General features: G+C 35.1%; 1 pseudogene; it reads left to right on the forward strand.

Annotated features, from left to right (window-relative positions):
• Positions 1-6,441: 6,441 nt before the first annotated feature.
• Positions 6,442-36,278, forward strand: LOC124974194 (zinc finger protein 639-like; annotated as a pseudogene).
• Positions 36,279-53,760: the final 17,482 nt, after the last annotated feature.

The raw sequence follows: 53,760 nt of genomic DNA on the forward strand, positions 1-53,760 counted from the left end.
TTTGGAGGTTATATTTTGTCTCTGGTAAGTGGCATATTCATTCTCTCTCTCTCTCTCTCTCTCTCTCTCTCTTCTCCCCACCCCCATACTCTCCCACTGTACTTTCTTCCTGGTGTCATGTCCTGAGCTTGCTTTCTCTACCATGCTCTTCTACCGTGATGGTCTGCCTCCTCATGGGCCCATGTCTACGGAGTCAGTCATCTATGGGATGAGACTTCTGAAACTGTGAGCCAAAATAAACTTTTTCTCCTTTATATTGCTCTTGTCAGATCTTTTGGTCACAGTGACAAAAAAGATAAGTAAAACACTTCCTCTCTAAAAGTGCCTTCAGCCCCTGACTTCCCTGTGAGAAAAATTTTAAGCTTCAGCCATCTGGCATTTCTTCAGATTTTCTAAGTTGAATGGGTCCTGTGCACATTAAATGAAAATGTCTGCCTTTTCTCCTGTTAATCAGTCTATTGTCAGTTTATTTTAGTAGACTCATTGGCAAACCTTCAGAGAGAAGTCTGAGTTTCTCAACCATGAAAAAAAAAGTGTTAGAAGTAGTCCCTCAATAGTTAATTCCATGTCTTGTATGCTTTGCCAACATGATAGGTACCATGTTAGTCAGTTTTCTATTGCTGTTACCAAAATACCTGACAAGAACAAGACAGAGGAGGAAAAGTTTACTTGGGCTGTTGCAGAGATTCAATCCATGGTTGGTCAACTCCATCACTTTGGACCCAAGTGAGGCAGAACACCATGATGGAAGGGTGGTAGAGGAAAGCTGCTCAGAGAAGAGAAGGGAAAGCCTCCTAGGGTGCACCCCCAGTGACCCACCCTCTCCAGCCATGCCCCACTTGTCTACAAGTTACCCCCCAGTTCATCCACTCAAACTAGGATGGACTGATTAGATTTTAGCTTTTGCAATCTAATCATTTCACTCTGAATATTCAGGAGATTTGGAGGGACATCTCACATACAAACCATACTAGGTACCAAGGTCAGAACCCAAGAAACAGAACATACAAGGCAATATCCTTGACTATGTATGTATTTGTAGAATGCCCTTGAAAATACAAGGGACAGTACGTGTTTAAAATAAGCAACTTGACTTGAATGGGTTTCTTAAAATCCCATAATGGGCTCATAATGGCCATGAAACCAGAGGTTTTTCTAGCACAAGCACTTCCTGATTTGAGAAATTTCTCTAGAATACAGAATTAAGGACTGAATACAAAGTTTGCTTGTTACCTTTCATCATATTTTTTTCAGTCCTAAGTCTAAATACCACCTTTGTGTTTTTTAGTGAAAAGGTACAGCATTTGAAGCTAAAACTGAGTGCCTCAGACAGCAGGAAGCAAAAGAGTCACACCCTAAAATACTGTTTCTTTACTGTATTTTTAACAGAAGCTTTCTTGATGCCACTATCTTTTTTTCTATTTCAGTCTTAATTTTCTTTTCAAATTATGATTTAAGTTATACTGGCATCTGGATTTCAGTAGATCTTGCCAGTAAAGTTTGACTGTAGAAAATAGGAGGCATAAACTGGAGGTTATTGCTGGTGTTTTAATTTTAAATTTTTGACAAACAAACTAAAAAATAAAATAAAACTGGCAACTGAAATGTTTGGCTGATTCACAAATTGGCAGGAATGTTTAGTTTGTTTTTATTCAGGATTTTCTAAAATTACTCCCATCTCAATAGCTTCTGGTTATTAGCATAGAAAAAAAGAATAGGTAGTGCTTGAAAATCTATTAGAATTATAAAAATGCACTCATTGCAAAGCCTCTGGGCATATGTACAAAATAAACATGCTCCTGAGAAACTATTTTATGAATCCTCTTTACTCATTAGAATCTCTCCAGTGGCCTGGATAAGACCTGCTAAGAGGATCATTATTGCCCAAGATCCCACAAAGGTGATTTTTTACACAGATAGGATAAGAAGAAACTTTCAAAGCTTCAGGTCCTCCACTAAAGAGATTCAAATTCTGTTTTGAGAAATAGATCTCTGTGACATAATAAGAAATATAAATTTGATCTTTCCCTCCAGTTCCTGACACAAGTTCCTAAAACCCTTGGACTTTTCTGAGTGATAGGGGTTCTATAAGCATCTTTTATTCTAATATTTGGTCTTCAAAACTGATTTCCAACACAGGAGCTTCTAAAATCTTTGGATGATGAAGTGGTGAATGTTGTTATGGTCCCCCAAAAGCTCAAGTGTGAGACAATGCAAGAACATTCAGAGGAGAAATGATTGGGTTATGACACCCTTAACTCAATCAGTGAATTAATCCCCTGATGGGGATTAACTGATTCTTAACTGAAGGTGGATAGGGTGTGGCTGGATGGGGTGGGTCATTGGGGACTTGCCTTTGGGTTATATATTGGTGAACTGAGTTTAGTCTTTCTGCTTCCTGATCATCAAGTGAGACACTTCTACTTAGGATTTATAGAAATAGTAGCACCTAAGAAAAAGGTCAGTGGTAAAATTTCAGATAATGTTTTTAATATTTTTAAAATTTTAGGATATATTTTTTTAATGTTAAGCTATAATTAAATGGAGGGAAGCAGGGAAAGTGTAGTTCATATCCCCTCTTATTGATTTAATATTTGGATCTCTGCGTAAGTTCTTCAAGTAGGTTGATGTAGTGAAATCTGCATATATGAGCAGACTGAACAGAACCTTCTTATTGGTAACCTGTCCCAAGCCCTCACCTGATGAGACGCACATTGTGGTATACACTCCTTTGGGGCTAAGTTTGTTATCTGACTGGCCCATAGCTGAATGTGTGGGGCAGACAAGGTCTCAAACTGTAATGATCACCTGGAATGCACCATTTACATGTACCAGTGCTAAAGGGCAGTGTAAATGTCCTGCATTGGGTGGCATCATGTTTTCAGGATGAACAAATGAAGACCTCTAGTAAAGGGCTCTGATGAAGCCAAAGAAGAAAAACAAAGCAGGTTTTGGACGTGAACTACGACAGAGTGTATCAATGGCATATGACAACTATGCCAACCATTTAAGTTTTTCTCTGATACTCACTGCTTCTCTCTCCTACCTGGAGGGGTCAGAGACAATATGACATAAGAGTCCAAGGTAATGCAACAGACAAGAAGCAATAATTCCCTGTCATGTTTATTCGAGTCAAACTGGGAAGGAGAAGATGAAAGTGGACAAGGTCTCATGGCTTTTATATCAGACTGGACTGTGAAAACTATCTGCACAACAGAGGCAATGATGAAGAACGTGGACCAAGAACCTAGAGAATGGGAGAAAATCTTTGCTAGCTACTCTTCTGACAAAACATTAATATGAACCGTACACACAGCACTGAAAAAAGGTGACACCCCCAAAACAAATAATGGAATGAATCCATGGCCACCTGAATTAAACAGAAGCTTCTCAAGAGGAGAAGTGCAAATGGCCAACAAATGTGTGAAGATAAGTTCACCTCCTTGGACACGGGGGAAATGCAAATCATTACTATACTCAGAGTTCATCTCACACCAGTCAGAATACAAGTCATCAAGAGAACCAACACTAACAAATGCTACAGGTCATGTGGATCAAAGGAGCACTTTTACACTCTTGGTGGGATTGCACATTAGCATGACCATTATGGAAAGCAGTATGGAGGTTCCTTAAGAGACTAGGCATGGAACCACCAAAGGACCCCACTATATATCACTCACTGGTATTGATCTGAAAGAACAGTCATTGAACCATGGGGTTACACTAGTAGCCAAGTTCATTGAAGCTGATTCACAAAAGGCAAACAGGGAACCAGCCTACATGTCCATAAACTAATGAACAGTTAAAGAAAATGGGGTGTACACACACAATGGAGTTTCATTGAGCCATAAAGAAAAATGAAAGTATGTCATTTACAAGAAATCTGATGGAACTTGGGATGAATATGTGAAGGGAAACCTGCCAAACTCAGATGGTCGAGGGTGTTGTGTTTTCTTTCAAATGTGGAAGCAGAAGGGAAAAAGGAAAAGAGAGGCAGGGGTGGAGGGACTGGGGGGAGGTTCATGCAGGGACATAGAGAACTTCAATGGGACACCAACAGAGTAGAGAAAAGGGACCAGGGAATGGAGGAGGGGAGGGGAAAAGGAAATCCTGGCTAATGATAATGCCGAAGTCATATTGGCATATTGTGTAACGACCAATCCCAGCATTATGGACACCTGCACTATACAAATAACCAATGTGGAAAAAGATTTTAAAATATGCTTATATATACATATCTTTAGAACCATTCTTGACACATAGTAAAGGCAATATATGCTAGTTCTTTTAACTAGGGAATATGAAAATTCAGGTGACTCCAATGTGAAAATGAAGAATAATTTAGTAATTTAATATTTATAAATACCCTACTTTTGATTAATCTAGGTTACCAATTTTGTTTAGTAATAAGATTTATTTTATTCTCCTTCCCTCCCAGTAGTTGGCTTCTGTTTCTACCTATCCTCTAAGGGAAGACAGGAAGAAGAAGAAAACCAAAGTTCTTACTTGACTGGAAGTATTTTAAGATGACAGCAAATTCTGAGAGACAAATATTTAAAATTTTCATAGGAAATGTGTTTTGGGGATTCTCAGAAGATACCAGAAGAGAATTTTGAGGATATTTAGAATATTCCAGTATATATAGCCTGAGGTACATGCACTAAATTTTCCTCTAGTTTTTTTGTGCCCATTCAACTCCTGTTTCTTTGGTGTTTTATCAAACTCTTGGAGACAGCCCATCTCCATAGTCAGTGTCTTAAGCAGGACTTAGTACAGACCTAAGAACACTCTGTTCACATCCACCTTCAGCAATTAGAGTAGCTCTGAGTAACTAGAAACAAGGCTCTTCCTGTGCTCCCATGACACACTTTATTTTTCATATAATTTACTTGCAATACTTTGTTCCATTACTATTCATGAACATATACTAGAATAAACTAAGATGGACAATGTACAAGAAGAACTGGACTTTATTCTTTGTACAATTTCCCATTTACAATTGGATATCACTCCATTTAATTAAATCTTGACATTACTTCCTGAGCTTTAGGTGTCCTGTGGAGACAATGGTTGCCTGGGCCTATAGGCTAGAGCGATGACTCTATCTTGTTTTCTAGCAGTTGCATCCTTTTGGGTCTAATTCCTAGATCACTGATCCACTTTCAGTTGCTTTTTGTGCAGGTGAGAGACAAGTTCCTAGTTTCATTCTTGTGCATGTGGATAACCAGTTTTCCAATCACCATGTGTTCAGAAGGCAATCTTTACTCCAGTGGGTCCTTTGGCACCTTTGTCAAGGATGAGACGACTGTAAAGGTGTGGGTTTGCCTCTGTCTTCAATTCTGTCTCATTTTCACATATAATTTCAAATGTCGGTGTATTTTTGTTATTTGTTCTGATTAGCTGTACCTGACAGTAGAATGCACTTGGACACATCACACCAAAATGGAGTATACCTTCTCATTGTCCTGATCATCTGGAATGTAGAATTACACCTGTCATGCAATCACATGTGCCCTTAGAGTAATGATGTCCAGTTCCTTCTACCATCCTTCCTGCCCCCATTCCCTCTCTTCTCATTTCACTACCCTCAGTGAAATGCAAAGAATCTCTGTTGTTCCCTAGCCTCCCCCTTTATTGTGAATTAGCATCTGCATTGGACCTTTGGTTCTCTGGCATTGGCTTATTTGGTTTAATATGATATTCTCCAGCTCTATCCATTTACTGACCTGCAAATGCCACAATTTAATTCTTTTTAAAGCTGAGTAATATTCCATTGTGTCTATATACCATCTTTTTTTTTTTCCATTCACCTATAGAAGGGGCCCTTGGTCTGTTCTGTACTTTAGGTCTTGTGAGGTGAGCTGCTCTAAACATCCCTGTATCCCTGTGGCTGTATCCCTGGAGGATGTGGACTTGAAGTCCTGTGTGTCTAAAACAGGAATGGGTTAGCTGGGTGAAATGGTGCTTCCATTCCATGTTTTCTGAGGAGTCTCCATAGTGCTTTCCCTAAGGGTTTCACCAATCTGCAGTCCCACCAGTCATGCAGGACTGTACCTTTGACCACACATCCTCACCCCGGCTGCAGAGTTCACTTCTGAATGAATAAATCTTTTCTATATAAATATGTCAATAAAATCGTACTATTATTGTTTTGGATTGTCCAATCAGAGTCGCATACTTGCATTCTTGGGGTGGGTCCAGGCCTCAAGCCCTGCCCTGCACACTCCCAGAGGTCCTTTGCCACTGCCCAGTGGTGGGCCAAGGAAGGCTCTCCCAAGAGGAGGATGCAACGACTGCAATAGCAGCAGGATGGTGGTCTCCACTTGTGGGAGCCCAGAGCCCAAGGGCAGCTTGTTCTCCAGGCCTAATCATGTCCCGTGAGGTGAAGCCGCCACCAAGGACTTGGTGAGATGAAGAGAGTGACTGCAGCTGCCTGCCGGGATGCTCAGCCAGCTGGAGCCTGAGGAGCCTGAAGAGCCTGCGGAGCCTGCGGAGCCTGCGGAGCCCATGCAGGGCAACAGTGTCTCCAATCCTGTAATAGAATCCAAACCTCCACATGCCTGGCCATGACCTATCACTGAGCCACACCCAAGTGCACAGCAACACTGTCTGCACTCCTGGGATGGAACTAAGTCCTCCACATGCCTGGCATGCCTTACCACTGAGCCACACCCAGCCTAAGGAAACAGTGTCCCCACTCCTGCAATGGAAACAGGCCTCCACATGCCTGGCCATGCCCACAGGGAGCCGCACCCCAGCCCAGGGCAACAGCGTTCCCAGTCCTGTGATAGAACTCAGGCCTGCAAAGCCTGGCCATGCCCTACAACTGAGTCACAACCAGCCCAGGGCAACAGTGTCCCCAGCACTGTGTTGGAACCCAGGCCTCCACACACCTGGCCACTGACCTGCCCTAAGTCACACCATGCACAGGGCAAGAGTGTCCCCAGTCCTGGGAGGGAACCCAGGCCTCCACATGCTTGGCCGTGGCCTACCACTAAGCCACATCCAGCCCAGGGCAACAGTTTTGCCAGTCCTGGAATGGAACCCAGGTCTGCAAACACCAGACCATGCCCTACCACTGAGTCATACCCAGCCCACAGCAACAGTGTCCCTAGTACTGGGACAAAAACAGGCCTCCACATGCCTGGTCATGCTCTAACACTGAGCCACACCCAAAACCTGGGCAACAGTGTCCCAGTCCTGGGATAGAACCTAGGCCTCCACATCCCTGGACATGCTGTACCACCAAGCCACACCCCAGCCCAGGACAACGGTGTCCCTATTCCTGGGATGGATCAGAGCTATGCAAATGCCTGGCCATGCCCTACAACTGAGACACACCCCAGTCCGCCCCACCCCAGCCCAGGGCACTACACATGGAATGATTAAGAATGTGGACCAAGAAGCTAGAGAATGAGAGAAAATCTTTGCTAGCTGCTCTTCTGACAAAACATTAATATCAACAATACAAAGAAAGCTGAAAAAACATGACAGCCCCCCAAAAAATAATGGCATGAATCAATGGCCAAATGAATTAAATAGAAGCTTCTCAAGAGGAGAAGTGCAAATGGTCAATAAACATGTGAAGAAAAGTTCACCTCCTTGGACACAGGGGAAATGCAAATCAATACTACCCTCAGATTTCATCTCACACCAGTCAGAATACAAGTCATCAAGAGAACCAACAATAACTAATGCTATATGTCATGTGGCTCAAAGGAGCACTTTTACACTCTTGGTGGGATTGCACATTAGCATGACCTTTATGGAAAGCAGTATGGAGGTTCCTTAAGAGACCAGGCATGGAACCACCATAGGACCCCACTATATATCACTCACTGGTATTGATCTGAAAGAACAGTCATTGTACTATGGGGTTACACTCATAGCCAACTTCAATGAAGCGGATTCACAAAAGGCAAACAGGGAACAAGCCTACATGTCCATAAACTAGTGAACGGTTGGGGCTGTGGTTTTGGCTTAGTGGTAGAGTGCTTGTCTATCACTTCTGAAGACTGGGTAAGATTCTCAGCACCACATAAAAATAAATAAAGGGATTTGTGCAAAATGTTGGACTAATATATATATATATATATATATATATATATATATATATATGAGTATACATATAAAATATGTATAGTATATATATTTGTATACATAATAGTATGTATGTAGTATATATAAAATTGGAATAGTGGAATTATATATATATAATTGGAATATATAATGTTCAATAGTAGTGACTAAGAGGTCCAAGTGTTTGATTTTATAATACCTATCACAGTTTTAATAGAAAGAAAAACCTTCTACAAATTTAAATCTGTTGATGAGCTTAGAGTACTGAAAAATGTCCTAATTTTGATGGGCTCAATTGTTTCATTTCCTGGGCTCTTTCTGCAATTTGAATTTTAATAAATGGAAAAATTTGTCCAAATTCATAAGAAGCATTTTATCTTTATTTGAAACATATTGCTAAATATTAATTTCAATAATCATGTTTCAAATTAGAAGATTTCTTTTTGAAGTATTAAGTCTTTCATATAAAAAAGAGATGACTACATGAAAATTTGGGGATGATTCTCTGGTTAAACCATTGAAATATTATAAAACCATTATAGATAGTACAAAATTTAACTCACTATTAAGATTATAGCCAAAAATGAACAGTAAGAGTTATTCATTCTGATATTTCTTATTTAAACTAAGTACTCTGGTTAACCATTTTATTGACTTTCACACAATTTACTCATGTTCAGTTACTAACTTTAGTATGTTACTCTCTCTAACATAAGCTGTAATTTAAAACATTTAAATTGAAAGCAAATTGATATAACAGAGAGTTAGTATCTTCCTAAGTTAAATGCTTTCCTAAAATCATCATTGCACTGTTCTTTACATTTTCTTTCTCCTGTTTATTGTGTGTTCTAGCATCTGTATTTAATTGTCAGTCATCCATTTCATTCTTTATCAACTATGAGTTTAAAGAACACTGTCCACTATACCAGATGAAGTAGTGAAGATGTAGTAGTCTTTGTTAACTGATGTTCTTTGTCTTTTCTACTTACCCAGTTTTGGCTACCTCTGACCCGTCTGTTCCACACAGTAAACTGTGATCAAGGCTAATGCTGGACTTCCCTAGCAGTTGACTATTTGGGAGACAATATCCACTTGTTTTGGCAGGGAGAATACCAGGGATTGAACTCAGGGGCACTCAACCACTAAGCCACATACCCAGTACTATTTTGTATTTTACTTAGAGACAGTGAGTTGCTTAGTGCCTTGCTAAGTTGCTGAGGCTGGCTTTGAACTTGAGATCTTCCTGCCTCAACCTCCCAAGCCACTGGGATTACAGGTGTGCACCCCTGCTCCCAGAAATAATATCCACTTTGAATGGAATAGTGCAGACTCAGGGGTATATTTTACAAATCATGTTCTATAAGCACAAAAGGATCTAATAAACTGGGCACGTTGCTATCATTATTTTGTGTTAAATTTTTAAAATAAAGTTAAATATCTGCAATAATTTTAAATTTTACTTTTGAATATAATAATTACCATCACACATGTAATTATTTATAATATAAAAAATAATCTCTACAGTTATCACAATAGGATATTCAAAAATCTTCAAGTAAGTATTCTGTAAATCAGTTTTCTTGTTATTACTGACTACACAAGTTAATTCTCTTTGTGTCAGATCTTAATGTCAGAGGTTGGAAATGTTTCTTAAACATGGTAGTAACAATTAGTCAAATTCATGTGGAATTTAGAAAAAAGAAACAATTTTAATAAGATGCCATTATTTCTTCACTTTTATAGGAGGTGCCTCTGCTGATACAATGTGTGTGGACTCTTTCAAACAAAGGACTTTTCTCATCCTAATGTGCCTTTGAATAAGACCACTGTGCTGAAAGATTCCTATAAAAACAGATAAGTGTCATTGCTCTCCTATTTTATTGAAAAAAACCAACACTTCATTGATAACTTTAGGGACATAATGACAGAATCACAGCAATTACTATGTCATTATTCCATAACTTATTAAAAATGGAGTGAATGTTAAAGCACTTAAATAGTGTACATTTAACAAGTATTTTTGGTAGGAAAAAGATATCAAATACTGTTATTAATATAAAGTGTTATAATTCATTATGAGACAACTATAGTACATATCCATTATTCAAAATTTAATAGATAATCCAAAATACAATTTGATGTAAAACATCAAGATATTAGTGTTAGATTATTTTCCATATCATGTAGTATGGACATGATATAATAATAATAATAATAATAATAATAATAATAGTAATTTAGAAATAACCGAATACTCTAATAATTAATTAGCATAAAATTTTAATAGTATTAAAGATAAGCAATATTTAGAATTTCAGACAAAAACCTTACTGTGCTTTTTGTCAAGAAATTTGAATATGGGGCTGGGGTTGTGGCTCAGTGGCGGGACACTCACGTAGCGCACATGACGCCCTGGGTTCAATCCTTAGCACCACATAAAAATAAAAATAAAGGTATTGTCCACCTACAACAAAAAATACAAGAAAAAAAGAAATGTGAATATGACTCATAAAGGTACCTAAAGTCTCTACCTAAAAAAGGGGTAAAATCTTGTGTTTGCCTGAAGCAGTGAACTTATTTCTTATAGCTTACATTTTTTATAGAAATAATATTTTAGTCATATGGGTAAATACATCTTGCTTTGTATCATAATGTCTTCCAGACACATTTAATCTTATGTACTTTAGAAGTATTATTCTTGCAGGTGAGTCTATTTCCTACACTTCAAAAAAAATTAATATTTTTGTTTGATTTTGTGTGTCTACCCAGTATGTTCTTTAAATGGTTCTTTCTCATTCTAGGTTATAAATTAAAGTTTGTTAATGTGAACAGCTAGAGGAAGCACAACTCAACACTTCTTTAAGGATTTTATTTTTCATTCAGGAGTCCAACCTGAATGGCATGTGTTAGCATCTCTTCAGGGATTGAGAAGCTTGAAGCTTGGATCCAAAGACAGATGAACATTTGTACCACAACACAGTTACCTTGTTTTATTATGTGTAGAGCTCTGTCACTGCCATGTTACATACCAGTGACATGAACTCTGTGAAACAGTCTGAAAAGATACTACATGTCTGTGTCTCTTGATAGAATTGTCCCAGTGACAGGTCAGCTTAATGTCCCAGAGTGAGAAATTAAAAAGCACCGGCAAGTCTGAGATATGACGTGAGCTCCCTCCTGTCATGGTCAAGGAGCTATACTTGGTGGTGATATGTGATTACTAAACTGGTATTTATTAACTTGGTTATCTTTTCTTTTGCAGAAGAAAATGATTTTTTCTAGGGATAACAAAGGAATCTAAAATCTCATATAAATAATCAATAAGTTTTCATAACAAATTTCTTAATACAGGGGCTGGAGTTGTGGCTCAGTGGTAGAGGGCTTGCCTGGCATGTCTGAGGTCGTGAGTTTCATCCTCAGTAATGTATATAAATAAATAAATAAAGGTTCATTGTCAACTAAAAAAATATTTAAAAAATTATTTTAAAAACTTTTTAATACATAGCTCTTATTCCACTTAAAATATATTTGTATATTTTTAATATTAAAAAAGTTGTATCACTTTAAAAACATTAAATTTTTAGTTTACTTGTCAATGTTTATATAGATTCAAAATATGTATATGTGTTCACAAAAACTATTGTTTTGAATCACATTATTATGACATTTAGGATGGCTGCAACCAAAGTTGTTTCTGAAATGCCTTAAAAGTTTTTGGTTTGGAATTTGTTAATACATAAATCTTTAGAAAATGTTTAGGAAGATCCATGTGTATGTATCACAAATAAGTTTTGTAAGCCTTCTAAGAATGATTTTGTAGTTCTTTAAGTTTTTGATTTTCATATTGATTTTCAAAACATTTAATTTTTGTAATTTTCTTATTATAAATTTCAAAAGCTGTATCTCATAAATGAAATCTTGTTTATGAGCTACTCTCATAAATGCATTATTTGTAGTTCTTTAAATTTTGGGTAGATAAAAATGAAAAGTAGTTAGAGTTTGATTTTTTTTAATTGGCTTTAAAAATTCCACTTTTTTATGGTATCTTGTGCTTTAGTTATCAGGGTTTTATAAATGTGTAAGCTTTACTGAGATAAATATGTAACTGAAAGAAAACCATATCAATATTTTGAAAGTGAACAAAATATAAAACATACACACAACTCACATAATACCATACATAACAATGAAGTAAATATGTATAACTCAACAGTCACATACCATTTATTAATAAGATCATTTAAAATTCTTAAGCATTCTAATTAAAAAGCATAACTAAGAGAAAAATGTAAACAAAATCCAGATTGCAATCTATATTGCATAGATGAGCTATTTCTGGAATGTACTGATTAGTTTTCACAAATATCAATGATTTTATTGAAACTACAGATTTTGTAGTTTGCTGAATTAAATAAAAATTCCAGAAGAGGGAGATGTTTACTCTCAAATGGAAAATACTTTTTCTCAGTGTGCATGAATTGGATCCTATGAAATAATATATAATGACTTTCTAGATCATCTTTAATATATGGAAGATATAGATGCTAAATCCACATTGAAATTTAAATTCCATCTTACTCCATGATTTCCTGTTAATATTTTTCCTATTTGTATGCAAGTTTTCATATGAATTGATTTTCTTAATTTAAATCAGTTCTCTAAAGTACTTCCTTAAGTATTTAAAGTACAAAAATTAAATTTTCTCATGCTAAATAGAAATTTTATTCAATATTTAAACACATTTGTCAAGATAAATTCATTTACCAATTATGAGTAAATGATGTTTCCTTTGTTAAAATTATAAAAGAATAATATGAAAGAAATTATATTACTGTCAAACATTTTTTTAATTAACCACATATCATTTCTAAATATGCTGTGTATATAAAGGCATTTCATTGGGTTCCTTTATTTTCTAAAGAAGTTCTACTTTTTCATAAATAAAGTCAATGAATAATTTTTCCCTTGTCTTTTCTGATAGGAAGGAAGAAGTGATGATAAATATAGTACTGCATATTGATATATTTGGTTGTGAGTATATTATCACAGCAAAGCACTTTTATGGTTTACTCAGGTGACTATCCCATGAGTTGGCCATCTGAATCTTGCAGAGAAAACAACCATAGACGAGATACTTTGCTTTCTTTTTCCTCCTGCAGCGATCTTGTTATTGTTGTTGTTCTTTTTAGTTATACATGACAGTAGAAACCATTTTGATATATGTATACAAACATGGAAAGTATCCTATTCTAATCAAGATTCCAGTCTTGTGGATGTACACATTGTTGAGATTGACTGTGGTGTATTCATATATGTGCAAAGGAAATGTATGTCATATTCGAGAAATTACTTTCAGTCCTGTTTTCCAATGTTTTTCCTCAAGTATTAAGTAGAATATATGTGAAAAATCAATTCTAATTTACATATAATTTGCTTTATTGCATTCCTTTTTATTTCCCTTAAGTACTGTGGACATTGTCATATATGTTGGGAACTGCATATAAATTATGGGTTTGCTTAAGTCATTGAGGCAGGGAACCTGCTTTTCTGGGAAGTCCTGGGTGAAATTCCCCACTTGGACAAAGCCCAGATCATGCTGGTGCCCTGCCTTAGTTCACAGTCCTAGGATCAAACACAGCCACCCAGAGATGGGGTTAACTGCCAAGCACCAAACAACTTGTTTACCTCAAGATCCCTGCCACACTGAAACCTTTGAACTACTTCCCCTTAAATAAGGGATTGGGGCTTTGTTCGATTGTTCAGTTCCAGTTTCTCTCAGGCTAGAAGACCCATCAGGTGTTCCCCTTTAAATCTAATTTCTCGCTTTTTGTTTTATTCTTACAGATTATTTCAGACTTTTTATTTTCCTAGAAGTCTCATACCTCAAAGCAGGAATCTGATCTACTGGGGTGCTGGTAACCTCAGTATATAAATTATTTTATTTATTGCTTTATTCAATGAATATTTATTTATTTTAATTTTATTTTTTTCTTTTTACTTATACATGACAGTAGAGTATAATTTGACTTATATATACAAACATGTAGTACATCTTATTCTAATTAGGATCCCAGCCTTGTGGTTGTACAGGTTGTAGAATTCACAGTGGAGTATTCGTATATGCACATAGGAAAGTTATTTCAAAATCATTCCATTGTCTTTTCTATTTCCTCCCTTCCCTTCGTTCTCCTTTGTGTAGTCTACTAAACTTCTATTTCCCTCCACTCCCTTTATTGTGTGCTAGCATCCACATATAAAAGAGAACATTTGACTTTTGGCTTTGGGGGATTGGCTTATTTCACATAGCATAATAGTCTCCAAATCCATTCATTTTCTGGCAAATGTCATAAAGTCATTCTTTTTATGACCAAGTAATATTCCATTGTGTGTATATACCTCACTTTTCCACTCATCTGTCATAGGGCATGTAGGTTGTTTTTAAGCTTAGCTATTATGAATTGAGCTGCTATAAACATTAATGTGACTGCATCACAGTTGAGAGTCATATATAAATTATGGATTTGTTTGAGCCATTAAGGCAGGGAAGCTGCTTTTCTGGGCATTCCTGGGTGAAATTCCCTGGTTCAAGAAAGCCCAGATCATGCTGGCACTCTGCCCTAGCTTACAGCCCTAGGATCAAACACAGCCACCCAGAGATGGGTGTAACCTGCCAAGGACCAAACAACCTGTTGACAGCAAGATCCCTGCCACACTGAAACCTTATCCCACTGAAATGCTGTGATGTACTTCCCCTTAAATAAAGAATTGGGGGATTTTTCAGTTGTTCAGTTCCAGTTCCTATCAGGACTGGGAGACCCATCTGGCACCCACCTTTTAAAATCTAATTTCTGACTGTGTCTTTATTTCTTACTGCTTATTTCAGAGATTTATTTTTCTAGGTGGCTCACACCTCCTAGTAGGAATCTGCCCTACTGGGATACTGGTTACCATGGCATGTCACTGTGATGTGCTGTCTTGAAGTACTTTGAGCATATACTGAAGAGAGGGATAAATTATTACAAAGAATAAGTGGGTACCTAACTGCAATGAATTTCAAGATATTTGCATCACCTTTTTCCTTTACTATTGCATAACTTTTGAACTCTGGAGAAATTATGGCTAAAATCTCAATATCAAAACAGTTGAAAACCAGTTAAAAACTATTTGGGGGAAAATATAAAAATTTAACTAATGGAAAACCTAAACTTGGTCTTGAAAAAGCATTTAAGCTCTGAATTGTTATCAACAACACAGAAACTCTGCCACCTGCACCAACTTTAGTCCTAATTGTTTTCTTGCATATTCTTTTTGGTGAATGAAAATATGATACTAATTTAGATATGATCAATCATTTTCCTAAAAGTATATCCACAGGGTGTGAATTATGTGAATAACATCATTCATAAACTAGTTAAGCAGTGGACTTCTGAATCAGGCAGATTTTATAAAATTCAAGATTAAGGGATAGTTGTAAATGTCTCCATTTTTTAATGCCCTTCTTTGTATTTTCATTTCATAATCGTCATGGCAATGTGACAATATGTATAATCAGAAAATGAGATATCACACTCCATTTATGTATGATCTATCAAAATGTATAAATGCATTCTACAGTCATGTACATATTAGAATAAAAAACATTTAAAAACATGACAATGTGTCTTCTTTATCCCCTTCATCTTCAACCTTCTTCATTGTTTTCTTTGTGTCATTCACTTCTCCTAATTAGTTGTTACCTCTCCAAAGGAAAGGTTCAGATGCCTCTTTCTTTTCCATTGTGTACTAAAGTACCTTCTGTGATAATCAAAGAATACTATTGCAGTGCCCATTTTATATCTGCATTTATTGAGAATATGCATTAAAAGACAATGAGAGTTGCTATAAACACTGATGTGGCCACATCCCTATTGTATACTGGTTTTGAGTCCTTTGGGGTAAAGGGAGGAGAGGGATAACCGGGTCAAAAGGTTACAGGAATGGTGTGAACCTACATCATGTACAACCATAGAAACAAAAAGTTGTACCCCATTTGTGTACTATGAATCAAAATGCAATCTGTAAAAATAAAAAAATTTAAATATTATAAAAAAGAGAATGAGAAAAGAATACAAGATGAAATTATCATGGTTCTCAAAAAATTTTTTCAAGGATTTTTGAAAAAAAACTTGAAACACTTTAGCCTGACAGTCATCCATTGTTTCACCTGGTCATTAGCTCTTACCCCTTACTGCTCACTCTAATAACCCAACATCCACAATACCTAAGATACAACCTTCCTTATCATGCCCTGCAGGTCTCACACACTGACATATCATGTTATCTCTGTCATTTTGTTTGCTATATGAAACTAACACCAAGGATTTCCTGAGGAAATAAAGTCCTCCTATAATACATGTCTTCTGTCTCATCCTGTTGGAAGCTTCTAGTTTGTTTTTCCATCCATGTTCATTTCCATGTGGATGTTTTATATTCCATTCTACTTCGTGTTACTCCATAATACATTCATTGCATTCAAACATGTTTTTCCAATCAGTTGTCAGTTCCCAAGGCCTATTCCTCTTCTTTGCATTGCACTTTTGAAATTCCACATAGTATTTCTCAAATAGTATTTTCTGAGTTTGTGTTAATTTCTTTGCTTCTCATATTCTCCCAACTAAATATAGGTATCCACATGACACTTTATTTCAAACTACATTGGTTTTTCAGGTCTGTGCTCCAATGTCCATCTGTCATTGAACATTTCAACTTAGTATTCTGTCTTTATTGTTCTTTCTGTACTACATTTTTAGATATAATTATTTTACTTTCAAATTCTTAAATATTATCTTCCATTTCCTGGAGGCACATGTTGTCCTTATGATGGAACTTACAATTCTTTAAATCGGAAACATGATATTATGTTTCCTATGAATCTCTAATGATTTATAGTCCAAATAGGTAAATAATATGTGCTCTATAAATACCAAAGGATTTATTAACATGGTCATAGAAAATGAATAGATTTTAAGATATGAAAACTGTATCATAATAATTTTTTGATGCCTTTACTAATTCAGGAACAAAATGGTGCATTTTTTAAAAGTTTTAAATGTTAAGAGACAAAAACTTGTGCCTTTGAACATAAGTGATAGAGACCTGACTGATAAATATAATGATGAATCATTTGATATTCTTTTCAATTTCTTTCTTCAGAACTCTTAATAAGATTCATGTGCCATTAATTATCAACAAAGCACCGGACATAGTTTGTGGGTGGGTCTTAGAGGAAACATAAAAAAGATCAGAATAAATAGTAACATTGACCCTCTAGTAAAGTTTTCATTTAGTGTAGCTATCTAGAATTTTTTATCAAGACAGATAAGAAAAGGAGGGCAATACTATAGTTCTCTCCATACCTGTATGAAGGTAAGGTATTTCCTAGTACTACCCAGAGTCTTTTCTTCCAGTGTATTTTCATGAAACAGCTACTGTTTGGCAGTGGGATTGAAGCTTAGAGACTACTGCAGGCTTTTCCCCACAGTAGCCTTTCATTCCAAGCAGAGCTGTCAGCAGTGTGAGGTGAGATAACAGCCCCATGCTGAAAAGCTTCCTCATTGCTAGAGAGCTCTCAGGATGTGGATCCTTTGAAGGCTGTCAAAGCAGGGTGAATTTCTAAAGAGATTTTTACAATATAAGACTGGGCATTTTTTTCAAAAATAGATATGTGCTCCTTTTGTAAATTTATACCATCATTTTATGCAAAAATACTTCATGAGGAATATAATCTAAATTATACTGCTTAGAAATGAAAATACACCTTATATAACAGCATGTGTATTACATAGGTTTAAACGGCAAATGGATTAATTGTGGGAAAACTTCTTCAAGGTAAACAAAACCAAAGTTGTGGGTAAAACAACCCATTAGGATTTACCAGCTTGTGCCCATAACCCTCTACCTCTAGGGAGCAGGTGTTCTGAAACCAAGGTTACTAACCAAAAAAATTTCTTAGCTAGCAAGGAATTCCCCTTTGAACTGCGTGTCATCATACAACTGGGCAGTTCTCTCATAACTTTTGCACTGAGAAATTCCAAGAGAGGCGCCAGCCTCTGTCTCTGGACAGTTCAAAGGCTATGATTCATTCACCACTCCTGACATGTATACTTGTATATATTTGTGTAGCTATACTTTTATACATTTATATGTACAATTTTATACATATGTATTTGTATACATATACATCTTTAAATTTTAATTTTCATGATGTTTATGCATCAAAGGACACAATGGAGTTAAAAGGAAACCTTCAGAATGGTACGAAATATTTGCAAATTATATCACTGATATGACCTTCATGCTCTGAAAATATGAAGAACTTCTATAATTAAACAACCACTACAGAAAGACAAATAACTTAACTAGAAAATAGGTAAAGGATCTGATTCTCAAAAAAAGCTACTACAAGTGTATATTAAGATGTCCTACCTCACTAATAATCTCAGAAATGCAAATCCAAACTACAATGAGATACTACTTGATATTCATTAAAATGAAGAAGTGGAGAATGAAGAAAAGGAGAAGGCAGTGGAGACTGGGGAAGAGGAGGAGGAGGAGGGGGAGAAAGCAGACACAAAAGAAAATAAGTGTTGGTAATGGAGAAACTGAAACCCTTGTTCACTGAGATGAGAATGTAAACATTTGCAATCCCTATGAAGAACTGTATGGTGTTTTCTCAAAAGAAAATTAAAAACACATTTGGTGCCTTTGTCACACACAAAATATTTTCTTCTGAATTGGAATTTACTACTCCAAAGTCCGCATTTTTTTTCCAGTTTATTCATTTAATCTTATCATCTCCCATACTCTGAAAATATTAACAATAGTAGTATAACAGTAATACAAATGCTTGTTTGCAGGTTTGGGCTGTAGCTGAGTGGTAGAGCACTTGCCTCACTGGGTTCAATCCTCAGTACTACATAAAAATAAAAAGAAATTGTGTCCATCTACAACTAAAAAATATTTTTTAAAAAATACTTGCTCATTCTTACCAACCTGTCAAATTCAAAAATAGAAGCTGATTTTTAGATGAGTCTGTTGCAAGAAACTGTACTGTGAATTAGCCAGGGTTCTCTAGAAGAACAGAACCAACATGACATATATGAAGTATGATTATCAAAAAGGGATTAATTAGATTGGCTCACGTGACCAGAAACTGGATAGTCCCTCAATGTCTGTCTGCAGGTTGAAGGGTTGGAGGTACCAGCAGCGGCTCAGGTCAAGAAACTGGAGACTCTGAATAGGAGGAACCAAGGATGCAACCTCAGTCCAGGATCACAGACCTAAAAGTTCCCTGACCACCCTCCAGCCAGTCTGCTTTGGGACAGTGAAAGAGCTGGAGTCTGAAGTCCTCGGGAGCTCACAGCAGCAATCCAAACACCAGCTCAAGAAGAATTGAGCTGTGTCTGCTGCTGCTTCCTTCTTCCACCTTTTTGCTCCATCCAGGCCACCAACATGTTAGACTGTGCTGCTCACATTTAGGTGGGCCTCCCCCTCAATTTGTTATCCCACAAGTGAATCATTCCTAGAGAGACCCTCATGGACAGACCCAGAAATCTCAATCTTAGGGATCCCTTAATCCAATCAAGTTGACAATTCAGACACATATGCTAAAAATGTCTGTGCCTATGTTTTAATGTAATCTACCCTCACCCATCCCAACACAGTGAAAAATAATTACTTTTGAGGAGTACTGCACACCATGTCAGCTCAATATTTTATTGGAAAGTCTATACTTAGGTTTCTCAAACTTACTGTGTTTATAAATCCCTGGAGGACCTTGTTGTAATGCAGATTCAACCTTAGTAGGATGGAAATAGGGCTGGGAGTCTGAATTTCTGACTGTTCCCAAGTCATACTCATAATGCTGATTTGTGAGCCAAACTTGAAGTATCAAGGTTATATAGTTATGCCTATTAAACAACCTATCATAAAAGAGAAGGAAAATAAAGGAATGCAAAAAGGAAAAAGAAAAGTCAAATTATCTCTGCTTATTGATAACATTATTCCCTATTTAGAGACTCCAAAAGACATATCAGAAGAGCTGATAATCAATGTAGCAAAATAGCTAAATACAATTACAACATATATAAAAGACTTTCCTTTACTCCAAAGATGAATCTTCTGAAACAGATTAGAAAAGTCATCTTCCTCTTGTACTTCACGTCCTCTGACCAAGTAGTGACAGTGACACCCTGGTGGTATACCTGCATATGTTAGTTTAGCATTTTCTGCATTGTGGTAGAGTGAAATGGATGTCACGTTGTCACTTACACAAATTTTTAATATGAAATCTTTTATCAAGGAAGCATCTTTGGACTCTGTTTTTAAAACCTTCTGAACCATGACTTGGAGCTGGCAGAGCAGGCTGTGGCTGTGGACTTCAGCACAATCATCAACATCGCTGTTGAAGAAATTACAATTTACTTCCATTCCAAGTTGTAAATGCTAGTCTTCCCCTCCCCAATAAAAAGACCATTAACTTGAAAAAAAAAAAAAGCCATCCTATTCACAATACCTCAAATAAAATCTTAGAAATAAATCTGAACAAGGACATGAAAGATATCTACAGTGAAAAGAATAGAATGCTAAAGAAAATAATTGAAGAAGACCTTAGAAGATGGAAAGATCTTCAATGCTGTGGATAGGCAGAATGTTATCAAAATTGCCACATTACCAAAGGCATTACAGATTTAATGCAATTTCTGTCGAAATACCAATGACATTCTTCAAAGAACAAGGAAAGACAGTTCTAAAATTCATTTGAAAGATTAAGAGACCCAGACATGCCGAAGCACTCCAAAGCAAAGCTAGAGGCATTGCAACATGGAACCTCAACTACAGAGCTACAGTAACAAGAACATCAGGATAACTGACACCAAAACAGACATGAAGATCAATGGAATAGAAAACAGAGCTACTCTCATCTGATACTCTACAAAGATGCCAAAACACATCCAGCACAAAGGAAAAGCCTTTTAAACAAATGGAGCTGGGAAAAGTGGATATCCATATGTAGAAGAATGAAACTTGAACCCTATCTCTTAGCCTGAACAAAAGTGAATCCAAAGTGGATCAAACACCCAGGAATTAGACTATCAAATCTTTAACAGCTGAAAGAACATGTTGGCTCAGCACTCTAAAATACTGGCAGATACGTCGAATCCCTTAGAATGACTACTAAAGCATTAGAAATAAAACAAAGAATCAGTAAAAGATGACTTCAAATTATAGAGGTTCTTCATGCAAAATGAGAAAAGAGCTTGAAGAGAGCTTACAGAATGGGAGATCATTGCCACCTGTTTCTCATATATGGAATCAATGCCCAAAATATATAAAGAGCTCAAAAAAATTAACATCAAAACCCTAACAATCCAATTAATAAATGAGCAAAAGAACTAAAAATACTTATCTAAAAAGGAAATACAAGTGGTCAATAAACACATGAAAAAAATGTTCAACATCCCTAGGTATTGGGGAAATCAAAATACCCTCAAATTTCATGTCCTTCTAATCAGAATGGCAATTATCAAGAATATAAATGCTAATAAATGTTGACAAGGATATGGAGGAAAAGGTACACTTATTCTTTGTTGACAGAACTTCAAATTAGTACAACCACTTTGTAACGAAATATGCAGATTCCTCAACAAATGAGGAATGAATCCACCATGATGCAGCTAACCAACATCTTGGTTTACAGCCAAAGATCTAAAATCTATATACTGTAGGGATATGACACATCAATGCCTATAACAGTACAATTTACAATAGTCAAGATGTGGAAGTAACCTAGGTGCCATTCAACAGAGAAATGCATGAAGAAAATGTGGTATATATACACAACGGAGTTTTACTCAGCCATTAACAATAAAATAATGGAATTTTCTGGTAAATGGCTGGAACTGAAGAACATCATGGTAAGAGATAAGACAGACCCAGACATTCAAAGTTTGAATATTTTCTCTGATATGCAGAAGCTAGGTGAAAATAAGCAGGCAGCATCAGGGGAGGGATATTTCATAAAACAAGAGAGATCAGTGAGGTAGAGGAAAAAGTTTGAGGGCCAAGAGGAAGCATGGGAAAAGTGAAGAACAGTAGAATGAATCTGACAAAACTGTGCTGCATACATGGATGAATATACCACAGTGAATTTATATCCACAATGCATTCATTAAAAAAAAAAAAAAAAAACCTTATAAAAAATAGAACTATCATTAAAGGAAAAGGAACAGGGGGAGGGAGTAACAAAGGGAAAGGAAAATTACCGGAGTTGAAATGGAGTAAACTTTACTCCATACTTGTATAATTATGTCAAAATGAACTGCAATATTTCCTGCATCTAAAATAAACTAATAACAAAGAATAATCCCCCAAATGAAATAACCATCTTATCAAATGTTTCTAATACTGTTACATTATATCTCAAATTAAGTTTTATAAAACTAATGGTGCCTAAAGCTAGCAAAGTCGGCATCACAAATAATAGAATTTCAGCATCTGTGGTGCCTTTATACCTTTAGATTAGTCATTTATAGCAAACTGAGCAGATGTGAGAGAATAATATGTATCTGAATTTTAGGCAAAAACACAAAATATTTACATTTGAAAATTTCAACAAAATGTATAAACTTCTGCATGCTATACAATATTTATTTGTGAAGTGGTAATAATTTTACATTTCCTGTTGCTTGTTTTCTCTAGCACAGTTTTTAAATGAGAAGAGTACATTATTCTAGAGAAGAATGGGAAATATCAATGTAAAAATGTGAAGTGAAAGATAAGTTTAAAGTGATATATGTTTTACTGAAGTAAATTTTATGCAAACTTTCTAAGCTCAGGGATCATTATTATTATAAGAAAAACTTTATCCTTAAGGGTATGATTGGTAAATAGGCTTTTTTGAGACATGTAATTCCGTCACAAATACTCAAGCCTAATTTGTGTGAAGCAGCAAATACAAGTAACTATAATACAATAAAATTTTATTAACATAAACAAGTGATGTGCAAAATTTGGCTCAAGGGTTGTAGTTTGCAAACTCCTGATGTATATCATGTTACATATGAAGTTGTTAGCTACTTTTAGGAATTATTTGTGATCCTTCATTTAGAAACATGCAACTGTAAGCATGTACCAATTTAACGTTTACACAAGTACAATTGAGGAATGTACTAGAAAGTTTTTAAAATGATCAACTTGATTAATGTGGCTGTAGAGTTCAAGAGTCAAAAAACTACAGTAGAATAATAATAAAAGGAAAAAGTAAACAATGGAGAGTTATTCACTTAAAATATTTTTTGTCATAAACTCAAAAAGTAATAATTCAGATAATAAAACAATAGAAGAACCTTTTATACAAATAAAGAATAAGAAAGCTGGGCATGGTGGCACATGCACTTGGGAGGCTGAGGCAAGAGAATTTCAAGTTTGAAGCCAGCTTCAGCAACTACCAAGGGCCTAAGCAATTTAGCGAGGCCCTGTCTCTCAATAAGATGAAAAGACCTGGCGATTATGCCCCAGGGGTTAAACTCCACTGGGTTCAACCCCTGGGACAACAACAATAAATAAAAAGAATAAGTAAAAATACTTAGCCATATGATACTTCCAGATTCTAGTCCACTATGTAAAATGCTTGGAGGCCATCACTTTCATTTTTATACAAATAAACATTGAATCAACTGGTGGCAACTCTTCCTAGATCCATTAGCCAACTAATGTCATATATATATATATATATATATATATATATATATATATATGTCATATATATAAATAACTATATTTTACACAAGTGAATCTAGTAGACAAAAACTATTTCATCAAAAGTAGAAAAATATACATTCTTCTTGAAGGCACAGAAGGTCATTCTCCAGTTGAGATCATATTTTAGTTTACAAAACAAGTTTTAAGACACTTAAGTATATTGAAATCATATTAGGTATCATATCTGAGCACACTGACATAAAATTAAAAATCAATAGCAGGAAAATTCACTAATACATGGAAAACAAACCACATGCTCATAAACAACCAATGGATCAAAAGAGATCAAAGGAAATTTTTAAAAAATAAAGCATGAGTTGAACATATTTAGAAATACCATACCAAAACTAGCAGGTTGCAGTAAAAGAAAATCCATGTAACAGGCAAGTTTATTGCCATTTTTGATTACATCAATAAAGATAGAGGACCTGGTATAAACAACCTAGTAATATACCTGATGGTACTAAAAAAAAGAAATTAAAGTCAAAGAATATAGAAAAAAGCAAAGATCCAAAGCAGAAATAAGGGAAATAATGACTGGCAAACCAATGGAAACAAATTTTAAAAACTCAGAGTTTTTTTTTTTTTTTAAGAAGATAAATTTACAAAAAAACAAACCTTAAGTCAGACAATATAATGAAAAAAAGGACTGAAATACAATAAAAAAGAGTAGACACTAAAATTGATATGATAGAAATACAAGGTATAATAGGAAGTACTATGAAGATAACCTAGAATGAATGGGTAAATTTCACAATACAAACGATCTTCCCAGACCAAATCATTAAGAAAAAAACAGAACATACCAAGAAGAAGTAAGGAGATTGAATCAGTAGTAGAAAGAATCTCATCAAACAAATGCTCAGGATTTGATGGCTTTCTTATTGTCCTCTAACAAACGTTCAAGGAATACAATTTCCTACTCCAAATGTTAAAAAAAATAAACTTAGGGGAGGAAATATTTCCCAAACGATATTACCAGACCATCATTACCCTAATACCAAAACCATATGAGACTAAAAATATCGAAGATCAATAACTCCGATGAATGACATAAGAAAAATGAAGTACACAAACCATTGTGATCACATCCACAAGTACACAAAAGGCATTTTTTTGTTGTTATTAGTATGAAAGCAAACTGAATTCAACCTGTTATATGAGGCATATTTTTATTTCTAAGTGGTGGAAGTTAGATTATATTCCTCATGAAGTATTTTTGCATAAAAATGACCATGTGGATTGACAAAAGGAGCACCTCCATTTTTGAAAGAATGCTCATTCTTTCAAAAGGAGGAGGAGGAGGAGAGGGTTGATGTTAAAGCAGAAAAGGGGCATATATATTCTGAATAAGGATGAAGTAATTAGTAATAAAATTGTTTCATTAGCTGGATTCTACAGGGAATAAAGTCACACTGCAGTGTATAATTAACTGCAAATGGAAATTATGACTTAGTATGTACAGGTCCCTGATCCTTGTTCTTGAGTGAGAAGCTAATACCCCTGGGGTTCAGGCAGAGGGAGAGTCTTTAGGGTAGGAGGACTGTACAGCCTAGGACAATGCTTCAGAGGAGTGGCTTTTTACTGCAGGAGGCCACAAGCTAAGAAACCACTCAGCTCACTACCTTCCTTTGTCACCTGCCATTCTGCCCTTTGTTTATTCTTCCCTAAGCCTCAAGATATGATTTTCATGGGTTTACAAGATAAGGCAATCAGAGTTTTATTTTAGCACCAACTAGCAAAGTATTCAGTAAAGACCCATGTGATGTGCTTTTCCAGTCTGAGAATCACAGGACAAAACATTAAATGGTAGTATTGAAAATGAGAAAAACTAGTTTTCAAATTCCTCTTCTCTAAATCAAATTTGATTTAACTGATGTTTAAAACATAAAATTATATTTTTCATGGAATACCATGTGATGTTCTGATATGTGTATATATTCTGTAATGTTTAAGCATATCTATATCTGCAAACACCTTACTGTTTACGACTTTCTTGTTTGTTTCTGTTGAAACAATGAAAATCTCTCCTTTTTTTTTTTTTTTAGTAAATGATACACTCTATAAAGCACTTTTGAACTTCTTACTCTTACCTAATTAGAACTTTCTACAGATTGAGTAATCTTTCTCCAGGCCTTTAGGCACCCTAGTCTACCCAGTCTCCACCAATACCTTTCTATACTCTGCTTTGATGAGATCAACTTTTATAATTTGCATGAGTAAAATATTGTGTTATCTATCTTCCTGTGTTTGGCTCATTTCACTTAAAATAATGATTTTGATTTGATTTTGATCCCTTTTGCTGCAAATAACAAGATTTCTTTTTTTATAGATAAATAGTATTTCATTGTGTGCTACATCTTTTAAATCCATTTATCAGTTGATGGACACTTCATTTATATTTCTTGGCCAATGTGAATAGTGCTATAATAAACATGGGAATTCAGATCCTTTTTGACATACCGATTTAGTTTGTATATATTCTCAGTATTGGAAAAGCTGGATCATATGGTAGCTCAATGTTTAATTTTTTTTTCCCTAGTGATGGGAGTTGAACCCAGGGCCTTGTGCTTATTGGGCAAGCACTCTACCAACTAAGCTATATCCCCAAAACCCTCAGTGTTTAATTCTTTTAGAAAATGCTTCATTTACCATTTTCCATAATGGCTATGCTAATGTACATTCCCACCAATACTGTGCAAGTGTTCATTTTCTCTACATCCTTACCAATTCTTGTTCAATATAGGTTTTCTATAGTAGCCATTCTTACTGGAGTAAAATGATATCTGATTCTGATTTTGATTTGTATTTCCCTGATAATTAGTGATGTGGAGTATCAGATCTTTATTATTTTTTCTTGAATCTTATTTTCCCAAAAACAACAATTTTTAAATTCTACATTGACAAAAAGGACTTACATTTGTTGATACTTCTTCATTATCTGGTGCCTTATTTTAATGGTTACATGAAGTCATATTTATTTGAAAGTTCTTTCTGTTTATTGGTGTATAGTGCCATCTACACACTTATGGATATGATTTTTATTGCAATCTGTATAATTTGGCTTGGTTTGTGCCTTTCCACAAATTCTAAGCAGACTGCTAATTTATTCTGATCCTGTAGTTCCTTTGGCTATTATAGCATTTAATGGTGCCCTAAATCCAGATTTGCTACAAATCTGATAATATATTATCCCTGTTTCAGTATTAGAGGGCAATCCAACTGTAGGGTTTTTAAATTTTTTTTATTTTTATTTTTTTTAGCAACGCCAAGGTATTCTGCATGTCTTTTTTAACTACCTAAAAACCATAGTCAGTCCCTCAAAGCCTGGCCCTAAGGTCAGCCTAGGTCCAGTTGTCATTTCCATGGTAACTTGACTGTGATCCAGGAGTATGAACCTTCCTAATGATCCAATGCCATGCCTGTAGGAATTAATGTTATCAGGCTCTGGCATGCCCCAAGTCCAAAGCACACTGAACTATCACAGCACTGGATAACACCAAGACCCATACTAATATTGACTGCCTACTGCTGAGGCAGACTCATGGAACAGCAGTGTGGTGACCAGCTACAAGTGATACTGGCCAGAAGTCCAATGGACTGGGGCTGCCTCTCTCCATGTGGCGCTGGCTGTTTCAGAGGCTTTGTCCATAAGAATTGGCCTATGGCTAGAGGACATGAATGTCTTCCGAAGTATTCGATTTCAGAAGCCTGTCATTAAATTACAAGGGACAGTACTGCTCTTGTTGCCCTGACATCACACCAACGAATGAAATTTTGTTCCATTCTCTGTTACCCAACGTTGGGATAGTGTTGGTGAAGGCAGCCTCTTGACTTCCCAAGCTGATGCTAAGCTTGGTTCCACATGGTATGGAATTGAGGAGGGTTGAAATAGTCAACTTCTTCCTGCCTTCTTCAATGTGTTTCTTTTGTTATTATACTAAATCATGCATGGTCCCGTGTCTTGTTCCTCATCTCTTCTGAAAGCAGTTTAATGACTGTACAGCTGTTGAAATTGGGGTGTCTATGGAGAGGTGATGGGTGGAAGATCTTCCTCAATGGTAATATTGTTTTGCTTTTGCAAAACCCATGTTTAGAAAATTAACATGCTTGAGGATAACAACTTCAAAATTACAGCTTTGTGATGGTAGGATAAAACCTGGATCATTTTGTTACACACAGTTTTAGAGGGGAATATCAAACACAGGAAAACTTAAGTGGTCATTTTTCCAAGAAATGAAAACAGTAACTAGTGAACAAGGGCAATAAATAAAAGTAAGCAAAGTTCAATATTCATTCAAACATAAGATATATATTCATTGAAACCCTGTGCAACACTTTGACACCAAATAAGTTTATCAATTTCTGTAGTGTGGAAAAAGGTTAATATATTTTGTATGGTAACATATAATTTTTACTATGAATGTATAATAAATTAATATTTAAGATCAAATTTTACTAATCTTGCATGAAATTTTCATTCTTACATATGAATAAAAATCTTGGTCTAAGTCAGAATTTCATGGACTTACCTAGAAGATTTCTTCTCTAATTCAAAGCATAATTTAGACTGGAATATTCCATGATTCTACTGCAAGAATATTTTACAAAGAGAAAAAGTGAACACTGAGTTCACATAAAGGATTAGATATATAATTTTGTAATAATCTTTGTGATCATTTGCTAGTTTATGTAGTCAGATATCATTGTGGTAGTACTTCAGGTGACTACTTCTGCACCAGCAGTTAAACCATCAATGTCATTAAAATAAAAATTAGCTTTGATATCAAATTTCAGTTACAAAGTTGGAGAAAAGAGGAAGAATATTTACTTATGTATATAGCTTAGTACAGATGGAAAATTCTAATTGATAAATATTAAAAAGATAGCAAATTTATATATCTTATGTTAGAACAGGAAATGAGAATTTTATATGCCACTTACAACTACACTGGGAGATTACTGCATTTGAACATTTGAAGTAATTGTTAGTAACACATAAAGTTTCTTTTGTGTTCTAATTACACCTAATTATCACTTATATTGTTGAAAACATTTTTATGAAAATTTGTAATTTAAATGCTTATTTCCAATAAAATTCTATTTTTAACTAGCTGACTGAAAAGAATGTGTATACTGTGTGTAAGATTAATGAGGATTTTGAGAAGCAGAACATATCATTGGGAACATTCTAGAATAATTTGAAGCTCAAATCAAAAGTCGTAAAGAAATATTTTCAATTTTAAAATGTCATTTTCTGATGTCTGTGGTCACCTGTATATTTGTGTAAAAACCAATTCAATTTTAATAACAAGAGTATCTTCATATCCCTTCAGAGAATATATCTGGCTTGTTCACCACTATACCATTAGGATCTGAGAAGATCTTTCCCATCAGATTGTTTTTAAGTGAATATCTACTATATAAATAACCAGTAGAACAGTTGTTGGAAGCTATAAGATTTGAAAAACAATGATATCTCTTCAGTTATGACTGGAAAGTAAAGACAAAGACATCAGAAGCAGGTTTGCCTTACCATGATGTATATTTTTTCTTTTCCACCGTTTTTTCTCTACCACAGTTTTAATGACTTGGAGATGAAGGAATAAAATGGTGAACTTTCTTGCTTTAAAATAATGGGGTATATTAGATTAAATGTCTAATATCTTCACTAGTAAGTTATTGTTCCCAAAGAATGAACTCAGAACATGGTGCTTATTGCAACACATACACTGATGCTCCATATTCAGTACTAAGCAAATAAGAATTTGAACCTGGTCTTTAGTGCACATTCTTCAGAGTTAGGTAACAGTCTTTAATTTTTAAAAATCTGTACTAATCATGGGCAAAAAATCCAGCAGTTATTAGTAACACACTCTTTGAGACAGAAAGTTATACATAGATTCATATATACAGTCTTTGCATAATGAAAGATAAAGCTCATTTTCCTTAACAATTCAGGTAAGTCAAAGAAACACTTAAGTTGTTTTCCAAGATAATTTCTGTCATATTTAAAACATATCATTTATATGATCCATTTTTTATGCAGAAGCCAATAACAACTATGATTATCTACAGGTCAATAAGATTCAATCATTAATATGATCTACAGATTCCATGATACACTGGTTGATTGGTTATTTGTCTTAAATATTCAAATTGGACATTTGATAATTTAACAGAAAGCAAATGGGAAGTGCTATTGTTATAGGCCCTAAACTTATGAACTGGTTTTTAAATACATTACTTTTTGGAATCTATATGAAAAGTAACCATTTTGCACTTCGGTGTTAGTTCAACCTGTATGTCAAGAGAATTATTCTCATCAGACTTTAGTATTTTGATTTGCAAATATGTGACATAGTATGCATTTTTCTATAAAATGTAACATAAAATAGATACCAAGTTAATGGGACTCAATCAATATCCCCATTATAATGTCCAAGACTTTTTAACATCTCAAATCACCATAGAGTATCACAGTGTTATACTACAATAATGACATTGTGTCATCAGAGTGGATGTTCAAAGAGTGTAACAATTGGGCGGATGGTATTTCATAAGGCAAATGGCATGTAGAAGATAAATATGGTTTCGGAAAAACTGAAAGAAAATTTTATATAAACTTACAACATGGGTGGAAAGGTTCAGATGCCCAGTGGTGCAACCAAGCATGTCCTTCAAAATAAAGAACAAAATAAATTATATCTTCTTTTATTCCCCACATTAAAAAATAAATGCAGCACATAGAATGCATTTTCTGGTTTGGGTTGAATACACTCTATGCTTGAGAATTCTGCTCTACAAATTTATGAGTCTAGAAAAGTCTATTAACTTTGAGTGCTAATGTGTCAGAGAAAGGCTCTTCATAAAATGGAAACTATAGAGATCACAGATGTGCTGCCTGAGCCAAGATACTACACAAAATGTAGGATAATAGATAAAATCTAAGGTGGTGTGTATGGCACACCCCAAAAGGCTAATTACAAAACAGTATTCAAGGGGAACTAAAGCAAAGCCATGCCACCCACAACAGAGAATGTTACTTAATCAAATATTTTCATACATTGCTAAATCAAACATTTTCATACTTACACAGAGTTTTATGTTTGTTTAAAGGAAACGAAAGCATACTTAAAACTATCATTTCAAAGAATCAATATCTTTTGACAATTTAACTTATTTATTCAGACTTTGTTTTTTAAATATTTATTTTTGCATTATTTTAAATCAAAATGTAGGCCTTGTTCAAGGCAAGCCTTGGCAACATAGCAAGATCCTTTCTTTAAAAATCTATGTGTGAAATACACATATGTAAATACATGTATATATCTTTAAAATTTAATTCTCAGAGTGAAATATGTATTTGTGCATCAAAGGACACAATGGAATGAAAAGGAAACATTCAGAATGGTACAAAATGTTTGCAAATTACATCCAGTCAAATAACTTGACCAGAAAATAGGGAAAGGACACGAATCCATGTTTCTCCAAAGAAGATACATAAAGTACTAACAAGCATATCAAAAGATTTTCTATTTCACTAATGATCTGGGAAATGCAAATCTAAACTACTGTGAAGTACTAATTGACAGTCATTAGCATAACTAAGAAGAGAATGAAGAAAAGCAGAAGGAAGAGGAGACTGCAAAATGGAGGAGGAGGAGGAGGAGGAGGAGGAGGAGGAGGAGGAGGAGGAGGAGGAGGAGGAGGAGGAAAAAGCAGACAACAAAGAAAGTAAGCGTTTGCAAGTGGAGAAACTGAAACCGGTGTTCACTGAGATGGGAATGAAACTTTTTGCAGTCACTATGAAGAACTGTATGGTGTTTCCTCAAACAATTAAAAACAGAATTATCATATGATTCAGTAATTCCACATCTGAGTATCACCAAATTGATGGCTGAAAAAATTGGAATAGATACCAACAATGGACTATTATTTAACCTTAAAAAGGATGGAAATTCTGATATGTATTAAAAATGGATGAATAAGCACCTCATGCTGTTACATAAGCAATCACAAATAGACAAGTACTCTACAATTGCACTTACATGACTATGAGTTAAAGTGAATAACTCTTGAAAATATTCCAAGAATCTAAACATTATTTTTCCCATTTTTCATATTTCTTGCAATTTCTTCAAATATAAGGATGCATGTAAACTGATCAATAAGTAATTTAAGTTTGCATGTAAAACTGAAGTCAATTTTAGTTTCATTAAAAAAAATCTCATATTATTTGAGTTATGAGGGATGTTGAATTAGCATTTTCTATATGTTAGAACATCTATCATGTCTTGCCTCTGTGTGCTAAAGGACAACAAACAAAATTATCTTTAAAAACATTTCACAGAGATTTTGAAAATGTCCTCATGTGGATGCTGTATCCATTTAAAAAATTACCTCTCTCATTCTGCTCCCCCTAATGTACTAGGATTGTTGACTGTATTGTCTGACTCTCTCCTCCACTTTTTTTTTTAATTCTTGAAAATGGGTAGTATGAATGATACTAGATTTTATATCCCCATGACACTGCATAGGACCTAACCCAAGGCTGAATCTCAATAAATATATGTTGAATAACATATTAATGTATGGCAATAAATAATTACATACATATGCATATTAAATAAATGTATATTCATTTAAGAAAATCAATTGGATAACATCCTCCAGAGTTATCTAGAGATCAGACACCATTTAACCATATTGATTTCAGGATTGTTAAGGTCCACATTAATTAGATTTTGATTCAGTGTTTATGGAGGTTTGACATCTAATAGCTTTCTCTATTCTCTGTGAGACACTGCCTAATTTCCATCCTGTTTGTTTCCTGACTTTCAAGTTGAGGAAATAAGCTCACAGCAAAATTCATTTACTTTATAAAATTCTCTCTCGCCTATCATCAAGGATAATGCCACCAGTGATGTCTGGGAAATATGCTTAAGGTAATTGGGCCTGATATTTCTTTTTCAATACTAAAGACCAAAGTATACAATCATACTTGTAATTACTTCATTTAATATATCCTCTGCGTAGCATACAATCTAAATGTTCTAGCTAAATGTCTTGTATATGTAAGTAAATCCCTGTATTTTCTTCCTATGATCACCAAAATTATCCAGTCATAAAAAAGATTTCAGTGCCATCTAAAGTCAATGTAACAAAGAATTACATTTAGGAAAATTAACATTTAGTACAATCTGCAATGTGCTAAAGTGATGGTGAAAAAATTTGCCTCTCTAATGCAAATATGACAGAATTATTAGTAAAGTTTTAAATTCCAAATTGCACTTTGAAACTTATAAAATAGCCTCTCTGCTTCAGTTTTTAAAGTATTACTGATAGTGAGTCAACAGTATGTTATTTACGTTCTTTGTTCAATATATTGTCAAATAAACATTATGACAGATGTGAAACATAAATGACATTAATGTCATCTGTCCTCTGACAGTTGATAAAGACCAGTAATCTAAGTTAGGAATATTTTGCCACATGGGGCCATATTGGATTGCATATGGCAATCATTGAAATGAGATAGTTCTAAAGGTTAATAAAATGTCTTTTAAAGACACTTCATAGAATTTCCCCATCTCTGTAGCCCAGGTGATTAAAGTTGTAAGTAAACAAAAGTTTCATCCAGCACTGTCTACTGCTATATATCATCCCAGAAATCAGGATCAGTTAAGGTTCATCATGACAGTTCATGAACACTGTCACTGTGATATTGGGGTGGGGGGTATGGGAATGTCAGCTGCCCCCAGTGTAGCAGAACTCCAATTTGATTCTGGTGAACTTAGAAACAGCACTCTCCTTCATATCATCTTGCCTGCCATTGCTACTCTCTTATCTAATTTGTTTGTTGTCACAGAAATTTATCTTCAGGGGGAAAACATTGAAAATATAAGGTGATGGTCACTGTGTAATGGAGGTTATAGTGGTTACTCTGATGCAAATTTGAACAATTTTAGTATTTCCTAGTGAATTATGAGTGTGTTCACAAATTTATATCATTGACAGGGATAGGGAATATGTTTTACCAATCAGAGAATATATAGGTAACTGCAGATATGGCTCAATATATAAAATTTATGTTGTAATTTTTAGAATGCAAATTATTTGCAAAATATTTAACATTTTACATGGTGATGCTTTTGGAAGACTTACAGTTTTATTTCCTTAATGTACTTTTGAAAAAGCTATACTCAAAATAAAAATCTGATTATTTTAATGCCATATTTTATTCCCCTTTATTCTCTTATTCTCTCTCACTCTGTCAATAGATACTTAAATAGAATATTGTCATTCCTCTAATTTAAATCTGTATTTGGGCCAACTAAAAGAACACAAAGTAACATAGTTATGGTTTTAGGATGGATTATTAACCACAAAAAGACTATATTAAATGGATTACATATCACATATTAGGGAAACTGAATTTCTGTTAAATCATATATAAAAAGGATATGATGTGTGCAGGCACCAAGCCAGGGAGTGAGTGTGCAGCTTAGCTGGGTCTGGGGCCTGTAGGGCAGGACTTGGGACATGGAGGAGGGAAAGAGCCAGTCTAGCAGAGAGCCTGGGAGCACCAGGGCCTGAGCAGCATCGCCTGCAGCCCTGTGTCCTCAGCTGTGCCTGAGTTGGCGGGGGTCCCTGTATATCAGTGACTAACTTCCCCTCCTTCCAATTACTAAGAACTGGAAATAAGATATAACTTGCTGGTGGCAGTTCTTAGCCATGATGAACCCATATACCCCATATTTAGTTATTCAGTGCCCAGGAATCAGAAGACATGTAGTTACATCTCTGGTTTTGCCATTTCTTTGTTGACTTGACTTTCACTGAGTTTTTCTTCATTAGTAAAATTGAGGGTTTTTTTAACCTATCTGTGGAAAATTTGGAATTTATTTTTTCTCACTGCAATATTAAGAATTATACCAAATTGAGAAGATAAAAAGGACAACTTTATATCCTTCTCATTATTCAGATTCCTCTGGAATTAGCAGAAATGTAGATGAATTAAATGGTAATTTTTTTTTTCTGATCATTGTTAACAGTGTCTGTTCTATGAGACAGCCAGACTCGGTATCAGAATCATCATGTTTGACAACAAAGATGATGATTCTGATACCAAGACCTCATATGATATGCCAAAATTTGCAGGTGGAATCAAACCCAGAAACAGAAATCAAAACTATCTTGTTCCCACTCCTGTACATAGAATTATAGACCACACTGGCTTTTCTACAGAAAAATCTGCTGATGTAGAAATCTGTGAAGAATGTGACTCACTGGAATCAATCAACCAGCAATCTGAAAAGGAGAGTCCTATAGAAGTTCACACCACCAAAGATGTCCCCATTGCATGTGCTTTCTGAGGATTATGACATACAGATAGAACACAATTCCTCCAAGAGCCTCCAAGACCAAAATGATGAAAGCCATCAGCTAAGCTTTGTAAAATTTGTGACAAAAGTAAAACTTTGAATGGGACTGCCCAGCAGAAATGGACTGTACTGAGAGCTAACAGCAGTGGTCTCTATAAGTGTGAACTTTGTGAATTCAATAGTCAGTAATTTTCTGATTCAACACAGCATATTGTCCTTGAAGCATAAACATACTGATTCAAATATGTGTCAAGTAGGCAAGGAAAGCTTCTTTGCCAACAAGCTTCTGATCAAACATGCCAAACTACATGAAGAGGATCTATACATTGGTAAATACTCTAATTACAGTACAGAAATTTTTGAGAAACTCAACCAGTCCATTGTAGACACCCACTTTAGCCATCATCTGTATTGGTGTGACCAGTGTGATGTACAGTTCTCCTCAAGCAGTGATCTCTACCTACATTTTCGGGAGCAAGGCTGTCATGAACAGTACTTGTGTCAGTTGTGTGAACATAGAACAAATGATCCAGAAGACTTGCATAGCCATGTGGCAAATGAGCATACATTTAAATTAATAGAATTAAGCAATAAGTATAACAATGGGTAATGGAGAACATGAATAATACAGCCTCTTAAGCAAAATGATCTCTGAAAAATGGAAGAACTTCTTTGCAAGGCATGTCTGTGGTGTTCAAAGTATATGTTATACAAATGACAAACAGGTATGTTGCTATTGAACATAATAAAATATTTCCTCACGTTTGTGATGACTTTGGGAAGGCCTTTTCAAGTATGCTAGAATATTGCAAGCATTTAAATTCACATTTATTTGAAGTGATTTATTTATATCAATATTAAGAATATTCAACAGGACAGACTAAAGATCCTAAAATTTATCTAGATTTCAAGCATTTGGTTGACTTACCTCATAAATGTAATGACTGCTTGATGAGGTTAGGAAATGAAAGGGAAGTAATAAGTAACTGTCTAGTTCATGAAACAACTTGATTATCTCTTTGTTTTGACTTAAGTAATGTTTATGTAAAATAGTAAATTCAACTTTGTGGAAAAATAAAATAGATGATGAAATGATTATATTATTTAATATTTAAAGAACTGCCATAACTATTTTGAGAACAACCCAACAGAAAATATGAAAAGAGTAGGAACAGATAGTTAACATTAAATTAAATTACAATTGATACATTAATTTGTCTCTGTTTTCATTAAAGTAGTGAATAAAAACAGAAATACAAAGTAATTTTTCTTTTACTAGTCATCTTGAGAAGGATAATGTCTAAACATAAAAAGAGGCTTATGTTTTCTAAGTTTGATAATGAATATACAAAATTGCTGCATCTTCCTAACAGGTCAATTCTATCCAAATTAAATTCATCAAAATTAAAAATGCAAACTGGCCCTTGTTGACACACTACCTATAACCCTATCGACTCAGGAGTCTGATCCAGGAGGATCATGAGAGTTCAAAGCCAGTCTCAGTAAAAGCAAGGGGCTAAGCAACTCAGTAGACCCTGTCTCTAAATAAAGTACCAAATAGGGCTGGGGTTGTGGTTCAGTGGTCCCATGTCCCTGAGTTCAATCTCTAGGAACCATTCCCCCCCAAAAAATTGCTGCAAAATGATAATATAAAACAATAATTTCACCCTCAACCTTCTTTTATATACCTCTATGTTTATAAATAACATGTACTTCCTTCTTCATAAATTTTGTCCATTAAGCATCTTATTTCAATTATTAGTTAGATTTGTGTTATGATTCAGCTCTCCATCCACCCCTTCCCTGGCTCCTCAACATTGAAGGAACCCATAATCAAACACCTGTAAGTGTCCCTTATTATCATATTTACTAATAATAAAGTATCACATTTCAATTTAAAAATGTTTGTATTAAGCTTATTTCATACTATTTGAATGAGAAAAAAATCCATTTTTATTTTTTACACTCAATTACTTTTATTATAGCATCATGCCGACTTCCTTGCTGTCCCCTGTGTATTTTCTGCCTCCCATTATAACCAAATTATGTGTTCCAACTCTATTTCCAAATCTTCCCAGTGTAAGACTTTTTGTAGTATACTCAAAATGCATGCTTTAGTTAACACTTTTTTCATTTTAATTTTATGGCCTTCTTTCCTTTATGTTTGCATTCTTCTACCAGCATCCCTGCTTAACGAGTTCTAATGTAGGCAAAGACTAGGTGTGGCCTTTGCTTATCTTTTAGTCAATATTTAGATTATTTTAATGATTCTTATATTTCTTTTATTTCGTATTTTTCCTTTCTTAGTTTATTCCTACATTTTACTAAATATTTCCATTAACTGTATACAAAGGCCAACTGAATATTATTTTGAAGTTGTTTATGAATGAACATACGCTTACATGTGGTTAGCAGCTTTCATGTGAATAGACTTACATGCAATGTCACTTCCTTCAAACTTTCCCATATTGTCAAGATTCTAATCTTGCTTTTGAAAATAAGAAAATATTTGTGATTCCAGAAACTTTATATGTGACATTTTCTTCCCCTGCTGGAAAAATTTCAAGATTTTTCTCCATTGTTCTGAAACATCTAAATGAGTAACTGTGCAGGAGTACAGGGAAATTCATGGCATCAGTATATGTATGTCATAATCTTCTACCCAAGGAAGGAATTCTCCCCCGAGGGTCAACGAAAGCTTGCAGCATGCTCAGTTCCTATTATGGAGTGGTTGTATACATTTAAAATATTTGATATGTTCAGTGTTTACATTTTATTTATTTATTTATTTTGTACTGACTATCTAGTTCCTGATAATAAATGAAGGTTGTTTATTAGAATGTGGTTGAGCACTATGCCTCATTTTGAGGTAGGAAAGAAAATCTGGGATTCTCATTTCTTTTCTAAAAAAAATTGAGTTGATAAATAGCAATTGTATGTATTTATGGGACACTATGTACTGTTGATATAACTTTTGTTATACATAATAAATTGACTGTAAACATTATCTATATCTTCTCATTAGAAGTTCCAGGGCATTCCAATGTTGATAGTTTTAGAATTTTGATAGTATTGACTTACCTCATTTTCTCCCCATTTGGGGTTACTATTTCAATTAAATTACATGTAATCAATTACCACTATATAATTGCATTATTACTAATTATTTCTTCTTACATTCACTTTACTTTCTTATTGTTTACATTATTTCATCATATCATGCTTTCTTTATTTTCATTTCACTTGTTTTCAGAGCTGTCAAAGAAAAATATTCTTCAATCCCTTTTGTGGTTAAATAAAAGATGACCACCATTTTAAAATTTAAATAAACAGATACATAGTTAAATCAAATATGCCCAAAATTAAATTACAACTTTTGTTCATATTACCCATTTGTCAGTGTACAATGAAGTTACAAAAGCAGTATTTAAGTTTCCTCGGGTCTTTTCCAGAAGGATCTGTTGCCAGACCCTCTGAAAAGGTGACTATAAACTACAGAATGTTTTTATCTACATCCTCTAAAATATAATCAGTACTGCCTCTGAAGTGAAATTAATCTTTAGACACAGTGAAACAATAGACCATCATGTGAAGTAAATGTCCTGACGTCATGCCGTAGTTGCTGGGGCCGACCCACACCAGCCCCTAGTCTGTTCCCACAGTGTTGTCCTCTGTAGATGGTGTCTCTAGTCACAGAGTGTCCTGCTAGAGTAGAAATACTTAGTTTTAAAAACAGATAATCATCACATGCTGATTTTCTGATCAGTAGGGTTAGGGTAAACTAATCTAGTGAGACAATGCTTCCCAGGAGATGTAATAGATTGGTGGGTAAAAGGCAGAAAAAGACTTCAACATTATCCAGATAAAGTCTTCTTTGGATGAGAAATACATTCATCATCTGGACTGTGATAATGCTTTTTCAGGTGTAATGTGGCATTGTGTGAAGTTCTGCATTTCACATAAGTGCAGGTAACCATATGTCAATTCTACACTTAAGGTCTTTTTTTTTTTTTTTTAATACCTAGTTTTTGTTATTTCTGTTTTCCTGAAAAGTATATTGGTAACATTCCATTGAAAAATACTGAATTAAATAATATACCACAAGCACTGAAGGGAAAAAATGCAGAGAAAATACCCAATCATAGAAATGAACTTCCTAGATGCATATTTGTCTAAAAGTATAGAATTATAACAAATAGAAAATAAAATAATTATTAAACCTTTAAAGATTTTCCTTTCAGAATAAATACAATTCAAGTATACTCACCATCATTAATTTATATTTTAATATTGTGATGGAACTTCTAGTAAGTATTTCAAGTTATATGGTAATTTGAGAGAACAAGTATTAAAAGGATAATTTTCAAAAAGAGAAAAAATATCTCATGATATTCATATAATGTCAATGTTTTTGTAGAAATCGCACGATACAATACTAGAATTCCTATGAAAGTCTGGCAAGTTTTTGGAATTGACTCGTAATGTAAATATACATCAGTCACATTTGTATATTTTAATAACATTGTTTTTTAAACTGTTTTCTATAATGTTATTAATCAAATAGAAACATGAAGCACCTAAGAATAAACCAATAAAGACTATTTTGCCTTTTTTGAAGAAGTGTATAGACATTAATAAATGGATTAAAGAAGATTTAAACAAATGTGAAAACTTTTGTAATATTGTAAAAAGTCCAGTCTCCCTAAATTAAGCTATAATTTCAATCTTACTCCACTTAAACCCCAAATGTTTTTCTGTTTTACATTTTTGGGCTTACTTTACTTTTTGAGGTGATACAACTTACCCATCTAATTTTAAAATTGATTAAAAAGGGGAAGGATGTGGAGACAAACCAGTGAACTGTTAGAGACAACGTGATGAATCTTATCAAATAGTGCAGTTTTTAAAGAGATAGATGTGTTGTGCCACTTGCATGGAAAAAATAAAAATGCAAAGTGCTGTGGTTGCTTCCACCATGTCTGGAATTGGCCTCAGCAGTTTTGCTGAAATTAGTAATGAACCTGCATGACCTTGACCTCTGGCAGGCATAAAACATGCTGATCAATGATGCTGTTTTGTGACCAGGATTGTAAAGAACAGTGTGGCAGTTTGCACTAGTTTTGCACTTTGTATCAGTGAGACTGAGGGTTTGCATGGAGTGTTGGTGAGAAATTCGGTGATCTCTGCTGTTGAGAATGGCAGCACAGATATTCCTCAGTAATCAGCAGGGTATAAGCAAGCTCAGAAGGGAATCTACTTTTCTCCTCTCATTTGTCAGCTGTTCTATTCCCACACCTGTGGTTCCAGGTGCAAAAGAAAAGTTATCTGCAGCTTAACATTTACAAAAGATTGATGTTTGGAGCTTTAACTGGGCTAATCAGATTCCATGCAAGGCAGCCTTGATAGATATGTCTACTTGAATGATGTTGCTATTTTGAATTCTTTACATGAGAAGAACTATAAATTGCTAAGTTTTTGCCAGTTAGGGAACTGTGAGGGTGGCCAACACCACTTATACAGTCAAGGGATAGCCAAGGGATGTGCACATATGCTTATGTAAATGGGCCCAAAATGTTCATTAAAGTATGAGTAGAACATATTTATTATTGGAAGGGCAGAATGTTTAAATTAGATGCCTTTTTTCCCCCTCATCCTTTCTGTACCCTTAATACCAGGTAAAACTTGAAACCCTCAAAAGTTAAATGAATGTAAATCTGGAGTGTGGCTCTCTAAGTCTAAGGAAAGCTTATTTGAAAACCAGGAAAGCAGAATGTAGATTCTTCAAACTTATAAGGCTTACAAGCATTTATTAAATTTAATTTGCAACTTAAAAGTATTAATTAATTAATTAATTAATTTAGTACCAGGGATAGAACCAAGGGTGTTTAGCCACTGAGGCACATCCCCAGTCCTTTTTATTTTCTCTTGAGACAGGATCCTACTGAGTTACTCAGGGCTTCAATAAAATGCTGAGACTAGCTTTAGACTCCTGATCCTCCTGCCTCAGTCTCCTGAGTCTCTGGGATTATAGATATGGGGCACTGTGCCTCGCTGCAAGTCAAAAACATTTGTAGTCTGGTGGCCTCGAAGTTTGCATGAGACCTAAGCCTAACAAATGATAGAGGAGGACCTGGCTTTAGGTGTCACAGTCTGCAGTGAACATTCTTTGCTAATTTTATCAATTTGACTGATTTTGTAGAAATTTGTGTTTGTGATGACAGGAATGTGTGCATGCGCAGAAATAAAATATTTTGGATGTGCAAGATAGTTTATAAAAATGTTCATTTCTTCTTCCTTTGCAGATAAGTAAATGACAAAAATATCTTAAAACCAGAATCTCATAGGAGCCCCAATAAAACCGCTAGCAGCTGAAACTTACTGAATGATACAGTTAAGTTGGCAAAACAATATCCAAAACAATCACACATTATAAGGGGTATACACAGAAAGGCAAAATTATAGATACTAGAATATCAAATTTAATGAACAGGAGTGTTCCTTGGCAAATTTATTCCTATTAATTGGCCAAACTGTGTTTGTATCAGTTGTGCCAGTTAAGAATTTAAGCTTCCTTTATTAAGCAAAACAGTATTTAATAGCTGTTTTCACCCTGTAATAAAAACCAAAACTGCTTTCTAAAGAGAAAGCTGAAAAACAGGCTACTATAAACAAGACAAAAATTATTAGTGGATGGAGTGATATATTTGAATATGAAACAGACATGAAACTCCAACCAAGAAGTTGTTATGAATCCAACTTTCCTTTTTACCCTTCAATATGGACTCTTTGAAGCAATAGATGTGTTCAAAGAAAGACCAATATATTAATAGAATGCAAATTGAGCATAAACACACAGTAGTCAGTGGGGATGAAGCAAAGTCCTGTTGATTCACAATTCTAGAACAGAGTTCCTTCCTGAGATTTGAAACTGGTGCACGATATGTCTCCCAAAGGCAGGGTGGAGGAGGTGCTCCTGACCTATGAACTAAAGGAGAAACAGGCTGTGACTCTCAAGAATTGGTGTGTGTATGCATGTGTGTGTTGTTTTGTTATCCTTTAATTCTTAAATATTCATCCAAATATCATGTGTTCAAGGCTTGTTCCTCAAGGCAGCAGTGTTCAGAAGGGGAGGGGCATGAGGAAGGTGAATGCATCTGGAGGGCTCTAACTTTATCAGTGGATTAATCTACTGAAGTATGCATAATTTAAGAGCTGTTGGAAGGATGTGGAAACTTTGAAATACTCTAGCACAGCTCATTCTTATTATTTAATTGTGTACCACTGGGGCAACCAAGGTACATTTATAAAGCAAGAGAAAATAAATTTAAATATCCCAGTTTAAGCAGTAAAACAGGAAAAGGAAGGAGGAAGGAAGAGAAAGAAGGAAGAAGTAAAAAGAAGAAGAAGAAGAAGAAGAAGAAGAAGAAGAAGAAGAAGAAGAAGAGGAGGAGGAGGAGGAGGAGGAGGAGGAGGAGAATAATTTCACTCTCATTCACATGCTCTTTTCAGGCCCTCTATGGATTGGATGATGTCCAACAACACTGGGGAAAGAAATCTACTTTTCTGAATCCACTGATTCTCATGATAACCTCATTAGAAGATACCCTTGCAGAAATAATGTTTAACTTGAGTACCCAATGCCTTAAAAATTCACACATAAAAGTAGGAGCCAAGTGGTTATTTAAATATGGATAGACACAAAATAATTGCAAATGTGTGTATATATATATATATATATATACATTATTGCTCATACACATATTTCCTAGTTCTTTTGACAGCTAGTGCCCAGAAAAAATGAAATCTTAGTAACCACGAGTACACTTATTATGCAAATCTTGATTTTCAAACACTGTACTCCAATAAAAACTAACCAAACCTTATTCAGTCAAAAGACAGTATTAAACACATTTAGTTAAATTTCTAGTTGACTTTTATGCACATTTCATGAATCAGGATATTTACAATTCTACCCTATAGAATAAAACCACTCAACAGGTAATGGCAGAAGAGTGGTAAGGTAAATAAAAGGAAAAAAAAATTTTTTTTAATTATTTGATTGTTTAACAAGTTGTTTCTGGTTGTCGTTTTATAAAGTATAAACCATAGCAGATTTTCTTATTATACTGACTCAGACAAATTGGAATTACTTCTTTCTAGGAAGAATTTGTTCTTTTGGGGTTAATCTACTTCCTTGATGCTTCAGTCTGATGATTTAGCATTTAACATGATCGGTTCCATTTTAATTTGGTCTGGTCTATTGGGGCCAAATCAAGGAGCTCAGTCCAAAACAATGGCCTTCCCCAATATTTGTTTAACCCTAATAAAATGTGCTGACTCTACAGTGAGGTTAAGGAAGAATACAAGAAGGGTCAAATGCCAAACAAAGTGCTAGAGACAAAAATTGTTTAAAACTATGTTGTGTTTTAGAACTCATTGTATTTTCAAACAAAAAGAATTTTAAATATTTTAATCCCTAAGGCATTTATAACTAAAACAGAGCAGAGGGCTGTATTTAATGATTAACTGATAATAGCAACTTTTGTATAGGAGAGTCTGAAATTCAATATTGCATTAGGAACATTAGAGAACTGTCTCACTTTCACTAAATAAATACTGACATCCTGGTGTTGCAGATCTTTGAAGGTACTAATAGATACTACTTAGAGTCAATGTAAGAGAAATCTATGAAGTAGCTTTATAAGAAATAATCTATGAAGTTATCTTTGTAGTACACATTAAGAACTTTAGGAAAATACACTGATGAATAGCATGTCTTATCAGAGTCACTTGTGAAATCTTAAAAAGGTTAGAGAGCAAAAAATTTAATAATCTACGTTGTTCTTACCTTTATACTCTCAAAAGATTTCCCATTTGACACCTCATCACTGTTATTTTTTTCTCTTAAAATTTTAAACCTTGTTTTACATGAGAACTCTTCTTAGATTAGTAGCTAAACACAGATAAAACTTTGAACAGATAATAAAATGCACTCATTGCATCCTTAGCTTAAAAAGGTCTATCTATTGCATGATGTGAGAGCCAATTTTATCCTTTCACCACCAGCTCATTTAGATGTAGAGAGTATGCGGCATGAAAATATTATCTTTTCTTCAAAGGAGAATTTAACCAAAATGTCTTGCAAAGTCCTTTCCTTCTATTTTACTACCGGATATAATTAGTGTCTTAGCAATATGCATTTGGTGACTCAAGTCTAGGAAAAGGATGCAGCAGAAGATATTACTTTAGAGGTTACTTTCTGGAACATTAATCATACAGATCACCCAAATATTAGTTTGAGAATTTATCTATTAACTCCAAATCTTAAGAAATGATATGACTTTTCTCAGAAACTTTATGACTATTCTCAAAGTCTGTTTATCTTTTCTTTCACTGCCCAGTCCTACTATCACACTTTCTTCCCCTTAAATATGATCATGATCCTAAGAGTACTATCCTAATGGTCTGGTTATTGAGGTCCCTGCTTTACTCCTAACATTCCTTCCCTGCACTAGAACACAAAATTTCAGAATACAAAAAGACTTATTTTTTTGGTACATTCCCTGGGTAAGGGTTTTCATATTTTTTTAGAAAAAGAACAAAGACCACTATTTCTACTTAAAAAAAAAATAGAAATACATGCCAGCATTCAAGTTTCATCAAAACATGTAAAAAACCATAACTGTAGAGTGCAGTGCTCAATCCTAAAATATTTTGTTCTGTATTAACCTTTATCAGAATGCTTTCTTTGTTCCTCATATTATCATGTCCAATAATATATATGTATATATATATTTGTTTGTTTGTTTGATCAATTCAGTCTCTTTTGTTTGTATAACAAAGAGAATCTCCTGGCATTCCTGGTTTCTAATTTTAAAGTTTTAAAGTTCAGCATTTGATTTGCATTTTAGTGAGGATATACTATGGTTTAAATTTACCCTAAAAGACACTTTGGGTTACTTTTGTTTTGCTGCTAGAACTGCTGTGTCTTGCATCCATTGGCATTGATTTTCCATAGACAAACACCTGCATGCTACCTGACTTAGAGACTGAATTTATTGTTTCCATTGCCTCGCTGGTAATCAACTTTTCACACATAGTAATTTTTTTGGTCCTTAAAACAATCAGCCTACATTAAAAAATGCTTGTTCCTTCGACAAAGCTAGTTTTCATTTTAAAATAAATGTATTCCTCCATAGTAAGCTCAATTTATTAAGTAAGCCCTAACCAAATTTCAAGTAAGCAAACATTACGTACTCTCATCTCTTTGAGCATGTTTCTCCCCTCTTATCTACGTAAGACTTCAACTAGGTTAAACCCTTTTAACTCTTCAAAACTCATCTGAGTCCATAAAATTGTTTGCACCTACAACCTTTCTAAGAATCAAAGCTTTCATGTTCATTCTAAATGAGGTGAAGATAACCAATAGTAGTTTACTAGAGGTAGTTCACTTTAACAGTTTGTTAACCTCAATTTATTTTCATTTACATAGTTTCAGAAGTTTAGAAATTCTCCAGAAAATCAAAATGGGAAATTTTCTCAGTGAGAGAAAAGACATATCCCAGGAAGGTACTTGTTCCCCACTTACAGAGTCATATAATCACAGCTCTTAGAATCATCTGATTTACACCATGTGGCTCAGTTTTACCACTCCTTGTTGTCTATCCCAAAGAATTAAAATCATCAAATGACCTTGACACATGCAAACACACAACTGTCAAACTTTGGACCAGACTAGGTATCCGTCAACAGATGAATGGTTAAAGAAAATGTGGTATGTATACACAAAGGAATTTTTTTAATGCAGCCATTAAAAAAGATGAAATCATGTGATTTGTAGGAAAATGATAGAACTTGAAACCACCATGTCAATCCAAAGCAACCAAACTCAGAATGTAGAGCTGTTTTCTCCTATAGGTGGAAGACAGAAAGGAAAAAGGAAAAGAATGACAGGGTTGAGTTCCCTTGAAAATTAAAGGGAGACCAGTGGAGCAGAGGAAAGGGACCAGAGACGGGTGAGAGAGGAGGGGAAGAGGGACAACAGGGGAATGATACTGGCCACATTCTGCTGTTGCACTGTGTGCATGCACAAAATGCCACAAATGTCACCATCATGCACAACTGCAGTGCACCAAAAACAACAGAAAGGGGGTGGGGGGGAGGATCTGTGAGTTCTCTGATTTAAAAAAAAAAAAAATCATCTGCTTCAATGTCTGATTTTTTTAAGTGGAAAAGCTTGTACCCCAGAGATCAGGGTTATCCCTCATGTAACCTACAGCGCCAGGTAGCCTCCCTTAAGGTATTCCTGCATTTCATTTCACTCCTTACCTCTGAACCCAGATTCCCTAAACTATTTTACATACCAAATCTTAATAGTAGTGTCCCCAAATTTCTATGACAAGGAGCTGTGTGTAGAGCGAGTTTTTTTAAGAAAGCGAGTATGAGTAGTTTTACATTCCAGGACTATCTGGGATTTATATTGTATCTAAATACCAAACAACAGATATTCTTAGCATTCATAATATTGCTAAGTAAGTTGAGGGCCATCTTTACGTCCATTTCATGGAGGAATAAAATTGCTTACAGTCCTTTGGCCTATTCATCCCTCATATTAAATTTCTTTTGTCTAAAATTAAGTCAGGTCTGCCTTTGTGGAGATGAGAAAAGTTAAACTTAGACTTTGCATACAATGTTATATTCAAAAGAAACTACATACTATATTCAGAAAATAATTTAAAATTTATGTTCTAATTATTTTTCTGCATATGCTTTAAAGCTAATTGCTACATACACTTAAACAAATTAAAAATTATTCAAGTGGCATATATATTGTAAATGAATATCTTATTTAAGGATCAAATAATAAACACATTCAAAAATGCAATTAAGGATTGGATGGAAAAAAAAAAAAACACTTTTATACTCAATTCTGTAGTTTTCACCTGTAGATCTATAGCAGGAGTTGCAGAGTAGGGATTATCCAATTCTTCATTTATTTTTCAAGTTGTATCTCTTATCTACTGGGTAGATACAAAAAGGAAAAAGCAAAATCCAAAGCAAAAACAGTACTTTGTTCCATTTTGCCTCCAACTCTTCTTATTTCCAGCTGTTTTACCTGGGAGTAAGTAGCATGGACAGTTCGAGTTCTACTTCTGCTCCACCTAGTCCCCCTGCAATTCTGTGAAGAGTCGAAAATCAGGGGAAGTAATGGTAGGAGTACAGCAGGGAGTTGAATAACGTCAATTAGTAATAACTCGAGCAGTAAATTCCTAGAAATACTCGGCACAAGCCCGCAAAATCTGACGCTGGGAAAGTCCCCAAACAAGGACCTTCAAAGCAAGGGACAGTTGGGACGCCACAGTCACCCCATTTATTGGTGTGTGTGTCGGGGGTCCGGGGTTGTTTGGTTTTAGTACTGGGGGTTGAACCCAGGGGCCCTTAACCATTGACCCACATCCCCAGCCCTTTTCATTTCTGCCTCTACTTTTATTTTGAGACAGGGTCTCACTAAATTGCTTAGGGCCTCACTAAATTGCCAGACTGACTTTGAATCTGCCATCCTCCTGGCTCAGTCTCCTGAGCGGCGTCCGCTGGATTAGAGGCTTGCACCACCACCCGACAGGGGCTCTGGATTTTTAACTGGGGAAAGTGGAATGAATTTGCTCCAATGAGGGAAGGGAGGCGAGAGGAAGTCTAAGCTCGGCCACCACAGCGCGCCGGCTCTGCAGGGCAGACTCGAATCTTCTGTCGCGGAGATTTCTTCCGCCTTAGGGAGCCGACTGAGCACGACAGAGAGCGAGAAGGTCGGGCGTGGAGGGCCGGGGTCCCTGGCGGTGGGTGAGAGCCCGGACGGGGGCGGGAGCTGAAAGGACGTCGGCCACTCGACTTCCTCGGCCGCCCCCGATGCGGGGCGGCAGGACCAGCGCGGCGGACTAAGCGTGGAAAGGCGCCTCGCGGGCCAGCTCAGCCTCCAGGACCAGCGCTCAGGAAATGCCTGGTCCGCGAGGAGCCACCCACGTCGGAGGGCCCGGCGACCCTGGCCGGGTCTGTGGCACTCAGCGGCCTGGGAGCGGCGCCCGACTGCCACACAGCCACCTGACCAGAAGGCGGCGAGACAGGCACCCGGTGCTCAGGACCTGGATCACCTCTGGGAACAGACTCCGGGCGCTGAGGATGAAAGTTTCCAAAGGCTGCGTGAGTGACCTGAGGGGAAGGGGTCTTTATAAATGTATAGCTAGTATTTTTTTTGTTCTCCCAGATGTAGCTTATTATTATTCAGTAGCTCATTAGTAATAACACTATAAATAATCAATGAAAATAATATGTACGGGTTATGATTTTGAAAAATGTTTAAGAAATATAAATATAAATGGGGCCTTTGACATGAACACATATTAAAAACAATTTCTTACCTTTAAGTCACATTTAGTTTACTGTATTTTTCACATGTTCAAACATTTTTTTTTTAATTTGAAATTGGACAAATCAATATATAAAATAGTTGACATGACTTGAAGGAAAGTCTTGCGAGGACTCCGGTTGCATTGTTGTAACAAGCAACTTCTTGAGATTGGAAAAAACTAGCTATTTTAAAGTAGGAAAAACAGGTTTGTTGAAATTGTAACAGATGACATATCTCTTTTAAATGTTCTAGTTAAATACCTAGTTGTTTGTTTGTTTGTTTGTTGCTGAGGATGATTATAAACACTGGTTTTGGTAGCAATGGTGGTGGGAGGAAATTCATGAAACAAAGAGAACAGCCTTGAAGACCTCAGTAAGGTATGGTTAATACAAACATCCTTGAAGGAAGCAAATGACACTCCTAAGAAACTTCCTGATTTCTACCCTCTTTGTCTTTCCTGAGTCATGGCTCTAGCCTGCTTTCAAGCAAAGACTGAGGTCAACACTTGAACACACTGAGGAGCTGGTTAGGCCCAAGAAGTCCATGTACCAACCCACCCCAGGAATGGCTCCCTGGTATCTCAAGACCTGTGGCTAGGCAGGGTCACTGGGAAGTGAGGACAGGGTCTTTAAGTCAACAATCCAGCCATATGTTCTGGAATTGGGTCACAAGGGACACTGTGAACTACCTGTGTGTCAAACACCTGTTCCAAGACATTCTCAACATTCCTCACTAGTAATTCTGGTTTTACATCTGTAGGACTCTGGACTTCAAGGTCAAGAAGGTCCTCAAATGTCTGAAGACCAGGGTGCCCTATGAACCCAGAACCAACTTAGGATACACAAGAGCTCTCACCAGATGAAAGAAAGAACCTGAAGGTCAAAAGAGCTGGGGAATGGCAGCTGCCATTGCTTATAGCATAAATGCTTATAGCAGATGGTAAATAGAAGATAGACTTGGTCATTTTACAGATGTTACTGGCACTGTTCCTTCTAAGCAAAATGAGCTAATCCCAAAGTACCAAAATGGAAGCTAGTTCACAAAAACAGTTTGGGAGCTAGAACAGAATAGAGGCGCTTTGGATTAGAGAGAGGGGAGTGAAGGGAGGAGAGGGACTGTGATGGTAAGAAGGATAGTAGAGTGAATGAGACATTATTATCATATGTGCATATATGATTACATGACTGGTATAATTGTATATCAAGTACAACCAAAAAAAATGAAAAGATATTCTCCATTCATGTACAATGTGTCAAAATGCATTCTATTGTGATGTATAACTAATTAGAACAAAAAAAAATATTTCTTAAAAGAAGGAATGAATTTTACCCTTTCATCTTTTCTACTGAATGTATGCAAACATTTGGATAAGAGTGTGAAGGGTAAACATAACCAGGAGGAGGAGGGCAGAGCCAACTATCCACCATTGCATGACCTACATACCCTGAGAAGCACACACCCAGGCAGTATTAAATGTTTCAAGATTTTATTAGTGAAAAAGCCTTGTTTAAAGGAAAATGACAAGAGTGCAGGATCAAGATGTGTAGGTATGAGAAGGCAATAGAAGCCTGACCTTGAGTAAAGTTGGAAAAGTTGGGTGAAAGCATCTTACAAAGAAGTTTCAGGAAGATTTCAGGATGTTCTTAAAGTAAATTTAAACTTTGGGGGATCCCTGATACAAGGCCCAAATTAATACAACTGATGCAGTCCGTCATTTGCTGGGACTAAACCATGGAAGAAATACCTGCACACAAATGTGGAGAATGGTTTCACCATGCAGTGCCTGAAGTCCTTCATTGATTACAGTCCATGGGTATGTGTTAGTTACTGATATCTCCTGGATGACACCTGTGGAATATTATTTTAAAACAAACAAATTTCTACCATGTTGAGAGTCTGAATTTGGTTTTAAAAAACACATTACATATAGGATAATGGCTTTGCTTTCAAGAAAATCATCTAAAGTGAACTTATAATAAAAATACGGTTTTCAAAACCATTTTCCTGAGAAAAGTAAGTATAAAAATATGCATGTATGGCATCTTACCCGAATTTTGCTTTGAAACACTTAAATTGTGTATTAAAACGAATTACAGTTTTTAAATGTTTAACAATAAAGAGGTCTGAGAGAGACCACCTTGAACAAATGACTAATCTCAGCACCACCTATGTCGTGGCAACCTGACACTTTGTTCCCTAATGTGATACTCTATGAAATACAGAGTATTGATGAAAATGAACAAGTAATAAACCAAATTGTGAAAGTAGTTATTTCAGAATGCTGGGTAAGTTCTACTTTATGATCTGATTTTCTGAAATTGCCAGGATTATTTCTATGTGCTTAATAACCAACTAAAGACTTCACAAAGTCTTTCTCCAGATCACTTAATATTATGAACACTCTGAGTGTTGATCATGGCATATTTTTCTCTCATGTTAACCTAATTCTGGGTGACAATATGAATCTATGTCACTCTCAAGACCTGAGATTGGCACTTTATCATTCTCTGTATTGTTTTCAGATGTAGTTTTCTTTCATCTATGAGAAATGCCCTTTATTTCTGTGTATATCCCTTAACTCCACTGTCTTTTCAGCTCTGTTTCCACAGTAGTTTGCCTATACCTAAATGACAGAGCAAAATATTATTTCTCCTTGTCAAATAGTGTTTGACAATGTAATATTCAAATCTATTACATTTATGAATTCTCTAGAACATATTCAGTAAAATAAAACAAAATAATGACATTTATAATAATAGTTGAAATTGAGGAAATATACTATCATAATTCATTATTGATATGACTTCTTGTGTGGAAAACAGAGAAGTCTACAGGTATGCCGTTAGAATCAGCAAATAACTTTGTAAGTACTGCAAAATTATACAAGAGAAAATCAGTCCCATATAATATCAACAAACAACTAGAAAATACACTTTTAAACTAGTTAGGCCATACTATGAGAAAACATTGATAAAAACCTAAGAACAAACCTAAGAAGAGTTTTTGACAAACTCATTTACAGTGAATAGTAAATGCACCATTGAGAGTTTTAAGAGAAACATAAAGAAATGATGGGATATGTAACTATGCTTTATGCATATGAAATAATTAAATGACAAATGTATAATATAAATATGTACAGGAAAACTATGTATTTGGAGATTACTATTTCTGAATAATAACCCATATTGCATAGAACATAGGAATAAATCTGGCCAAAAGACATTCAAGACCTCCATACTGGAAACTCCAAATACATTCAAATAAAGTGAATTTCTAATTTTTTGGTATCAGTTAACAATTATATTTATCTTCATTTTTTAGCAGATTTTCTACTTTGTGTTCAATCACATTTTCCTTCATTTTTTGCCCCTTTCTCTTGAGTTTTATATTTGTTCTTGAAAGTATAACTTCTTGTAGTTTTGCATTATGGAATGTTATCTATTATCTTTATGAATATGTTTTGACCTTGTTATTTCTACCCTCTTCTGGAATTAATTTTATATTCATTCCATAAATCAATGACAATTCACTTCAGTAGCTGTGCTTCCAGAAGTCAGCCAATAAACAAAAACAATACTCCATTAAACATGATTGTACAAATTGAAGGTCAATCATTCCTAAATACTTTCATTTGTGAAAGTTTGCCAATTCTCAAACTTCATGTTGCTCCACATGTTACCTAAGATGAGAAATTCAACAAAGAGGCTATCTTACAAGTCCAACTCTCTGTTTATATGCAAACAACAAATTTTTCCTTTTGTTTCTGATACAAGAGCATGAAAAATTGGGGATTTTCACCAATTTGGGGGAAAGAAAATCACTACAATTTTCCACAAGAGTTCCAGGGAAAAAAGATATTTGTGAGTCTTTTTGTTTCATCTTCAATATCTACTTTAGTTTTGCAAAAACAAATTGAGCCTGACTTATTGATGTTCTGCTTCTTAAATACTTTTTATCCAGGATTACTAAGTAAATAGGTCTTTGCCTAAATCAATTAGATATTGGGATCAGAAGAGCAATATTTGTAAATACACTAGAGATTAATCTGCTATTTTTTTTTATTGATGTCTGTACTCTTCCTTTCTGTAAAACAAACTTTTATGTAGAATAGTCTACATTCACATAGGAAAAAAAAACCTGAAATGATAACTTTTAAGTTTTCATATCTTCCTTCTTGATTTTCCCTAATATTAGCAGTACTATGTAAGTATGGCACATTTGTTATAACTAATGAACCTATACTGATATATTATGATTAATGAAGTATTTAATTTACTAAAAAATCTTTAGTTGTTTTTTCTTTTTTTCTTAATCTAACATTCATTTTCTGTTCCAAGGATATCATCTAAAATAAATTATATGTAGTTACCATGTTTTCTTTGCTGTGTCAGTTATTACTTATTATTTGGTTGTGTAAAATTGTATCCCATATATTTGGTTCAACATTTAATTATGTTTTCCCTGCTGAGTTGGTGAGGGAATAGGTGAGACATAGACTTGATGAGTCTTCAGTTCATGCTAGTCCAAATGACTCATTTTAAATTCACATGTACTACAGTCTCTGAATTGCCTGAAAGGCATGTTTCTCTCCCAACAGAATGCCACATAGGCCTCCTTCCAGGAAAAGGGGTTCACAGGAAAATACCGGGGAAAGAAAGCTAACTCCTAGATGGGAAGAGATACTTTAGAAGAAATCCAACCTTGGTCTCTGACCAAAAACATGATTGCAGATGTCTAACTTTCACTTTTTGTAAAACATAAATTGGTGCCACCCAAGCTGTGGTCCTTTACCCTGAGCCCTAGTGGACCAATAAAACACTTTTATCGTCCCTGCCAAGAATAAAAAAGTTGTAAAGAGCTAGACTTCTTGTCACATTTACATTATCTGAATTGAGATTGATTAAGGCTGTTTTTAACCCAAGGAAAACATCAGACCTAAGTTATTTAAAATGACTCATTTCACTAGTTATTCTTATCATATTGTTTTCAAAAACTATTTTATTTTCATTTAGAAGCTACTCTTCCACAAAAAGAATGTAAGTTTGTGTTCTCTTTGCGGTACTGGGGATCGAACTCAGGGCCTTGTGC

Source organism: Sciurus carolinensis, unplaced genomic scaffold (assembly GCF_902686445.1).
Source record: "Sciurus carolinensis unplaced genomic scaffold, mSciCar1.2, whole genome shotgun sequence".
In the NCBI taxonomy this organism is placed as follows: Eukaryota; Metazoa; Chordata; class Mammalia; order Rodentia; family Sciuridae; genus Sciurus; species Sciurus carolinensis.